General features: G+C 44.1%; 1 protein-coding gene across 2 annotated transcripts; it reads right to left on the bottom strand.

Annotated features, from left to right (window-relative positions):
* Positions 1-35,813: 35,813 nt before the first annotated feature.
* Positions 35,814-46,891, bottom strand: LOC136533637 (transcription initiation factor TFIID subunit 10-like). Of its 2 annotated transcripts, none has more exons than XM_066526183.1 (7): positions 46,597-46,891; positions 46,348-46,510; positions 46,200-46,264; positions 45,999-46,061; positions 43,250-43,307; positions 43,101-43,151; positions 35,814-36,132 (listed from the first exon to the last, which is right to left on the bottom strand). In XM_066526183.1, exons 1-7 carry the CDS (start codon positions 46,635-46,637, stop codon positions 36,052-36,054), a joined length of 522 nt encoding a protein of 173 aa, XP_066382280.1. In that variant the 5' UTR covers positions 46,638-46,891; the 3' UTR covers positions 35,814-36,051. The 2 variants fall into 2 exon arrangements, with proteins under 2 accessions (XP_066382280.1, XP_066382279.1); XM_066526182.1 differs by having other exon boundaries at positions 46,348-46,531; positions 46,597-46,887.
* Between the last annotated feature and the right edge of the window lie 25,198 nt (positions 46,892-72,089).

The raw sequence follows: 72,089 nt of genomic DNA, 5'->3' as shown, positions 1-72,089 counted from the left end.
GGGACAACAGAAATGCTCTGTTGCCATTATTGTCAATATTTATAGCACTAGTACTGCTAAGGTACACTAGAGCATGGATACTACTACAACTACTTGTACTAGCTATTACATCACTGAGAGCAGCCCTAACTACTAACAATTGTCCTTCCACTACCATGGCTGCACCAAAAGCAAAATCAGCAGGTTATCTCACAAGACAATTGTTCCAAATTGATAAAACTAGAAATGCCATTTTACAATGTCAATGTGTACTCCAGAAGGGCTGATTGCAGCTAGAGGAACAGGAGCAATTGATTCTTTAGGAGTCTCAGTAAAAGGTAAAGACTCTATACACACAAGGTCCTAATCAAGAAATACTATGATATTAGTTACAAAAAAGAGATCACAAGATAAGTCAATACAAAATTGATCCAATCTAATGAACAAGCTTATAGTTTCAACATTGTCATTTCTCTCGGTCTCAACAGTTTCATAATTGCTCACGCTACTGCTTCGACCAAATGGGTTAGAACTGATCCGATAAATAAAAGTCCAATTTTATGGTCTAGGGCTAAATTGGAAGTAGAAGCTGCTCTCAGATTGAACCTATCAAAAGTGAAAATAAATCATGTGCTATAGTATAGTGAATAAGACAAACATATTACAACCACGAATTAAAAAAAACAAGTTACAAACATATTACCATAGAATTGACTTTTTCATGCATGTCATTGGATATAGCACGTCGAATCCTAGATATCACTCGATCAATAGGACAAGTTGTACTAGCTCCTGATAATGGATCAACAGGACGCCACAGTTTAGGGTCTTCAACATAATTTCCCAAATGATCCTCAGATTCAAACATTCTAAAAGATGGAATGCTAGGACTATTAAAGGAAGGAGCCTTATTCTTTATACAAGGTTTCTCAACAGCTGCTTTCCCTGGTTAATAAAAAAGAAAATGGTAAAGAAGATTGAAAATTATAGGTGACAACAAAGGATATTGCACATGTCAAATACCATAATTGCTTTATTTCAATTGTGAAATTTACTGCTAATAAAAGTGCAATCTAAAAAGTGCTATCTGTTAAGAATTTCAAAAGTGTAATTTATTGCTAAAGAGAATGCAATCTACAAAATAGGTATTAACCGTTAATATCTGGAGCAGGAGCTGCATTTTCATCCAATTCAATTTCTTTTGAACTGCAGGGGATACTTTTTTTATCTGAAACATAAGGAATAGCACTTGAAGCAGCTTGGGCATTATTCACTCCACAAAGACCGTGGCCACTAAGATAACCAATAGGATTCTTTGGACTAGGCGCTTCTCTTGATTGTCCTACACAGAGACCATGCTCAAACATGTGCCTAGTTCATATATCATAGATTTGTTAAGCATTTTTTCATCAGCAGAACAAACCTAGGGCCTTCTCAACTGTACTCATCGAGGGGGCAGTAGCTGCTACACTAGTTGCTTCACCTTTCTAAACCATAGGAATCGAGGAGGGAGCGGCACCTCCACTAGTTGTTTTGCCTTCCTGGATAATGGAAAACAGATGTAACAAGTCCAGTTAGTAGGATATTTCCTTTACTTGATCACTGCCTTAGTACTATCTAGCAGGATAAGACACAAGAGAAGACCAGAGCACACTATCACATGGATAAGCATTCAACTTCCAGTGTCATCCATTAAAAATAAAAACAACATTAACAAACACATACTCACTTTTAGATGAAGCTTCTGATGTTTACTTGCACCTTTAGAAGTTTGCACTAGGACTTCCTCAACAATTATAGGATTGTCTGCCGTACCTCCAATTCCAGCATTATCAACATTTGTGCGACTGAGGGGGGATTTGCGAAGCCTTATGGAGAGTCTTCGTCGAGTCATAGAGCCTACACTATCGGGACTTAGAGATTGGGATGGTTTGCTTTTCCTCTTGCTACTCCTTGTACCTAAAGCTGCACATGAAAATATACAAAAAAATATATGAGCAAGAGATACAAAAGTTAACTGAATGCTAAAATAATGTTACAGAACACTTCATCTACCTAGAGCTGGTGAGTCATTGGAAGGAAGAATATCAGTTGACTAGGATGATGCATTTTTTTCTCTTCTGATTCATTGCACCTGATTCTACACATGAAAAATATGCATAAAGAGTATGAACAAGATATACAAAAGTTAATTCAATGCTGAAACAAATGTTACAGAACACTTCATCTACCATGAGCAGATGAGTTACTCAAAGGAAGAATCTTAGTTGGCTAAGAAGCAGCACAATACTCAGTACTAGAAGCATTGTATAAGCCATCTGATTCCATTTTCTCAGTCATAGAAGCTTCTTCCTTGGGATGGACATCTTCCACAATGCCATCTATACTAGCAGCAGCATCAACTTCTTTCATAGTTGTTTTACCTCTAACAGCAACCATTCTTAGATCCAAGACATCTTCTGGAACAATACCATATGTTGGAGAAGGCAGTGGGGCTTCATCTTTAGTAGGCACATCATCAACACCTCCATCATTAGCATTATCATGTGCTGGAGAAGCCACTCTGGCATTAGAATTCTGAGCCTTAGTAGGTGGGTTGGCGGCATGACAATAACACTCATGCATGTACTTGAACATTTTGGCAACAAGTGTGTCGGGACTCCTATAGCCAAGGCTTGTCAAGTGGTTTTCAAAAAGCTCACACATAGCATCTTTGTCCTATAATGTCAAGTTAATAGTACCATATGAATCATGTATTTTTCAATATAGAAGAATACTAATAAACATACTAGACAAGGCACCTACCTCTATACGGATGAAATCATAATGTTTATCCAGAGTATTCCTAAAGGAATCACAAGCATTAGCCGGTAGGTATGCTTCTGCATAGCAAGTGTCCTCAATGGATTTGACCTACACAAAATGTATTCAAGTTAGCTAGTGATCTAAAAAACAACAAGAGATGTATGTGTCATGTAATACAACAAGAGAACTCAAAAACAATGAAATCATCACATAGTTTGGTGGTGATATAATAGACAACACTTACCGAGCGCTTTCCATACTTCTCACCAGACACATGATCATAAAAAGCATATTTGTTAATCATCGAGCCCTTCCAACAGAGGATCCTTGGCAGATTTAGGGGGAGCTTATTATGTTTTCCAAAGTTGACAAAATAAAGATAATAAGCCTACAAAAGATTTCAAAGACATCACTAAAATATGGTACATATCCAAGACAAACAACAAAATACAGAGAAGAAAGGAGCAACACAGAAACACTTATAGCAAGAAAGTATCTGCAGCCACCAATAGTGTAACACCTTAGGTGTTTAAATACTAAAACCTGCCATGTCATCATATGCATTGCACATTATTTTGGTGTTAGTGAAAATTTTTATATGAATACACTAAAACAAGTTTACCTTTATGCATATGTGTTGATTTGTATGGTTTGAAGCAAGTTCAAAATCTTTTTATTGCTTTGGAATTTCCGAAAACCCTGATTTTCAGTATTTAAATTCTACCCTGAAAACCTAATTAAAAATCTAAGCACATTTTGGGGTTGAGCTTAAAAGCAAAAGTGTAGAGCTTGTCAAGTTGTACAAAGTTTGTTTTTGGAGTTTTCAAAGTTGTTATATAAATTTTGTAGTAATTTGAAAAGGCGAAATGTACTTAAAGTGTCCCCTTTTGATCTTAAACTTGCATTTCAAAATGTAGATATAATTTGGGTATGGTTATTAAAGAAAAGTTGTAGAACTTTGAATTTGGGAAAACTTTTATTTTTGGAGATTTTTGAGTTACTAAACAAATTTGGGAGTAATTTGAAGAAAATAGACGAATGGCAATTCTGTAATTAGTTGGAACACTGCCATCGGGCACCTGTCACCGCCGGTGAGCTTCCTTTGGCTTCCAGGCACACCCATGGCCTTCTCTGGCTTTGCGCTGGCACAAGCAAGCTACTGCGTGTCATCTCCTCGCTTCCTGGCTGCCTACAAAGCCTGTGCCGTCGCCATTCTTCTCTTTTCCTCTTCTCTATTTTCCCGACGCCATCGCCACTGCTCTGGCGAGCTCGCACCGTCGCCGTAGTGTCTTTCCAGTCGCTGCAAAACTATCATAGCTCTGCTTGTTCCTTGCACACCCAGCCAACCAGCTCTGGTCACTTGACTTCGCCCAGAAACGCCGCTCGTCGCCTTTCTTCCTCACGGCCGGCAGCATCACCGTCGAGTAAGTGCTGTCGTGGCCAGCACTCTACGGTGAGCCTTTGTCCTTGCGAAGTATTGTTCTAGCTTCACCTTGTTCCTATGATGCTCTATGACTAGTTGATTGATCCTTTTGTCCACCCCAGTCACCAAAACACCACCGTCGATGTTGCTCGTGTTGTTGTGGCTGCTATGACCGTTGACCCACCTCTCCGCTGCTCCTCCGGTCCTGCTTTTTGCTCATTCGCGTTCGGGGTGAGCTGCTGAACCTTCCCTAGTAGTTTGTTTAAGCTCTACTAGTCTTGTTTCACCGGCATAGCATAGCCGCTCCGCCATGTCCGCCATGGCCGGCGTTGAGCTCATATTGAGCTGTAATCGATGTTTGCCATGGCCGCCGTGATGAACATGTTGGTGCCTTTGCCGTCGTCGTTGATCTCACCGGCAGCAAGAAATCGCCGGTCAATGCGCGTAGTCGCTGTGGTCAGCACAGAGAACAGGACTGATGGGTGGGGTCAAGATGTCAGTGGCGGTTTGATTTGAAAATGGAATTTTTTCTTTTTTTCAGAAATGAATGAATAGTATGAGTTTTTGTTATTTTTGCGTAGAATTATTTGGAGCTCCAAAAATTATGAAATTTTTTTTGTGACCTCTTTGTGATGTATAATATTTAGGAAAAATATGAAATGTTGCTTTTTAGTACTCTTTGAATGTGATAAAAATTGCTCAATTAATTAATAAATGAGTTTCCATGATTTTTCTAGGCTTAAATAATTATCCAAAAATTATGAAAATTGTTTTACCACCTAGCTATCATGTGATGAATGTTTACAAAAATTTTGAACTCAATTGGAACAAGTTGATTTATTTCATAATTTTAAATTAAATAATTAACTCATAAAAGCAAATAGTAACCTTTAATGATTTAGGTTTTGTTTGAATTTTTGGATTAAGTGATGACCTTGGGTCATTAGTTGGTAATGATCCTTGATAATTGAAATAAGTGTTATGAAAAAGATTTAGTTAGTTTTGACTTGTAACTGTACCGTGAAGGAAAGTTGTATTCGAGTTATTAATTGTTACATTCTTTGTCAAGCATCATGTTTTATATCTCGCATCATATTAAATATGGCATTGTTACTATGTGTAGTGAACGAAAGTGAGCACGTGGTAGTTAATCAAGTTAAGGAGGAGGTTAATCCGGCTGTTGAGGTCAGGTTTGATAATTGTGGAACGTCTTCGGAACCTGACCTTTCCATCAATCAAGGCAAGCCCCGGATGCATTTAAACCTACCTTGTGTTTTACAAATTTATATCGCTTTTGCCTTTCTATACTGTATTAAGTGATTAGGAGTTGAGTGAAAACCTAATTGGTGCATTACCAACGTTGTTTTTCAATATCAACCTTGATACCCGTTTCACTTCGAGAATGTTTACTTATGCTTAGCCTTGCTTAGAATGGTACAAGTCGGGTGATCACCGGTCACTTGCGAGATATAAATGGTTTCTTGGATACGACTAGTTATTTATGTTATCATGAGATATGAGCATGTGGGGTAATAAATCTAGACCGGGCGGACTCGGTATATGGGAGCCACAAGGCATGGAGGTCTTGTGAGCGGGTTCTTTCTGCCTAAGTCAATTAAGACATGTCCGTTGTTGAATTGCATGTGGTGAGACTTTGTAGTACCGATCACATACTCTGATAAACCTTAACTTGGCTATTCTATTACGAGAATGGCTACTCGCACACTGGGAGTGGAGAGATGGCGAGAATAGCGTGTACCCACGTGGCAATGGGCTGGATTGTTGGAGTACTATATTCTCGGGTGGCGCAGACCCATTCTTGTTTTGGAGGATCTGAGGGTGGGTTGGTATATAGAGGTGGGGACCTGCATATGTCATGTGGTTGGGAATCCCCAGCTAGGTTATAATCGGTTTGAATCATCGTTGCTCCTCGGTTATGGAGACCCAACTCACGGTTCATCATCGTAGTTAATAAATGAAACATGAGGAAGATTTGAGAAATGGTTCAATATGAAGGTCATGATCTCAATACAGATCATGGCAGGTTCATATATGATCTTGATTAGAATTACATGTTGAAAAGAAGAATCTTGTTAAAAGAGCTTTTACACAAAAGAACCTTGTTTATTGCTAAAGCCTTACCTTGAATCCCTGAGCCTGCATTCCTAAGTATTACCTTTTGTTACTTCAGTTAAGTCTTGTTGAGTACTTTTGTACTCAGGGTTCATTAACCCTCGTTGCAGGTGAGCCTCATGGGTAGGTCTGTCTTGGACCGTGCTGCATGACTATTGTTCAAGTCGATGATGATAAGTAAATGTGTGACCCTTGGGCAGGGTATTTCCTTTGTGTTATATTATATGTTACTTATGCCACTCCACTACTATGGTTTGTAATAATAATCGTACTTAGTTTGTGAAACAACTATTTTGTAAATTAAGTTATTGTAAGACTTCCGCTATTTTACTCTAATGTAGATATTTGAATAAATGTTGTAATACTACAATAACTCTGTAATGGGATCCTGCTCAAAAATCATGGATGATTCGGGGTTCCCTGGGACACCCGACAGTTTTCTTAAGTTACCAAGAACATATGCATAGTTGTCAGAGGTCATTGGACAGTGATAGGTGCATGTGGGCCCTATAATTTAGGAGGTTCTGCCACAGAGTGGTATCAGAGCGATCATTACAAGGTTTTTGTAGTATTGTTTTACAAAACTTCAAAATGATTTGGGACAAATAAATTTAATATGTTAATTTGGTCCAAATTGCTTTTGACTTATCTTAATTCATTCTCGCCATTCCTTATTTGATTAAAAAGGCTTTATATGGTGGAGTAGTAATCTTATTATGCCCTATATAATATGAACTACTATTTATATACTTTAGGAGCTTTGATGTTTAAGTTTCGTAAGGACGATTCATGCATCATGATTAATTCACTTGTTACTTACTTTCCCTCTGAGTCTGGGTTGAGTAGTGAGTCTGGGTTGAATAGTGTAATCCATCCTTGTTGCTTTTTAGAATTTTAATAGATCGTCTTACTATTTGAAATCTTGCTTTCTATAGTATGGCTCATACCAAGATAACGCCCCATAAGTCTGTTGGACCCAAAGGAGTTCCTCGTCACCAGCTTGCCCCTAGGAGTGACGGTGCTAGCAGTAGCAGCTTTAGGCCTGATCCCTAGGTTGAGGTACAGAGGCTTTCAGTAGAGTTAGCATAGGCTACTAGAGATAGGGCCTTGGATGCCATTTAGGTGAGCAAGTTACAGGATCAATTGAAGCATCGCACCACCGCTCATTAGAACTACGAGCGTATGTTAGTTCGTATGGTGGAAGGAAGAAATGAAGCTTGGCATAGAGAAGATGTAGCTAGAGCCCAAGCTCATGAGTTAGAGTTCTATGTAGAAGACTTAGAAGAATACTATACCAATCTGCTTGAAGAAGTCCATAGGCTAAATAATCTCCTGAATCCAAATCATGAGCCTCAAGCTGATGCAATGGACCCAGGTGTCATCATAGCAGATGATGATGAAGTGGAAGAAGAAGAAGAAGAAGAAGATCTAGAAGAAGTAGTGATGGTCAACGAAAGTGATGAGGAAGGTGGAAATGTTTCGGGAATGGATACCGATCATGAGGTTTGAGGTGATCGAGGAGAAGAGTAGAGTTGTAATATAGTGAGTTCTAGTCTAGTTGGGTAGTCTAGCTTAAGTGAAGACTTGTGTATAAATAAGTGAGTCCTATGTAAAGCATTTGTAGCAAGCTCTTTTAATAGTTCAATAAATGATTATGAATAAAGTTTGGTTTATCGTGAATAGATGCGTCGTACTCATGCTTCAAATGTTCCTGGTTCTTCGCAAGACGAGGATGATATTCCTAATCCACCCATAGTTCCACCAAATTTGGCTGATGCTATTGCAGCACTGGTCAATGTGACTGTGGAGAATGCTCGATTGCTTCAGGAGTTAGCTCAAAGCAATCAGAATATGATGTAAGGGAACCATGGTCGTAATCATCATAGGCAAGAAGCTACATATGTTGACTTCACGGATACACAACCACCAGTATTTACCAAGGCTGATGAGCCACTTGAAGCTGATGATTGGCTTCGTACCATGGAGCAGAAGTTTGACCTCATTCCATGCACGTAGTTCTAGAAGCCTATTTTTGCTGCCCAATAGCTTAGAGGTGCAGCAGGTGCTTGGTGGGCAAACCTTGTGGCTATGCAACTAGTCGGTGTTCAATTGACTTGGGCCATGTTCCGCACTGCTTTTCGTGCCCATTATATTCCAGAGGGAGTTATGGCCATGAAGCTTGATGAGTTTCTTGCTTTGAAGCAAGGTGATCAAACAGTCATGTAGTATGTGGGCAAGTTCAATCACCTTTCATAGTATGCACATGAGCATGTTGACATGGATGCCAAGAAGAAAAAGTGGTTCATGCGTGGTCTTAGCACCAAACTTTAGACCATGATGACTACCTGCACCAATGTCACCTATCATGAGGCAGTCAACATTGTTATTGCATCTGAGGAGAAATATCAGCAGCATAAGGAGATTAAAAAGAAAAGGGTGTGCCATCTAGATCTTTTGGTGGGAATCAAAAGAGGCAGAAGATAATCTACCATCTAGTGAATCACTATCGTCCTCCTTATCGTCCGCCGTAGTTCCAAGCTGGGCAGCGACCAAATGTCTTTCCTGCTATAACTTACCCAAATTCACAATAGACAAATGTTTCTAGTGTTCGTGCTCCAGCACCCCAAGGCCACCATTACCCATGTTTCAATTGTGGGAAGTTAGGTCATTTCTCTAGGGAATGTCTATATCCTAAGCAATATAATCCAAATTTTCAAAAGGCTCCTGGAAATCAACAATAGGGTCAAGCTCGAGACAAGAACAACAACCATAATGCTCAGAAGGGCAAAAATGAAAAAAAGACAGGGCGGATTTTCTATATTCAAGTTGGGGAGATTCCAGAAGGGGAACCCATGATGCTAGGTATGTTTCCTGTCACTGATCATCCTGTAGTTATGCTTTTTGATTCTGGTGCATCTCATACATTCATCAATAGAACCTTTGTCATAAAGCATGAAATTCCAATTGGGGAAACAAAGGAGAATTTTTATATACAGTCGCCCAGGGGACGTCTATGTACTAAGATAATAGTGTACCAGGTACCCATAAACCTAGGTGGGCACATTTTTCCCACTACTATGATTATTCTAAAGGATCAGGATATAGATGTGATCTTGGGAATGAATTGGATGTATCAGCATAAAGCTATTGTAGATACTCTAAATAGGACAATAAGGTTGAGTTTGCCAGACAGTAATTCTCAGCTTCTTATCCAACTTCCAATCTTAAAGAGATCAGTGGAAAAAGTTTGTGCAATTTTCATCAAAGAGATTAGAGATATCCCTGTAGTCTGTGAATTTCCAGATGTTTTTCCTAAAGATTTACTCGGTCTACCACCTAATAGAGATGTTCAGTTTAGAATAGATCTTAAGCCTGGAACAGCTCCGATCTCTAGGAGAGCTTATAGGATGCCTCCCAAGGAATTAGCCGAGTTGAAGACTCAGTTGCAAGAGTTGATTGATAAGGGGTTTATCCAATCTAGTTCATCACCTTGGGGATGTCCTGCAATTTTTGTGAAAAAGAAAGATGAGACCCTGAGGTTGTGTGTTGACTATCATCCATTGAATGAAGTAACCATTAAGAATAAGTATCCCTTACCTCGGATAGACTTACTTTTTAATCAACTGGTTGGAGCCAAAGTTTTCTCCAAGATTGATTTGAGGTTAGGTTACCATCAAATCAAAATTAAGCCTGAAGATATTCCCAAAACGGCATTTACCACAAGATATGGATTATATGAATACCTAGTAATGTCTTTTGGTTTGACGAATGCCCCAGCTCATTTCATGTATCTGATGAATTCAGTATTCATGCCTGAGCTAGTAAGTTTGTAGTGGTGTTTATTGATGACATCTTAGTATATTCCAAGAGAAAGAAATAACATGCAGAACATCTTAGAATTGTTCTGACATGCCTAAGAGAATATCAGTTATATGCCAAGTTCAGTAAGTGTGACTTCTGGTTAAAGGAAGTACAGTTCTTAGGGCATGTCTTGTACGCTGAAGGAGTTACAGTAGATCCAAGCAAAGTTAAGGATATACTAGATTGGAAACCGCCGACCACTGTTCATCAAGTTTGGAGTTTTATGGGAATGGCGGGTTATTACCATCGTTTCATTCCAGATTTCTCTAGAATATCCAAGTCCATCACTAGGTTGTTAAAGAACCAGGCCAAGTTTGTCTGGTCATCTGATTATGAAGAAGCTTTCCAGACTTTGAAGAGATTGTTAACCACTGCACCAGTATTAGCACAACCAGATATCACGAAGTCATTTGACATTTATTGTGATGCTTCTGGTATTGGTATTGGATGTGTATTGATGCAAGATGGCCGAGTCATTACCTATGCTTCTAGACAACTTAAGCAACATGAAGAACATTATCCAACTCATGATTTAGAGTTAGCAGCGGTTGTCCATGCTTTGAAGATTTGACGGCATTACCTGCTTGGTAATACTTGCCATATGTATACAGATCACAAGAGTTTAAAGTATATCTTTACTCAATCAGAATTGAACATGCGACAAAGAAGATGGTTAGAATTGATTAAAGATTATGACTTGGAGGTACATTACCATCCTGGTAAGGCAAATGTGGTTGTAGATGCCATCAGTCGTAAGAGTCATTGCAATTGTCTGACAGTAAAAACAATGGATCTGACTTTATGTCAAGAGATGGAAAAGTTGAATATAGAGGTAATTCAACAAGGTAGTTTGACCAATATAATCGTTAAATCAACTATTCAAGACCCAATAATTGCCGCTCAGAAAGAAAACAAGGGTATAGCCTATATCAAAGAAAGAGTTAGGAAGAGAAAAGCGACATGCTTTAGAATAGATGATGTAGATGTGCTATGGTTCAAGGATTGCCTTGTGGTACCAAAGGTTCCTGAGTTGCGACAGTCAATTCTTAAAGAGGCACATACAACCAAGTTATCTATTCATCTAGGAAATAATAAGATGTACCATGACTTGAAACAGAGATTCTGGTGGACCAAAATGAAGATAGAGATTGCTCGGTATATAGCCAAGTGTGATACTTGTCAAAAAGTAAAAGCTATACATTTGAGATCTGCTGGAGAGTTATAGCCATTGCCTATTCCAGCTTGGAAGTGGGAGGATATCAGTATGGACTTTATCATCGGTCTACCCAAGACATCTAAAGGTTTTGACTCAATATGGGTTATTATAGATCAACTAACTAAGTCAGCACATTTTCTTCCAGTCAAGAGTATATATCCCACTATCCAATATGCCAAGATGTATTTAGCAAGAATCATGAGCTTACACGGAATACCAAAGACCATTGTGTTGGATAGAGGTACACAGTTTGTCTCCAACTTTTGGAAACAATTGCATGCTTCGTTGGGTATCAAACTTCTGTATAGTATAGCTTATCATCCATAGACTGATGGTCAGACTGAAAGAGTAAATCAAGTATTTGAAGATTTGTTAAGGTGTTGTGTCCTTAACTATTCTAATAACTGGGATGAATGTTTGCCTTTGGCTGAGTTCTCATACAACAATAGTTATCAAGAGAGCATTAAGATGGCTCCGTTTGAAGCACTCTATGGTCGTAGATGCAGAACATCACTAAATTGGTCTAAACCTAGGGAAAGATGGTTCTTTGGAGTTGACCTGGTGAAAGAAATAGAAGAGAAGGTTAGGCAAATACAAAGTAATTTGATGGTAGCTCAATCCCGACAAAAGAGTTACGCAGATAAACGACATAGACCTTTGGTGTTTAACAAGGGAGATTTTGTATATCTGAAGGTATCACCAATGAAGGGAGTTATCCATTTTGGTGTTAAAGGCAAGTTGGCACCTCATTATATTGGACCATTTCAAATTTTGGAAAGGTATGGAAAAGTGGCGTATCGCTTGAAGTTACCAGAATATCTCTCAGCTATGCATGATGTGTTCCATGTTTCGCAATTAAAGAAGTGTCTTTGAGTGCCTAAGCAGAATATTGAGGTTGAAGGAGTGGAACTTGAACTTGATTTGACCTATTCTGAATATCCTATCTGAGTTCTGGATCAGAAAGACCGTGTCACACGAAGGAGAACAATCAAATTCTATAAGATACAATGGAATCAACATTCCAAAGAAGAAGCTACATGGGAATCCGAAGATTACTTGCTAGAAAAGTTTTTGGAGTTTCTTGCGTCAATATAGAATAATGTTAGTGGTGCTCTGTTGTTACAAACTATGTTTTGTAAAGAGACCATGGCTGTTTTATGGATAGGTTTTGAATGTGTTCACTCGACACATTTCCTTTTCTATTACTTACCCTTGGACTTTAAATCTCGGGACGAGATTTCTTTTAGGGGGACGGATTGTAACACCTCGGGTGTTTAAATACTAAAACATGCCATGTCATCATATGCATTGCACATCATTTTGGTGTTAGTGAAAATTTTTATATGAATACACTAAAACAAGTTTACCTTTATGCATATGTGTTGACTTGTATGGTTTGAAGCAAGTTCAAAATCTTTTTATTGCTTTGGAATTTCCGAAAACCCTGATTTTCAGTATTTAAATTCTACCCTAAAAACCTAATTCAACATCTAAGCACATTTTGGGGTTGAGCCTAAAAGCAAAAGTGTAGAGCTTGTCAAGTTGTACAAAGTTTGTTTTTGGAGTTTTCAAAGTTGTTATATAAATTTTGTAGTAATTTGAAAAGGCGAAATGTACTTAAAGTGTCCCCTTTTGATCTTAAACCTGCTTTTCGAAATGTAAACATAATTTGGGTATGGTTATTAAAGAAAGGTTGTAGAACTTTGAATTTGGAACAACTTTTATTTTTGGAGATTTTTGAGTTACTATACAAATTTGGGAGTAATTTGAAGAAAATAGACGAGTGGCAATTATGTAATTAGTTGGAACAGTGCCATCGGGCAGCTGTCACCGCCGGCAAGCTTCCTCTGGCTTCCAGGCCCATCCGTGGCTTTCTCCGGCTTCGTGTTGGCACAAGCAAGCTGCTGCGTGTCATCTCCTCGCTTCCTGGCCACTCTACAAAGCCTGTGCTGTCGCCATTCTTCTCTTTTCCTCTTCTCTGTTTTCCCAACGCCACCGCCACTGCTCCGCCGAGCTTGCACCGTCGCCGTAGTGTCTTTCCAGTCGCTGCAAAATCGTTGTAGCTCCGCTTGTTCCTTGCACACCTAGCCAACCAGCTCTGGTAGCTTGACTTCACCTGGAAACGCCGCTCGTCTCCTTTCTTCCTCATGGCCAGCAGCATCACCGTCGAGTAAGCGTCGTCGTGGCCAGCGCTCTGCGGTGAGCCTTTGTCCTTGCGAAGTATTGTTCCAGCTTCACCTTGTTCCCATGATGCTCTATGACCGACTGATTGATCCTTTTGTCCACCCCAATCACCGGAACACCGCCGTCGACATTGCTCGCACCGCCGTGGCTGCTCTGACCGTCGACCCACCTCTCCGCTGCTCCTTCGGTCTCGCTTTTTGCTCATTCGCGTTTGGGGTGAGCTGCTGAACCTTCCCTGGCTGTTTGTTTGAGCTCTACTAGTCTTGTTTCACCGGCGTAGCATAGCCGCTCCGCCGTGTCTGCCATGGCTGGCGTCGAGCTCGTATTGAGCTGTAATCGATGCAAGTAGTGACATCAGTAGGTGCGCCTAGTCATGATGAACATGTTGGTGCCTTCGCCGTCGCCGTTGATCTCACCGGCGACAAGAAATCGCCGGTCAGCGCGCATAGTCACCATGGTCAGCGCAGAGAATAGGACTGACGGGAGGGGTCAAGATGTCAGTGGCGGTTTGATTTGAAAATGGATTTTTTTTTCTTTTTTTAGAAATGAATGAATAGTATGAGTTTTTGTTATTTTTGTGTAGAATTATTTATAGCTCCAAAAATTATGAAAATTTTTGTGTGACCTCTTTGTGATGTATAATATTTAGGAAAAATATGAAATGTTGCTTTTTAGTACTTTTTGAATGTGATAAAAATTGCTCAATTAATTAATAAATGAGCTTCCATGATTTTTTTAGGCTTAAATAATTATCCAAAAATTATGAACATTGTTTTACCACTTAGTTATCATGTGATGAACCTTTAGAAAAATTTTGAGCTCAATTCGAACAAGTTGATTTATTTCATAATTTTGAATTAAATAATTAACTCATAAAAGCAAATAGTAACCTTTAATGATTTAGGTTTTGTTTGAATTTTTGGATTGAGTGATGACCTTGGGTCATTAGTTGGTAATGATCCTTGGCAATTGAAATAAGTGTTATGAAAAAGGTTTAGTTAGTTTAGACTTGTAACTGTACCATGAAGAAAAGTTGTATTCGAGTTATTAATTGTTACATTCTTGGTCAAGCATCATGTTTTATATCTCGCATCATATTAAACATGGCATTGTTACTACGTGTAGTGAACGAAAGTGAGCACATGGTAGTTAATCAAGTTGAGGAGGAGGTTAATCCGGCTGTTGAGGTCGGGTTTGATAATTGTGGAACGTCTTCGGAACCTGACCTTTCCGTCAATCAAGGCAAGCCCCAGATGCATTTAAACCTACCTTGTGTTTTACAAATTTATATCGCTTTTGCCTTTCTATACTGCATTAAGTGATTAGGAGTTGAGTGAAAACCTAATTGGTGCATTACCAACCTTGTTTTTCAATATCAACCTTGATACCCGTTTCACTTCGAGAATGTTTACTTATGCTTAGCCATGCTTAGAATGGTACAAGTCGGGTGATCACCGGTCACCTGGGAGATATAAATGGTTTCTTGGATACGACTGGTTATTTATGTTATCATGAGATATGAGCATGTTGGGTAATAAATCTAGACTGAGCGGACTTGGTGTATGAGAGCCACAAGGCATAGAGGTCTTGTGAGCGGGTTCTTTCTACCTGAGTCGATTAAGACACGTCCGTTGTTGAATTGCATGAGGTGAGACTTTGTAGTACCGATCACATACTCCGGTAAGCCTTAACTTGGCTATTCTATTACGAGAATGGCTACTCATGCACTGGGACTAGAGAGATGGCGAGAATAGCATGTACCCACGTGGCAATGGGCTAGATTGGTGGAGTACTGTATTCTAGGGTGGCACAGACCCATTCTTGTTTTGGAGGATCTGAGGGTGGGTTGGTATATGGAGGTTGGGGACCTACATATGTCGTGTGGTTGGGAATCCCCAGCTGGGTTATAATCGGTTCGAATCGTCGTTGCTCCTCGGTTATGGAGACTCAACTCACTGTTCATCATCGTAGTTAATAAATGAAACTTGAGGAAGATTTGAGAAATGGTTCGATATGAAGGTCATGATCTCAATATGGATCATGGCAGGTTCATATATGATCTTGATTAGAATTACATGTTGAAAAGAAGAATCTTGTTAAAAGAGCTTTTACACAAAAGAACCTTGTTTATTCCTAAAGCCTTACCTTGAATCCCTGAGCCTGCATTCCTGAGTATTACCTTTTGTTACTTCGGTTAAGTCTTGTTGAGTACTTTTGTACTTAGGGTTTGTTAACCCTCGTTGCAGGTGAGCCTCATGGGCAGGTCTATCTTGGACCATGCTGCATGACTGTTGTTCAAGTCGATGATGATAAGTAAATGTGTGACCCTTGGGCAGGGTATTTCCTTTGTGTGTTATATTATATGTTACTTATGCCACTCCACTACTATGGTTTGTAATAATAATCATACTTAGTTTGTGAAACAACTGTTTTGTAAATTAAGTTATTGTAAGACTTCTCTATTTTACTCTTATGTAGATATTTGAATAAATGTTGTAATACTGCAATGACTCTGTAATGGGATCCTGCTCGGAAATCGTAGATGATTTGGGGTTCCCTAGGACACCCGACAATCTTGTTAAGTTACCGGGAACATATGCATAGTTGTCAGAGGTCATTGGACAGTGACAGGTGCATGTGGGCCCTATAATTTAGGAGGTTCTGCCACAAATAGTGCGTCTATTCTTCTTTTTGTAGTTTGAAATCGAAGCAAACAGCCAATCAAACACAAACTTGGACTAATCCCATTCTTTCACCTTAGATACATCAATCAAAGCACCAAGGTACTGCGGGCTGGGAAGAGTACTCGAGTTTGCACATAGAAAAGTGGACAAAGCAACAACCATAAAGTACCAAAACACATCATCATCTGACAAAGTGTCACCTACTTCTCGCCAAAGGTCTTGATTAGGGGTAGAGAAGCCTCATCGATTTCAGAAAGAAACTTGGTCTTTGTAGAGTCATTATGATTGTCCCTAATGTCTTCACCACCTATTGGAAGGCCTAAGAAAAGATGAACTGCCTCTGTAGAAAATGGGATCACTTTCCCTCCAACAACTATGTCACAACAATTCAAATCAACTTGATCTGCTATCCACTGCATAAAGCCTCTAGGTGTAGAACAACCATCATACTCCATCAAGATACTAAAACCCTGATCCCGAATAATCTTCTTCTTATGCTCATCCAATTTCACAATTATCTCTCCAAAATACTTACTATTGAACCTAGAGGATGCTCTCTCTGATGTACTTGCAGCAGCACTTGATTTCCCTTTACCCCTGCCCCTCATAGTTCTATTAATCTGAAACCGATGCAAAAAAATAATACAAAAATTCTAGTTAAGCTACTGAATTCAGTAAACATGGTGACAAATAAAAAAGAAGATTAGTTAGGTACTGAATTTACCATTCCAGAACACGTCTGGACGCCAGACCGTCTTGATTTCCCTTTGTTGCCAACAAACTTAGCAAACTGTAAGAAAAAAATCAAATAAATGGCTGGCATCACACTATAAAAGATAGGGTGTAAATATATTATCATTCTTTCAACTGTTCTGGCTTAAAGAGAACAATAATACCTAGATAACTAGACGTCAAGGAATAGACAAAATATTAACATAAAAATGATTTCCCCGGCCTAAGAATTTTGTAACTAGTCTATATCAGACAACTGCGCTACAATCTAAATATAGGAATCTTCACCACACAAATTTCAGAACATACTCTAGATAAGGCTTCCTGCACATGCTTGAAAGTCTCCAGCATCTCAGCAGTATCAATATCATCATCTGTAGGATTTTGATCCTAAAAAAGGCAACAACATATATCATATTATTATAATACACAAGTGCACAAACAAAACAAAATCAAGTGAACTTAGTACCTCACCAACGTTCATAGAATCAGAGTTGTTGTCTTCTTCAGAGTTCATAGCAAAGTCATCCTCACTCTCAGCGTTTCCAGAATCAGCATTAGAAAGAAACTCATCATCATCCATGGCTACAGAACATAACAAAAAAAATTGGTTAATGACCTCATTGCTAGGTGCAGCCAATAAAGAAGAAGCAAAACAACTTGCTCGAAAAGTAATTGGACGCTTACAGAACAAATAAAAAAATAACTAAGAGCCTTCCTAAAAAAATAACCTGAAACTCCAAACAACTCAATGACATGAATTTTAGGACAAAAAATGAACTAAGATCACTGGAATAACTAGAGCAAATATATTATATATCATAGTTCAATATAATAATTTCAAGCCAGCAATAGCTGTTATTCATAAAAAAACCAATACTTATAATATCAACTAACCAAACTACAACTCAACATCATCACCATCGTTTACACTAGGATACCTATATCGGCATAGAGGGCACGACTTATCGCTACCAAGCCACTCAAAAATGCATATCTTGTGGAAGACATGCATACAAGGCAGCACCCTCAGTGTCTCCATGGCAGCCTCTAAAGCAGCTTCGTCATCGTCCTCTTTTCTGATATCTAAGACACCCAAGCAGATAGCACAGACATCATTGTCTTTCAAAGGCAACTCTACTAAAATAGGTTCCCTTTCAACGCGAGGAGGTGACGATTGAATAATAGGGGGACATGAAGAGCTCCGCATGCGCCTGTCCATCTAAACTCAAACGATCAAAGATGAAAATATTAAAGCTACAATCAACATATTGGAAGCTTACAGAACAAATAAAGAAATAACATAAGTACGGATTACAATCAAACTAGCTCTACACTGCTTTGTGCTAACACTACAGGTTCAGACTAGAAAAAAACTACCTCACAGAATCATCACTAATCTCCCCATGTCCTCTATTCCTATTACTACTCATAGTGAACTAATGAGAAGGTAAGTGTAGCTATTACAACTGAGTTAGTGATACCATAGCAGCCTTCTCATATTCAACCATAGCGAATTCTTTTAGGAAAAGGAGCACAAGTTACATGGCCGCATAGTTTCATTGCAGCCTTATCATATTCAACCATCAACAAGCATGTTCTCATATTCAACAAGCATGTCCTTAATCACGGCAACTATTTGGATAGATAACATCAACGGTATTGAACTTATAATTTTTTTCCAATCGCCAGCGCTTTGAATGCATTACTCCAACTTGTAATCATTTTTTTAGACTTAAGTGCACAATTTGCTGTATTGTGCAGTGAAAAAGTAACTATAGTCAAATGTGATAACTAAACAGATCATCAAAGAAGCTCTTCTGCTAGAAAGGCCATGACAATAGGATGGAATCAGTATCACCACCATGTTCAAACAGAGTAAGAAATTGGCAAATGTGAGAAACTAACCACACAACGTTGGTTTGTCCCCGTATAAGAAGCATTGGAATGGAACAAGGAAGATAAAGGGCTAAATTTTGTAAGGCCCAAGCACCTATCAAATTACTTGATCTATCTTTTATTTCATCATAGATCACAAATTTTGCTAAAATAGCATTCCATAATTGCACTATTGCACAATAGGTTACAATCTAGTGTGATAAACAATGATACTCAAGCAAAATGTTTGAAACCAATCTAGATTCCAATGCTAATAGAATCATATAAAGAGATACAAATTCCAATAGTCTTTCAGTTTTTACATCACCTTGTGCTATCTTAGGAAATACAATACCCAACGAGGCATGATCTTGATAGTTAAGGTTCACTTCAGTAGGCTGCCAAGATGTGTTCTTGCTGGATGCTTAATAGACATGATTATGTGTTCATCAGTATTATTAATACCATGATATGCTATTCTGATTGCTCCATAAATTTTAGGCAACAAACCAAGTTCCGATGGCAAGACACTAGGATTGGTTAACAGTCAACATAGCTACAAATCCAAAACAAACACGAACCTACTCATTCAGACCTCACAGAGCAAAATCTATCATAAAATACAAATATTTCTTTGATACTCCATTCACCAAAAAGAGAGAGAACTAAGCAGAGGCTATAGGTTAAACTGTAAAGTTTGCTTCAGCACACTAAACAATCAAACATATATACCCTCAGCTATTACTAAACACTGTATGATAAAAATAACCAAGATAACTAGTTCATCATCATTCTACCTCCATAATTAAGCAGTCACATAGCTTCATGGTTCAAAAATTAGCAGGCATCAATATATCAATTAAAATTTCTTTCTGGTTGACAGTTTTTTTAATGTTAGAAAACAACTATTATACAATAAAATAACAAGTTAAAAATATCCTATGCAACCAGCAAAATAACTTTAAGTCTAGCATTCAATTCTGAATGAGAATCAAGGCTTAGAAATGAGACTCAAATTGCATATGACAATATGCTCATGACCTCTATAGAAACCCTACTAAATATGACACAAGTTAACTGATCCCAATCACCCAACACTTGCCAATACAGATACCCGGTTTAAAATTCAGAGTAAAGAACAGAGAAAATAAAGTTTGACTATTTTGATTTCAACATGGGATCAGAAATAATGAAATCAAAATAAAACTTCACTCGAGCACACAACATGCAGGCTTAACAATATTATTACCTTCCTGACAGCCTTCAGTGGGTACCCTCCTGCAAGCCTTAGATCTCTACACCTGAATTCAGTTAAAAAATTAGGATGCCAACTAGCCATTAACAAGCTTAATGTACAACAATGAAACCAATCACAGATATAAAAGGTCAAAAAAAACCCATGGATCCATGGTAAAAACCCATGGATCGACAAAAAGGCTTGGATCTAGCGCAAAAAAGGCTTGGATCTAGCGTGCTAGTAAAAACCCAGTGTCAACAAAGTTGTGACTAGTAAAGCAAGCAGCGTAGGAAAATCACACGACAACAAACGCCTAATCCACACACCAGAAATGATAGGGATTAAGTAGAATGGACAGAACCTAGCACACATCGCCATCACATTGCCCCCTCCGCCACACCCGCTCCCCTCCCTCCTTCAACATCGAATCCACTGAACTGCACGGAACGGGACAAACACGACAGAAAAGCAGGATCTATATTCCACGGAAAATCCACAAAAATGTCGCACAAAAATCGCCAACAGATCATAGGGGTGTGAATACGAGACGGAGAAATGAATCGCAACGCGCAAATATTAGGAGCTAAATAAACAACATGCAAATCACAGGTGGCCATGCACACCAAGCTGCTGCTTCGTCAATCCAAACTTGCAAATCACAAACACACATTCTATCGACTCAAGCACCAGGCACTGGCCAGGCCTAAACACAACACAAGCACAGGCTGCATAAAGGATTTGTTTTGTATCCAGAAGATCAAGTAAATCCACACTAAAAAAACAAAAGCCAAATGAAAACAAAAATTGAAGGTAGGAGGAGCTGAGTTTGTGGGGTCTGTGTTGAACAGAGAACCGTACTATGATGGAAGTTTGGTACCATACAACAAAATTTAAACTCATCAAGTTATTGAATAACTCACTGTAAATCAGAATTAGTATCTGAATCTGAAATGAAAGGAAGGCAAGCCATACATGAACTTGTAAATCGGCAAACAACCTCCAGGAAGCAACCAAAGATACCAAAGAAAGCAACATAAATCTTGACAGTCTGACAATATAGAAATTCACAGGTAAACTGAAATTATGAACTCAAAGGGAACGAACGAACTGGACTTAGTGGTAAGCAACACACAAATTGCAGCTCAGAGCCAGACCAAAACTTATGTGTCAAAGGGAACAGGAAGGCTGAACCTACTGGGAAGAAAGCACACAAATGAGAGCAGCACCTAAACATTTAATAACTTATATTGTATAGCCAATCATAGCCTCAGGCCAGAAATCAGCAAGGCTCGCAACGTACCCAGTAGGCTATCCACGCAACAGCCACCAGGCTGATAAGTAGCAAACAACACCGCAGCATATGAGCTGAAACAAGTCGGGAACCCATAGGCAATGCTAGGCTAACAAATACAATATTACTGCAGGCCAAAGCTATGGGCACCAAATAGGAGCACGTTGCGTATATCAGGAAAGAAATCATAAGATCTCAAACAATGACAGGTAAATAGCGTAGCAAAACTAAACATGTCCATTTGATTTTGACTACCACTAAACGATTTTACCTTACATCCCATCAAATTGTGCATTTCCTAGGAATTTGATGTAAGCCCCCACCAGGATATGCAAAAGCACCATTTGGTATGAGTGTAAGTAGCAGTACATGATTGTTTACTTGAAAGATACAATCCCTATCAAGCTGTCCCTCCCCGTCACTACATCTTGCTGTCTCCTCCCATATGACCTTTTGTTTTTCGACAAATCCCCACTACCTGTCCTCAACCAACCACAAATACCCCCATCAAATACTAGAATAATCCATCAAACCAAACCCTAATTAACAAGGACTAACAGAACAAACCCTAGACGCATTCAAACCCTAGACGCATTCGAACCTCACCAAAAATCTCTCCAGTAAAATACAGCACAAACCCTAGACACATTCGAACCTCACCCACACAAATCTCCATCCACGTGCGTCCCCTCACCATATGGATCCACGAAATCTACGCCGCATTAAGAAATCGGATCGAGTACACACATGAGCAAAAGAGCAGCAAATAGGAAGGAGATGTAGGGGCAAACTTTGCGCGGATGGACCCGGACCCATGCGGTGCCGACGAGCCAGACGACCGCCGGCGCGGCGTCCCTAGCTGCCCCTCAACGGCGACACGGGCAGCTATCGCGGCTCCGTCGTCGCTGCTTTGCGCGAGGAGGTGGAGGAGGAGGCCCCTGGTTCTTGACGATGACAAAAGCTACCCCCCGCACGCTGCTCCCCTGCCGCTGCAGCACCAACGCCACCGCAGCCGGTACTCCACGCGTGGTGGGAGGCTGCCAGGGAGCCGGAGGATACAGAGGAGCGGCAGATCTGGGACTGAGTCACTGGGAGAGTGGGAGGGAAAGCTAGAGAGCAGAAATCGTTGGTCGGCCGTCCAAGGAGAGCAGTGCGTCGCCTGGAGTCGCCTAGAAGAAGCCGAAACGAAATGGAAGAAGAGGGGACGGACGCCACAAAATCGGGCGTGACTCCAAAAAAATCAAACTGTAGCGTCAACATCCGGGGTCCATAGGCCAGAGAAACAAAACAGACCACATCCATGTGCGCGACATCCAACAACCAGCAGCGCGCAGGACGGATCTGATGGATAGGAAATCCATGTGCTAACAAAGCAAGAAACACACGTATGTTTTATAGCATTCCTGTTTTTTTTTCCACGTGAACGTTCCAATTTTTGTTAAGAGCAAGAAAGTTGTCCGTCACGCACACGGTACCGTACGTGAGTCATCATCCATATTGCACAAGGCTACTTTTTGAGATAGACTAGATATCTAGAATTTTAATCCAAATAAATCTCTTTGATATTAAGTAAACTAGATATAGGAATCCTGATTAAATATGTTTTTTTCTTTAGATGCAACCGTCCGTTTTTTTAGAAGATATAGCCTGTCTGCAAGTCCTTTTCCGGTTCTTTTTGGGTTTTTTTTCCGTTTCCCCTTCTCCACATAAGGTTCTGTTCGTGACTTTTTTTTCCATTTTTTGTCTCCCATTTTTCATATAAACAAAAATAATAAATATAGTATATTAGGGTTTTAACTCTGTGTTCTTCTCTAATCTAATAAATAATTCATGACTTGAATTAAATAATTTGTTATCTAATATATATCTATATCTATATATCTATGGTTCCATGCCTTTTTAATTTCTCTTTTTTCATATTCTGTTTTTCTATAAACAGAAAAATAAATAATCCATGCTCAAATCTTAAATAATTTGTCATCCAATCTAATCTATTCTATATAGCCATGCTTCCATGACTTCTTTTGTTTTCTCATTTTTGTCCTTTGCTTTTCTTTGTAAATAGAAAAAATAATAATAAAGAGATTTGCTATATTTCAGGTGCCTGAAATATAGACTTTTTTGAGGCGACGGCCACAGGCCACTTGATCTCCATCCAACACTCAGCATCTGTCCCAGTTGTTTCTGTACGCTTGAATTCATAGCGGGTCCAGAAATATCCGATACCTACACTGTTATCCCTTAACGGGCCCACCAAAATAAACCCGTTAACCATGGGGCTCTGTTATCATACTCGTTTGGGCTTTACACACTGGGCCAAAAATACCGGATACACACTGTATATGCAAATGCTTGGTAGTCAAAAGTTCACATCATCAGATTCTTTAGATCAATCTTATATGCAAGTGCATTCACGCTGTATATAACCACTGGCCACTGCTGCTCGTGCTTCGCTGCGGGTGATGTGCTTGGTATAGAAATTTTTTTAAGAAATATGGCTCATATGTCTAATATGTTTTCTCATCGTGTTGATATGAAAGGTTGGTCTATTTGGTACATTAAATAAGAAAATATGGGAATAAAAAGTAACATGACTTTTTTATTATAATGTTGTAAACCAACATAGTGGTTGGTTGTCATTACATGGTGCCTATTCTAGGCCAGCAAATCAATGACATGTTAGTGAAAAGAAGTATTTGATGGTGTTGGGCTCAAGCAACTAACACACTTAGATTCAAAGCACAACATTAGCTAGGATTACATTATAGGTGGAAAGAGCAAAAACTACAACACAAGTACGTCTCCTAACGCGAGGGTTTATAAAAGAGTAAATTAGGATCCACTCCCCTTAGGCGAAACTACAACACATTTCGTAAATCTGAAATTACACGAAAGATTACACGGCGTCAAACACTAAATTACATCGGGATTTAAAGTTACATGGTCAAGAGCAACCTAGTACAACTAAGGCTTACTCAAGAAGTCGGGATAGACGAGGGCAATAGAGAAACAACAAGATAATGATTATCCAAAACATGGCGTATGACCAACAGATCCAGAAACAGGAGACTGAGAAGTCAAACATCGTGAACCCTAAGACCAAACTAACCAATGGTAGACTTAAACTTCTTCGAAAACTAGATCCCTTCTTCTCAAATTACACCATCACCTCTGTCAGACGAACCTAGTTTCACAATGACGACTGGATCTCGTAGCTCTGCTTTAGATTCAAAAGGGATGGGGATGAAGAAGAAGAGCAAGGACCAAGGGCATCTTATAGTGGCGAACGGAGATGGGGTGCAGCGCACCGAAAGTGGAGACAGCATGGATGGGATACACTATCGGTTCACGCTATGGGGATAAAGTCGGTCATGGCGCGCTCCCTGCGCAAGCGAGCGAAGGGGGGGGGGGTAAAGGAGAGGAGAGAGGGTTTGCTCGACGAGGGAGGTGTGTGGGCGGCCGTGTCCCCAAAAGAAGAAAGAAGGGAGGGGGTCTAGTACAGGGATGAGGGCGAGGATCAAGAGCGGACCAGAGGCCGAAAAAGGAGAAGCGCATAGTGCACGAGGACGACGAGTGCAGCACGATGTCACGGCCATGCAAGGATAGGGTGCTAATGGGCCCGACACCGACGGCGTACGCGGGGCACGCGGTGATAGCGACCCGGCTTGCGTAGTGTGGTCAACCTGGGCATAGTGCTTGGGACTTGACATCCACTCAGGTTTTTCTAAGCACTTCCTACTACCCAAGGCTAACTTTTCCTAGGTGTTCTTCTTTCATTCCCTTCCTTGTCCACAATAGCGCCAACCTTTGTATGAAGTGAGATCGCAACATGCATGCTTCCTCCGAAACCACCTCCTCTTGTTTACTTTGAGAGAACACTATTTCATCAACCCGTTGTGGATTTTTTGTTCAAACACCTGCATATTTGTATCAAAAGTGGTATGGCGGTGTAACTTGGTAAAGGTACTTGGTCAACAACCTCGATACCAGTGCGTGCCGAGCAGCGTCACCATGTGGCAGCTATTCCACAGGAGCCCTCGATTTTGTCGCGGCACCATAAGCTATTAACTAGGCAACTACTACCAACTTACACACAATGAAGACGGTGGGGTCATAGACCACAGAATCAGAGTATTACAAGGGAACATTCAAACAACAAGGGTTCCTTTCGCAACAAGGGACACAGACTTCAAATCCAACAACGGATCTAATTTAAAGAGATTCCAAGTGTTCTGCTGGGACATCCACAATTAGTCGATATAGTGTCCTATGTTATCCAATCATGGCTGGTCTGCTGGTATCCGAATGGTAATTTCTCTTATAACCCACTTAACATCGCCCTCGAAAACCCTAAGCACATCTAACAAGACTTAAGGTAAATGGACACAATAACACAGCGAAATAACTAAAATGCATATTCTGAACGTCCTTATGCTGGTACAACATACATGCACTTACTCTCCCATTCTCGACACATCGTTCATCTTTCCTAAGATCAGACTACCTCAACAACTACGAACGAAATACAACAGAAAAATTACAATACCGGTGGACAGCGACGAAAGACACTACTAACTATGGGTACATCATCCTAAGGCAACTAATCTACTTTGGGCTCGATGGATTCTTCTACCGTCCTAGCTATGGATCTACCTCCTCTCTTGGCAATGGTTGAGTGAGGAATCAATGGTTTTACTTTTGACACTTTCGAGGGTGGAGGTGCTGGCGGTACTATAATACCGGTTCTCCTTTCTGGCGGGTGGACAGGGATCCCCTCCATGATCAAGGGATCCTGTTGTTCAACAACCAGCGTCCTACACTTGGCCCTGGTGATAAGGTAGGCCTCTCCTAACTGATGGGCATGTCGATCTTCAGCCTCCTTTAGAGCTTCCGACATGGCAGTCTCCTGACTCTCAATGGCTGTCGTACTGGCATGCGCTTCGACAAGCTACACCTGGAGCATTCTGGAGAAGATCTCGGCTTCCTCGGCTCACCGAAAACACTTCCTCAGCTCCGAGGCTTGCCGGTCATACTGTAAAACCCTAAAATTTGCCTCTTTTGAAAATAGGTTTAAAATGATTTATTTTGAAATTTTGTGCTCATGAAAACAATGGAAAATAAAAATTTTCATTAAATTAAAATTCATCATAAGGTTTAGCAACATGTTTGAGCATACATGCCCTTGCATTTGGTTTATTTGGTTGAGTTGTTGAAAATTTAAAATGATTTGAATTGTGGAAATTAAAAATGGCTTTGAAGTAAAAGAAAAGGAAATTAGGAAAAATCAAAGCATTTCAAAAGTTGTAAAAAATTATTTTTGACAACTAACCAAAATTTCTCATTTTTAGTTAAGTTGAAAAGTATAATCAAAATTCTAATTGAAATTGGTTTGAAAATGAAAAAAAGAAAAATAGAAAAGAAATTTGGAAAAGTATTTTTATTTCTCACCCTCTCTCTTCCTTTCTCGGCCTGAAGGCTTGCTCCCTCATCTTGCTCAGCCCAATAGCTGGCCCGCCCTGGCCTGTCCTCTCTTCCTCACTGCCTTCCCAACGTGGGCCTCCTATCTCTAGCCCAGCTACTTCTCCTCCCCTCCCACGCAGCCCAGTAGCCAGCGGCCGCCATCTCCCCCTCTCTGTTCTCTCACGCGGCCTTGTTTCTCTGTCGGCCCAGTTGGCCATTTGGTTTTCCTCTGCTTGGGCCAAAGCCAGCGCCGGCTCATTCTCTCCTGCACCTGTGGCCTTTCCTCTGCGCCGGCCCACTCGCGCCCCACGTCTCCCTTCCCGCAGCAGCCCATCTTCGCTGGCCAGCTAGACGTCCACCCGCGCCCCTCTTCCACTCCGCTCGCTAACAATGCTGGCCCGCCTGTCAGGCATCTTCTCCCTCGCGTCGTGTTTGGGCAGGAGACCTCCGCTGCGCCAACGCCGAGTCCGGCTTCGCCACGATCTCTATGTCGTGCCTCCCAAGATGTCACCCCTCATATAAACCGCCCGAGCCGCCTCCCTATACAACCCCAGCTCTAGAGCCACAGCTTCCGCCTCGCCTAAGAGCCTGCAGCTGCCTAACCTCTATCTCCTAAGAGTACCGCCGCCGTTCGTCGAGCGCCGCACCGCCCTTCATTGGTTCTCGCCGCTCCGCTTGGGTCCGGTGAGTCCGCCGTTGCTCCCTCTATCTCCCTGGGCTTCTCTTTCGTCTAACGGAGCATTGTAGATCGAAAACTGCAAGCTCTGGCGAGCCACCCATGGCGCCGCCGTCGCTCACTCGCCGCTGGCACTGTTCCGGCGTGACCCCTCTCTCTCTTCCCCGTCGATCCAATCATGGCCGCTAGTTTCTAATTGGACGGCCCTAGATGGCCGATACCCCTTCGCATGGAAGTTTAGCTAAAGAGCCCCTCGCTTTTTCAAAAATAGAACCCGCCATCCTTTGCGTATTCCATAGCTTCTGTTTTCTTCTTTTAAAAGCGTATTTCGTTTAATTGACTTCAAAAATACGTTTTCAGCTATTTATAGTTTTGCCACTAGATTTGTTTAGGCCGTAACTTCTCCGTTTTAACTCCGATTTGACCTGTTAAAATTGTGTTAGGTTCATAATTTTATAATCTACATGTTCATACTACTATTAAGTATGTTTTCAACTTTTAAAATTCACTATTAGATTTAATCTATTATTTTATTAAAGGAAATCTTGTTTATTACATATCTTTTGTGTTTTAATTCCGTTTTAGTCCATTCAAGTTGCGTTAGATTCATAGCAACAAGATCTACGCGTTAGTAACAGGGTTTATCATGTTACTATTTCTAAAATTTCATGGTTTAAATCATATCTTGATTAACAATTATGTAACTGGATTTTATAAATAAAATATGATTCGTTTCACTTTAGATTTATAATTCAAATCTAAATTGGACTTAAATTATAATCTCTATAAATATCTTATACATGTTTCTATATAATTAAAACACCTAAAGCTAATAGTTTTATATTTTCTCCTATGAGCAAATCTTTCGGTAGATGTATCTTTTTCACCGTGGCTCCGATTAGCGTGCTTTTCGTGTCTGTGTGTTCATAGTGATGGGTAGAATCGTATTTCAAACTCTTTTACTTATGATTGGTGTACTATTCTAATTTAGATCTATTGTTTGCTTCATGCATGATTGTATGGATGTTTGTGTGGTGCTTTATGATTACGTCCAGTCGGTGAGATATACATGGTGATCAAGAAAAAGAAGAAGAACATTGAAGATTAAAGCTTACCGAAGGATCAGTGTTTAAGGCAAGTATAGCATGGGATCTTCCTTGTTGTCCTATACACTTTTAATCATTTAATTCATACTTCATGTGTCTACCTTGACAGCCTCTAAGGATTTCCTAGTGCTTTGTTACCTTGTACCTTGATACCTATGGGGTATTGCATTAGGTAGTATGATGCTGGTGCTCAACTACAACCATGATCTTATGACTTGACTAATGGAATATGAAATAAACATTAAAAGATGCTTTTTAGCAACATGGAACAAGGGGGCTAGAGCATTAGGCTATTTTTATGGTGTTCTAGATTCCTCTCCCTAAGGACTTATCTGTAGTGATCATCCGGGACTTACAGTATAGCTGTGAGGGCTACATGGCTCTGGCTTTAGCTCAGTATGAGGATCTTTTCTAGCTTGTTAGTGATTACCCTTGTGGCACAAGAGGGGTGTGTTCCGGGTTGGATATAGTGCGGCCTCTGTCCGTCAGTGTATAGGCTACGCGTCAATGTGCCTATCGGAAGGGGAGCCCTACATTCGCAGGCCACAGAAACCTAGCGGCCCTAACTTGTTAGACGAACCTTTGAAAGACTTTATAGTGAACCCTGCCGACCTTCCTTGGTAGTGGGTCAAGAGGCTGATCACCTCGAGCGAAAGGGTAAATCATGACTCACAGTGAAAGTGTACAACCTCTGCAGAGTGTAAAACTGGTATATCAGCCGTGCTCACGATCACGAGCGGCCTTGGAACCCTTACAGAATAGATGATGGACACTAGTGATATGGATGATAAAGATGCTCACTAACGGTTAATTGTTTATGCTATTCATTATTCATGTTTACCTGATCATGTGTTTATACGGGCTTGTGATAAACTTGTTGCTACTCAATTGCTAAAATCATGACTCATTAAAAGCTAATCGCAGTGAACCAGTGTCAGCCTTTTGAGCCTCATAAACCCCATGTTATATTTGTTGAGTACGACATGTACTTATGCTTGTTTTATTTTTCAATTATTTGGATAAAAATTCTAGATAAGTACCAGATTGCTAGTCTAGAGGAGTTAGGCTTGTTATCAACCAGTCAGTTGTCCCTGTGGATTTGGAGTCTTCACCTAAAGTTCGGAGTCATCTTTCCACCATCTATACTCTGAGGTTATAATCTTTATACTAATACGCTATGTATTTAAGCATTGTCTTTTGATATTACCTTTATTTGTAGCTATATATGAGATTTAACTTCCTAGGCTCACATATGGTGCGTATCTGGTTTTGTTCTTAAAACCGGGTGCTACAAAGTGGTATCAGAGCAAAGCTGACTGTAGGACGCAAGCCTAGTTAGAAATTGGTTGTCTTAAGGTTTTTGAAATTGCTATAAAATCCTTATTCTATAAATCTTGATATTTTCTTCTCTACTATATATATATCCTTGATATTTATCTCCTCCTTGATGCTTATTTTAAAGTCTTTGTTCTCATCTTCATTTCTTGGTTTGATATGCTTTTAGAACTGTTCCTCATCACCTTCTGCGTAATCTAAGATGAGTTTGAGGATTGTTACCCCTAGTACAATTAGGACGTTAGTATCGCAAGTTGAGTCAATGATTGAATTGTGCATCTTTTTTGCTTGTTGAATTGTCCTTATGCTTATAATTGTTTGGAATCTTTGTAATGATTGGAATGATCTTGTTGGGTGTTTCCACAATTTTATTTAGTTATAGGCCTAAGGCATAAGGATTAATGTAATAAATAGTCGGGTCTTGGTTTTCTTCTGTTTTCTCTATCCTGTCTTTTTGGAGCAGCCTGCATTCTTCGGCTTATTTCTCTAATCTTGGATGGCCATAAATCATGAGACAATTCTAGACAATAGTAGACTTCAATATCTTTCTCTGAGCGCAAGAATCATCATGATAGCTATTTTGGTTATGGAGATACAAAAATCACAAGGCGATGCATCTGTGCTGTTTGGAATCTGGAGCAGTTTCTGTTGTGCACTATTTTCGACCATGAAAAATGAGGAATTTGGAAAAGTGTTCTATAAGAAAGTTGTGGAGAATTTTATAAGCTTTCCAACGATATAAGCTACAACTTCATTGGATCAACAGGATGAGTGTTACAGCTGTTTTACTGCACTGCTGATTTTCTGCTCGCGAGGAATTCCAGATTTCTTGTTCCTGCTCATATGCGAGAGTATCATTGGGATGTCAGAATGACTTCATACTAGTTAGCTTATCTAAAAGAATATGCAAGCTATGCTTGGTGTCCCCTAGTTCATTTTTCTTAAGGGGGTAGCCAAGTGGAAGAATTTACAAGATGAAGTATCCTACGTTCTAGTTTGCGCAGTAGAAGCGTGGTGGTACCCAAAGATGTGAGAGAAACTCAGAGTTTCAATGAGTTTTGATTAAAGGTTCAAGGAAGGTTTAACCAAGATCATCAAGATTTAGATAGAGCTACCGGAGAAGTTTTCAAGTTAGTTTGGATCAAGAAACCTCAGGTAAATGTTTGAAGGAGTCCAAGAAGAGGTTGGAGTAAAACCTAAGAATTAGCTTTGTCAGATCCAAACAAGAGTTTCATATCTACAATGATGCACCTTGTTAGGGTGTGGAATGTTCCCTTATACGAGAGGAAAAGTAGAGGCTTGTTCATTTGGTCAACTAAGGAAGCATGAGTTGAACTAACCAATAGGTTATTTGGAGTTATACATTTTGAAGCATGGAAGTACTGTCTTTTGGAAGAAAAGTGACATATAGGAGAGTCACAAGAATCTACAGGACATCTTCGCTAAGTTGGTCATGAACTTATGATATCCTCGATGGGAATGAGATTTACTATGACTTAGAAAGTGCTATCACTTTGAGGAGCACAGTCATGTCCGATGCCCTTAGCAATGGAGAGTCATGCTAAGAAAGTTTGGGTGACACCAAGGACTAAGAATTGTATTCTAAGTTTGAGCAACTTGACTGGAATCATTAATGTTTTGAAGGTTGTTAGTAGAAATTCCTTCTGACTAAGAGATTCGTCAGGCTCTATTGGAAGATAAGTATTTTAAGGAAGAAAATTGGTATTATAGGAAAGGTGCTTAGTGATTGAAGTTACCTGAGTATCGTTTGGAGTATCTATCAGAATCTTGGAATCCTTTTGGTAAGTTATTTGGAGTAAGATCAACAGGTGTGCAAAGTAAAGTGGGATCCTTATCAAGACGATGGAACAGCACGAGGATGTAAAGAAGAATACAAAGGCAGAGTATCTCTATCTCCTAGTCGACGTCTTCCGAATCTCAAGGACGAGATTCATCTTAAGGGGGGTAGAATTGTAACACCCTAAAATTTGCCTCTTTTGAAAATAGGTTTAAAATGATTTATTTTGAAATTTTGTGCTCATGAAAACATAGGAAAATAAAAATTTTCATTAAATTAAAATTCATCATAAGGTTTAGCAACATGTTTGAGCATACATGCCCTTGCATTTGGTTTATTTGGTTGAGTGGTTGAAAATTTAAAATGATTTGAATTGTGGAAATTAAAAATGGCTTTGAAGTAAAAGAAAAGGAAATTAGGAAAAATCAAAGCATTTCAAAAGTTGTAAAAATTTATTTTTGACAACTAACCAAAATTTCTCATTTTTTAGTTAAGTTGAAAAGTATAATCAAAATTCTAATTGAAATTGGTTTGAAAATGAAAAATAGAAAAATAGAAAAGAAATTTGGAAAAGTATTTTTATTTCTCACCCTCTCTCTTCCTTTCTCGGCCTGAAGGCCTGCTCCCTCATCTTGCTCAGTCCAACAGCTGGCCTGTCCTATCTTCCTCACTGCCTTCCCCACGTGGGCCTCCTATCTCCAGCCTAGCTACTTCTCCTCCCCTCCCGCGCAGCCCAGCAGCCAGCGGCCACCATCTCCCCCTCTCTGTTCTCTCGCACGGCCTTGTTTCTCTGTCGGCCCAGCTGACCATTTGGTTTTCCTCCGCTCGGGCCGAAGCCAGCGCCGGCTCATTCTCTCCTGCGCTTGTGGCCTTTCCTCTACGCTGGGCCACTCGCGCCCCGCGTCTCCCTTCCTGCAGCGGCCCATCTTCGCTGGCTAGCCAGACGTCCACCCACGCCCCTCTTCCTCTCCGCCCACTGACAGTGCTGGCCCGCCTGTCAGGCGCCTTCTCCCTCACGCCGTGTTCGGGTAGGAGACCTCCGCCGAGCCAACGCCGAGTCTGGCTCCGCCACGATCTCTGTGCCTTGCCTCCTAAGATGTCACCCCTCATATAAACCGCCTGAGCCGCCTCCCTATACAACCCCAACTCCAGAGCCGTAGCTTCCGCCTCGCCTAAGAGCCTACAGCCGCCTAACCTAGCGCCGACGCAAGCTTGGAGTACCGCCGCTGTTCATCGAGCGCTGCACCACCCTCCGTTGGTTCCCGCCCACTCTGCTTGGGTCCGGTGAGTCCGCCGTTGCTCCCTCTATCTCCCAGGGCTTCTCTTTCGTCTAACAGAGCATTGTAGATCGAAAACCACAAGCTCCGGCGAGCCACCCATGGTGCCGCCGTCGCTCACTCGCCGCCGGCACTGTTCTGGCGTGACCCCTCTCTCTCTTCCCCGCCGATCCAATCATGGCCGCCAGTTTCTAATCGGACGGCCCCAGATGGCCGATACCCCTTCGCATGGAAGTTTAGCTAAAGAGCCCCTCGCTTTTTCAAAAATAGAACCCGCCATCCTTTGCGCATTCCATAGCTTCTGTTTTCTTCTTTTAAAAGCGTATTTCATTTAATTGACTTCAAAAATACGTTTTCAGCTATTTACAGTTTTGCCACTAGATTTGTTTAGGCTGTAACTTCTCCGTTTTAACTCCGATTTGACCTGTTCATATTGCGTTGGGTTCATAATTTTATAATCTACATGTTCATACTACTGTTAAGTATGTTTTCAACTTTTAAAATTTGTTATTAGATTTAATCTATTATTTTATTAAAGGAAATCTTGTTTATTTCATATCTTTTGCGTTTTAATTCTGTTTTAGTCCATTCAAGTTGCGTTAGATTCATAGCAACGAGATCTATGCGTTAGTAACAGGGTTTATCATGTTACTATTTCTGAAATTTCATGGTTTAAATCATATCTTGATTAACAATTATGTAACTGGATTTTATAAATAAAATATGATTCGTTTCACTTTAGATTTATAATTCAAATCTAAATTGGACTTAAATTATAATCTCTATAAATATCTTATACATGTTTCTATATAATTAAAACACCTAAAGCTAATAGTTTTATATTTTCTCCTATGAGCAAATCTTTCGGTAGATGTATCTTTTGCACCGTGGCTCCGATTAGCATGCTTTTCATGTCTGTGTGTTTGTAGTGATGGGTAGAATCGTATTTCAAACTCTTTTACTTATGATTGGTGTACTGTTCTAATTTAGATCTATTGTTTGCTTCGTGCATGATTGTATGAATGTTTGTGTTGTGCTTTATGATTACGTCTAGTCGGTGAGATATACGTGGTGATCAAGAAAAAGAAGAACATTGAAGATTAAAGCTTACCGAAGGATCGATGTTTAAGGCAAGTATAGCATGGGATCTTCCTTATTGTCCTATACACTTTTAATCATTTTATTCATACTTCATGTGTCTACCTTGACTGCCTCTAAGGATTTCCTAGTGCTTTGTTACCTTGTACCTTGATACCTATGGGGTATTGCATTGGGTAGTATGATGCTGGTGCTCAACTACAACCATGATCTTGTGACTTGACTAATGGAATATGAAATAAACATTAAAAGATGCTTTTTAGCAACATGGAACAAGTGGGCTAGAGCATTAGGCTATTTTTATGGTGCTCTAGATTCCTCTCCCTAAGGACTTATCTGTAAGTGATCATCCGAGACTTACAGTACAGCTGTGAGGGCTACATGGCTCTGGCTTTAGCTCAGTATGAGGATCTTTTCTAACTTGTTAGTGGTTACCCTTGTGGCACAAGAGGGGTGTGTTCCGGGTTGGATATAGTGCGGCCTCTGTCCGTCAGTGTATAGGCTACGCGTCAATGTGCCTATCGGAAGGGGAGCCCTATATTCACAGGCCACAGAAACCTAGCGGCCCTAACTTGTTAGACGAACCTTTGAAAGGTTTCATAGTGAACCCTGCCGACCTTTCTTGGTAGTGGGTCAAGAGGCTGATCACCTCAGTTGAAAGGGTAAATCACGACTCACAGTGAAAGTGTACAATCTCTGCAGAGTGTAAAACTGGTATATCAGTCGTGCTCACGATCACGAGCGGCCTTGGAACCCTTACGAAATAGATGATGGACACTAATGATATGGATGATAAAGATGCTCACTAATGGTTAATTGTTTATACTATTCATTATTCATGTTTACCTGATCATGTGTTTATACGGGCCTATGATAAACTTGTTGCTACTCAATTGCTAAAATCATGACTCATTAAAAGCTAGTCGCAGTGAATCAGTGTCAGCCTTTTGAGCCTCGTAAACCCCATGTTATATTTGTTGAGTACGACATGTACTTATGCTTGTTTTATTTTTCAATTATTTGGATAAAAATCCCGGATGGGTACCAGATTGCTAGTCTGGATGAGTTAGGCTTGTGATCAACCAGTCAGTTGTCCCTGTGGATTTGAAGTCTTCACCTGAAGATAGGAGTCATCTTTCCGTCGTCTGTACTCTGAGGTTATAATCTTTATACTAATACGCTATGTATTTAAGTATTGTGTTTTGATATTACCTTTATTTGTAGCTATATGTGAGATTTAACTTTCTGGGCTCACATATGGTGCGTATCTGGTTTTGTTCTTAAAACCGGGTGCTACACATACTACTCATCCAGAGCAAGCAGGTACGTGATCAAGTACACCGAGGTAGAACTATCTTCTTGCGCATCTCACCCTTGCAAAGCCTCCATGCGAGCCCTCCATGTCCGTCGATTCTTTTCCAAAGGTGAAAAGAATCTCATGGGGGTACGAGCAATGGGCTCTTCATAGATCTGACAAAGGTAACACAAAACTTTGCGGGCCACAACCTAGTAGGTGTCGACGAAGCGAAACCTGGTTGCGGTCACATTCTAGGCTTCAGTGATGTCGGAAAACCACTATTAACAGAGGCGGCAATTCAACGCGCCTATCTCTAAAAATAGTTGCATTAAAATAACTAATCCATACGACCTTGGATGAGACAAACTTTATATTAAAATTGTAAAGAAATACATCATATTAGCAGTACTCTAATAATAATACATCCCGAATAGCAATGGGGATACACTTTGAGATTATGGTAGTCCACCGTTACATCGAACTAATCGGGCAAGAATGCCAGAATGCCCATTCATTCCACATGATCCCTATATAATATCTAGTTCCACTTGGACACTTCGTACAAGTTGGCCTAATCCAATCTACTCCTCTCTTGTCGAAGGAGCCATTCCTGCTGAAGGGCTATCTGCGAAGTACTCCGGGTGTTTCAAGTTCACACCATGCTACAGAGAGAAGTCTCATGTGAGTATCAGGGTATATAAGATCACAAATGGAGCAAAAGCTAATGTGGTGGAAAGTAGTCCAGTGACCATGACCAGTAGTTACTATGAAATGAATGGAATATGACTTAACGGAGCCAAAGTTCCTAAGCCTAAATAGGATAAAGATTTCACGAATTAGGTACATTTATCAGTTACTCCATTCTTCCAACAATGATGCCATGAGAAGTTACTAAGTATTAAGGAATCTGGAATTTACTGGAGCTTCAAATTAGAGGTACTACAGAAGCACACCTTCAAAAAATCAGGATTTTCACCAAATCTATTTTCTAGAAGGATGTCTGGATGGTGAACGCTGAAGAATTTCTCTATCAACATCATGAACTTTGTATTTGAAATAAAGCACAAAAACAATGGCTTTGTGCAAGGTTTGGATATAACATAGACTTATTTTGGAATATAAGAAAGAACAAAAACACCATCATCATGCTTAATAGAACTGGTATGGTACTAAATATACATTGATTGATTACTAAAGGTCAACCGAAAAAGATAATTTGCTGTGGACTGAAGATATACCACAGTTTTCAACAACCTTAAGAGTTGTGCTAATCAGACTGCAAGATTTAGGCAGGAGAAAGGAAATTCCATGTTCCTGCAGGGATTGTACTGTTTTCAGTGAAATTCCTAGGTTCTAGATTCCAGAAGTGCTTACTTCCATGCATATAGTGGTCTTCTTGTCGATGGTTTTGCATAAACCTTTAAACCTATAAAGGGTATTGTCACTAAGAAGGTCAGAATATTGATACGGCGTTGCCGCCGTGGAGTACGTAGAGGAGATTGGAGGAGTAGGCTGGACTGGGAATTGGAACGGAGGGGATAGCGAGGCAAAGGTGCAGTGGGGGGAGTCATCGGCGGCAGCGGCAGAAGCGCGCGCAGCCACCGTCGAAGAGGAACCCCACCTGCACGGTAGAGTTCTATTCTTCTTCGATAAAATCCTTACATCTCTAAAGAGCCACCTTTATAGTCCAGGTGGTTTCCTAATAAACCATAGGTTATAGATCCTAAAAATCCTCCTGACTTATTGACTTGCTAAACAAATAAAGGCGCCTTAGCCACTACTGGCTGCAGCACGCCTGACCCTACGCTGGTATTGCTGGCCCATGAAGGAATCTACAACATTTCCCTCCTCCCCAACAAACAGCTCGTCCGCGAGCTGGAATGCCGGATATCGCTCTTTGAAAGCTGCAATTGGTTCCCATGTAGCATCAGCAGCGGAGCAACCAGTCCACTGCACTAAGAGTTCCCAGCGACCCCTGTTCAGATGAGCTCGAACCACCTGTGATGGAGTAGGTACCACATGACCCTGAAGAATGACTGGCAGAGGCACAATGGCAGCAGGCGGTTCACCCTCGAACTTCTTCAACAAAGCAACATGGAAAACATCATGTATGCGGGCATTAGGCGGCAGCCGTAAACAATAGGCAACAGCCCCAAGCCGCTCAATGATTTGATATGGCCCAAAGTAGCACGGTCCAAGCTTGGAAGGGGAGGCAGCCGTGATGCCAACTGCAGTCCGCTGCTGAAGGTGGAGCAGGACCCAGTCGCCCACAGCAAACTCCAGATGGCGGCGTTTCTGGTTGTGGTGCTCTCTCATGGTGTCCTGGGCCAAAATAAGACGCTCCCGGATCTCAGCCAAGAAGATATCACGATTCTACAGCTGTCGATCAACAGCAGCCACGCGAGCCGCTCTAGGTGTGTAAGATATCAAGGCTGGGGGCGGCCGACCATAGACAACCTCAAACGCCGTGGCCCGAAGGTCGGACTGGAATGAAGTATTAAAGCAAAATTCCGCCCAAGGAAGCCACTGTAGCTAGGAACATGGCCGATCACCGGCGAGACACCTAAGGTACATGACAATGATGCGATTGGTGACCTCTGATTGTCCGTCTGTCTGTGGGTGAAAAGCTGAACTGCGCAAGAGCTTGACACCGACCAGCTTGAACAATTCTTCCCAAAATTGGCTGGTGAAAACTGTGTCGCGATCGCTGACAATGGAGCATGGGAAACCATGTAGACAGACAATATTGTCGAAGAATGCCTAAGCCAGACTGTGTGGAGTAGGGGTGACTGAGTGCCACGAAGTGAGCCATCTTAGAGAAGTGATCGACAATAGTCAATATGACGGACTTGCCTCCAACCCGTGGGAAGCCCTCCACAAAATCCATAGCAATGTCACTCCAAACATGGCTTGGCACCGGCAAGGGTTGAAGAAGGCCGGCTGGGTGTAGGTGCTCTATTTTGTTCCTCTGGCAGATGGCACACCCACGCACAAAATCACGGACTAGGCGATGGATGCTGCTGTTGTAGAACGAAGCTCGCAGCCGGTGGAGAGTTTTTTGGACACCCTCATGGCCGGCCCCATGAGCATCATGAAGCAGCTGCAACCACAAGGTAGAACCCTCTGGAACGAAGATACGGTTGTTGTACAGCAGCAGGCCATCAACCAGCTGCCAGCCATCCGGTGCTGTTCCGGCAGCAAGCTGTTGTCGAAGGTTCTGGGCTGCTGTATCATCCTGCAGCTCAGCACACAGTGCATCGTAGTCGGTGAAGAGTGGCCCGGAAAGAGCCAAAACCGTTGCTTCCTCGTCACGGCGAGACAGCGCATCCGCAACAGTGTTGAACTTGCCGGCATGGTACTCAACCGTGAGGTCATACCCAAATAGCTTGGACACCCACGTGTGCTGGGGAATAGTCGTGAGGCGCTGGTCGAGGAGGAACTTGAGGCTCCAGTGGTCGGTGCAGACAGTAAACGCACGTCCCCAGAGATAAGGCCGCCAATGACGGACAGCCTTGACCAGCCCAATGAGCTCACGCTCATAAGCTGGCAGCTTGGCGTGGTGAGGAGCAACCGGCCGGCTGAAAAATGCAATAGCGCCGTCACCTTGGTGCAGCACAGCACCAAACCCAGCGCCGGACGCATCACAGTCCACAAGGAACCGCTTGGTGAAGTCCGGAAGCTGAAGGAGAGGCGCGGTGATCAGCGCAGTCTTGAGGGCGATGAAAGCCGCCTCGGCGTCTGCCGTCCATGTGAATGCCTCCCATTTGAGGAGGGCAGTCAGCGGCGCTGCAACACCGCCATACCCAGCGATGAACTTCCGGTAATAACCGGTGAGTCCGAGGAACCCGCGCAGCGCGCGTACCAAACGGGGTTGTGGCCACACCTCCACTGCAGCGACCTTTTCAGCATCCATGGCGACCCCTTGTGCGGAGATGATGTGACTGAGGTAAGCCACTGATGATTCGCTGAAGGAACATTTGGAGCGCTTGGCGAAGAGACGATGGTCACGCATCTGCTGCAGTACAGCCTTGACATGTTGTAAGTGCTCAGCCACGAGTGGCTGTAGATGAGAATATCATAAAAAAAGCCAAAACAAAGCAGCGAATAAATGGTTTGAGCACATCATTCATGAGCGCCTGGAATGTCACCGGGGCATTGGTGAGGCCGAAGGGCATAACGAGGAACTCAAAGTGCCCCCGGTGCGTCCGGAAGGCAGTCTTGGCGACGTCGTCTGGGTGCATACGAACCTGATGGTACCCGCTGCGTAAGTCGATCTTGGTGAAGAAGCGGGCACCCTTTAACTCGTCCAGGAGCTCATCCACCACCGGAATCGCAAATTTGTCCTTGACAGTGCAGTCATCGAGGGCGCGGTAGTCGACGCAGAAGCGCCAACTGTCATCATGTTTGTGGACCAGGAGCACCGGGGAGGAAAATGGTGATGTCGACTCCCTCCCGGATGATCCCCTGGGCCAGCATGTCGTCGCACTGCTGCTCGATCTCATCCTTGAGGAGCTGCGGGTATCGATATGGGCGCACCGCCACCAGTGGAGAACCCGGCACGAGATAAATCCGGTGATCATGGCGGTGTGTCGGTGGAAGGCCCCGTGGCTCCTCAAAGATGTCCTGGTAGGACTGCAACAGCTGCTCCAAAACAGCACGGGAATCAGCGACAGTGCGAGCCGCCAACCCCTTACAGCCAAGGCCGGTCCAGTGATGGGAGCGCCCATTGTACCAAAAAGACATCGCCAGGGCGGCGAAGTCCCAGACGATGGGCCCCAACGTCCGGAGCCACTGGACGCCAAGGGCCAAGTCGAAGCCGCCCAAGTCGAGCGCGAAGCAGTCGATGGAGAAGGCCTCGCCACTGATGGTGACCGGTGTAGCAAGGCAGAAGCCCGGGCTACACACCTGGTCGCCGTTGGCCACCATGACGTTAAGGCCATCACGCGGGGTCACCATGAGACCGAGGCGCTAGGCGAGCATGGAGTGGATGAACATGTGGGTGGAGCCGGTGTCCACCAGCGCCCGTAGATGAACGCCGCCCACTGTGACCTGCAGCAACATAGAGTCAGCAGAGTTGAGGCCGATGAGCGCGTGGAGGGAGATCTCCACGTCGTTGATCTCGCTGAGGGGGTCGTCCGCGCCATCTGCCAAGTCCATGAGGAAGACGCCCTTGGTAGCACACTTATGGTCCTTGCTGTACGGCTCCGGGCAAAAATAGCACAGCCCACTCTGACGCTTCTCCTGCATCTCCGTAGGTGTGAGGCGGCGAAAGCGCGGTCGTGGCCCATCTGGCTTGCCGTCCTGCACCGTAGCGCCGGAGGCAGTAGTGGCGGCCGATGCAATGGCGCGGCGGCCAGAGCCTTTAGGCGCCGCCGAGCTATTGACAGTAGAGGCCTCCGCGTGGCGTTGCTCGTACGCCCGCGCAAGGCTCATGACTTGCTGTAGATTGATGGGGTGCTGCATCTCGACATCGGCGGCCAGCGGCTGGCCTAACCCACCCGTGTACAGATCAATCATCGTCCTCGTGGCGAGGTTGTCACAGCGCGCAAGCAGGGCCAGGAACCACCGCCAGTAGTCCTCAACGGTGCCCGTGCGGACCAAGGCCTTGATCTCGGCCATGGAGTTGGTGCGGATCGGTGGCCCGAAGCGGAGGTTGACGAAGTCGACGAAGCGCGGCCATGGGACCATGCCGAAGTCACGCTCCATCTGGTAGTACCATTCCGCCGCAGTGCCGTCGAGGTGCAGAGACGCCATCCACACCTTCTCATCTTCTGGGACACGATGACCGCGAAAGAAGTTGTCGCATTTGTTGAGCCAGGTCAGAGGATCCGTCTCGCCATTGAAGGCCGGAAAGGGAATTTTGGGCGGTCTGTGCTGCTCACGGTGCCGATCGAAGAAACGGCCTCCACTGCGGTCGTAGTCGCGGTCGTAGTCGCGGGCTCCACGACCGTCGCCGCGCCCACCACGGTCGTCGTATCCCCTGAAGCCGCGGTTGTCGAAGCCATAGCCGCGCGCGCCCGAATCATCGTAGCCGCGCGGGCCGCGTTCCTCAAAGCCGCGCGGGCCGTGGTCCTCGTAGCCGCGCGTGCCGCGGTCGTTGAAGCCGCGCGGGGCGCGGTCCTGGTAGCCGTGGAAACCACGCCCGCTGAACTCATGATCAGAGGCGCGGTAATCGGACATGTCCCAATCGTGCGAGTCGAAATCACGGGCGAAGCGCTCCCGCTCGCGAAGCGTGCGATCGCAGAACGCAGTCCATGCATCCGCAACCGCGTCGTCTTCACCACCGTGACCATCCTCCCCGTCGGTGCCCTTACCTACATCGGGCTTGCCGGTTTCCACGCGAGCCAGACGGGAGTCGTGGAAATTGAGGCGATTGGTGATGGAGGTGAGCTGGCCGAAGATTCGATCGAAATTGGCGTCCAGCTTCTTCTCAAGGGCCGTAGGATCGAATTGGGAGATGGACATGGCTGTCGATTCACCCGGAATGGTCTCTGATACCAAATTGATATGGCGTTGCCGCCGTGGAGTACGCAGAGGAGATTGGAGGAGTAGGCTGGACTGGGAATTGGAACGGAGGGGATAGCGAGGCAAAGGTGTAGTGGGGGAGTCGCCGGCGGCAGCGGCAGAAGCACGCGCAGCCACCGTCGAAAAGGAACCCCACCTGCACGGTAGAGTTCTATTCTTCTTCGATAAAATCCTTACATCTCTAAAGAGCCACCTTTATAGTCCAGGTGGTTTCCTAACAAACCATAGCTTATAGATCCTAAAAATCCTCCTGACTTATTGACTTGCTAAACAAATAAAGGCGCCTTAGCCACTACTGGCTGCAGCACGCCTGACCCTACGCCGGTATTGCCGGCCTATGAAGGAATCTACAACAAATATGCAATGTTGGATTGGCAATTTGAAATTTGATTAGCTGCTCCATTCATTTGCTGATTGCCATATCCACTATTACACATTTAATTTAATTGGAGGTGAACTGTGACTTCAGATTTTAGCAACATCCAGATCCCACTTTTCTTTCTTACGACAATGACAGTAAGGTTGACAGTTATAGTTTAATACAGGCAAAGAAAACCACACTAGTCTGATCTCTATATGGCCTTGCATATTTAGGTCCATGCACAGTATCAATAGCAGAAGATGGAGTGTACCTCACTCTTGCAAAATATACAGGTCATATGGGCACTGGCGCACTGCCGCTGGGTTGCTGGAATTGATCGTATCTAGTCTAAAGGAACTCAATCATCATAAGATCTCCAACTATGCAGCACGTGATATTTGCTTAAATATCTATCCTGCATCGTTAAGTTTTCGTTCATGTGCGCTGTTCTTAACTGCCGCTAACAGTTGGTTTTCCTCATGAATTTTTGGAAAATTGTGAGGAGCACAAACTGGATCTACATAACCGTTTAAGTTAAAGAAAATAGTGGGCAGATTCAATTTCAAGTCCTGACAAAACAGATTGATGTAGTGTCCAAACTAAATAATGTGATCCTGACCGATTTCTCTCTCAAGAATACAGATCTGCCCAACTGGTTGGAATACAGAAGATAGTAAATGGTAAGCTGCTGCCAACAAAAAAAGTAAAAGTGCAAACTGCAGATTTAAATGGAAACATGGTTACCTCACACAAAGCTTTAGAAAGATCATCCATGGTTAATACAAGACGTTTATCCTGAAAATAATATTTTTATAAAATGTGATAAGCAGTAAGGATACTAAACAAGATTTAACGCCAGGAACATGAAAAGTTCAACTGGTGAGTAAATACACCTTAGGCTGTTTGCTCTTATTGTCTTTGATAGGTGCTGCTACCCTGGCCTTGCAGTACCTAGTTCAAGGGAAAGAATAATGTAATAGCAAAATTAGTGCACACAACTACAGTGTGTATAATGCATGTTGCTAAGAAAATCTTAAAATAGTTTGCTATGCTATATAGTGAAGAGTAGAGTGTCATACACTGACAACCCCCCCCCCCCCCCCCCCCCCCGCCCCCCAACAAAATAAGCAAACTTACGCAATATAATCCAAAAGAGCCCACTCTCCCCACACAATGAATATGCTTTTAGTTGGCAACTCATCATGATGATGATACCAAAAAAATTCTAATTGGCCTATTTTCTAATTTCAGTATGCTTTAGTTATTCATCACTTGATTAGCCACATAAAGAATGAGCTCCATTGGTAATATAGTTACAGAATCTCCACAAAATTAGGCATACACTTTGTAAATGTATCTTGTATGTTTTAAAAAACTTTGAAGAAGACAATTGCATGTTACACTGTTACCCCCTTTGGATTTCCATTAAAAAAACCAAGCCTCAGCTGGTATATAACCTGTTTATAAAAGTAACTTGACTATGCAAAAATAAGGGGGGGGGGGATTATTAATATTTCTTAATTTTGCACGTTGTCTGATATAACACGAAACTCTAAGGAGTCACACTGAACTAACTGCTATTATACACTATTTGTAGCTTTAGAACTTGCCAACCTGCACCCTGCACGAGACAACCTAACTTTAAAATGAGGATAGGTCTCACAAATTGAGTAGTATAGGCACATCCATTATGTATCAGAACATAATCCTTTAACAAAAATGAATTCCTTTAATGAACAAGAACCCTGGGATGGAGTCAGTGGATGCAGAGGGATCCACGGAACCCTTGGCTAGTATAAAAAATTCCAAGAGAGATCATACTATATATTTTGACAATGAAGATGGGGTTTATTCTTTTCTACCAAGAAATATCCACCGGACTAAACCATCACTATGGTGGCATGGTAAACTTTGCGAGAGCAGCAGAGAGCGAACAATGTTTCAGCAAGTGGGAAGGTGATTGAGTTACAACCGGCATAAATGCAAGTAAGTGATAACTAGGATCATAACACATTCTGAATGGAACAGTAGAAACATGAAATGTTGTAACAATAGGAAAACGTTTGTCATCATTCTGATATTATTACATTGGCTGTGGATACGTGGTTCTTAAGGCAGTAAGGTGAGACCTACATCTGTCCCTCGTGTCAGTGCTCCTTCCTTCAGTCTATGTACCATGGATACAGAATTACGGATACAGAATTACGGATACGTCATTTTTCCAAATCTCAGTACAGGGATATGTTTTAATATTTTTTGAAAAGTAAATAATGGGCCTGCTTGGTTTGGCTTCCAATTTTTTCCCAACCAAAATCATGCCAAGCCAAAATATTTAGTCATCAATTGGTTCATTGCCAAAGAATAAAGGGCGTACCCAGTCCAGAGAGCTCCCGCTCTGTGCGGGGTCTGGGGAAGGGTGTCAGTGGCAAGCCTTACCCTCGCCTGTGCAATGCGAGAAGACCGCGACTCGAACCCGGGAACTTCCGGTCACTGGCGGTAAGACTTTACCGCTTGCACCAGGCCCGCCCTTCATCCATTGCCAAAGAATATGGCACAAAAAATATGTAATAAGATATATACAATAGAGAATAAGAGGTAAATACAAGCACTGATGGGCCACAATAACTATTAGCAGCCACCCCACTAACTCATTAGAGCCCAATTCAACCAACAGCTCATAAAGCAAAACCCTACCCTCTCCCCTCAATCTGTAATCTACCGATTCCTCACTGGATGTCGTTTCCATGAGTCCTTCCGGATGCTACCGCGTTGGAGCAACGACGAGCCTGGCTGCTCCAAGAGCACGCCTCCCAGATTGAGGGCCAATGCCACCCCTTTTGAAATTGAGCTCTAGTCATATGCAAATTGAGCTATACAGTTGACCAGTGAAGAGCTACGATGACCACAGGCGCCAGAGCCAATGGAGATGAGAGTGACGGCAGTTGCAGGTGCAGCCTTGCCTGGTTCTCTTCATGCTCTTCCTTTCATTAGTCTCTCCCTCCCTTCATGGTATCAATGGCTCCGGTGCGCATATACATGGTAACCCCCATGTATCAATGGAGCATAGCTCCCTCTCCCTCTCTCTCCAGATGCGCCACCACTGCCACTGCCTGAAACTTCTCCTTCCTCCCACTTCTTTTCCCTTTCCTCACTGGTCTGCGCTCTCAAATCGACCACTGCTGCCATCCCCTTCCAGACTGACTGTGCCACGGCTGACTGGAGCAAGTTCTGTGCCAGCTACCGGTGCCGGAGCCAGCAGGGATGGCAGCAGCTCAGGTTCTTGGCCTTGATGGCCCCCTCCCCTCCCCTCCCATTCTTCTTCGGTTCTCCTTCCCTCCCTCTCTATTTGATGATGGCGACAGGAACGCCTAGATTTCCAGCAAGCCTTATCGCCTAAGCGACACCTTAAAAAAACATGTGTTCTACGAATAATTTCACAAGTACATGCAATCAGGGAGGGATTTTGATTGAAGCCTAATAAACTTGCTGAACCAAACAAAAATATGGAATTGCGTATTGCACAGAAGATTTGCATTCATGTGGAAGAAAAGAATGATAATGTTTAATTCTTGAATATGCTATCAATGAAATTAAGAAGGGAATCCTTTTACTTTGTAATAACGAGACTATGAATTTACCCACTGAAGAGAATCGCTAGCAATGTCTGATAGGAACTTCTGGGTGGCTACAGCAACCAGTCTCGTTCTGTAAAACACGAAATCAGATTATGTGTGCAAGAAATCAAGCAATTTGTGTTTTTAAGTTTTAATCCATGGCACTGATCAGATCTCAGCTTACTACTATCCATCAGGAAGAGATATTGGAAAGAGGACGAGCACTCACAGGCGAAGGTCGGGGCAGTGGAACCCGCTGCGGCCGAGGTAGTGCTCCACCAGCTCGTCGGGAATCTTCCGCACCACCGAACCAAGCATCAGGGCTAAAACGCTGACAGAAAAGTAGAGAAGGCAAGAGGGAAGTGGCGGCACCATACTGTGGGGGTGTAGTCCATGAGGGATGAGAGGAACTCGGTGAGCGCAGCCTCGTCGTCATGCTGTCCGTCCCCCCTCCACCCACTCCTGGACCCATGCCCCCGCCAGGACCTCCTGCGCCGCCGTCGCCGCTCATCATCCTGGACCTCACGCCCTGCCGCCTCACTGCCCCCACCGCGCAAGCAGCTGGTAAGATTCGAAGGGTAAGAATCGCGAAGATCGCTAATAAGAAGGGGAGGAGCGGCGCTCACCGTGGGAGAACGCCCGCTGGCGGCGACCTGGAAGCTGCCATAGGTGTCACCGACGACGATAGCAGCTCGCGGCCTGCAACTGGACGTCTGGACCCACTTGTAACAAGAGGCGGGAGCCCGAATAAACGGCGAGGAGAGGGGCGGCGCCGACGAGGACGGGGACGGGCGCTCGCTAGGGTTTGGCCGCGGCGGGGTTCCCGTGCTGGCGCGGCAGTCGGCACAGCGTCAAGCCGGCAGCGCTGAGAAAGACGGAAGGATGTACGGTAGCCGTATTAATGGCTACCAACCCAAACATTGATACCAACGTGCACCACTCAAGTCGTCTATTAGATGCATGTGGAAGTATAAATGTTCCTACATAGTTGGTGAATTATTATTATCTGATAATAATAAAAAGAGGTATTAAATTTGTCCATCTATCCGACTTATTTTTATCTGATGGGAGCATAGAGGGGTGGCATTAAATGTGTCCACCTGCTTTCGACTCATCCTGCGTAGGTGAATATATCTGAGTGAATTTTTGATAGCTTAGAGAGGCACTCATGCATGCATAGAAATTTACTGTCTAGTATCTATCGATAGTAAATTCATTAATATAAAAGAAGACACATGTGATGTAAATTTCTCCTGGCATAGTAACTTTTTTATGTAAAGGACACGTGAAAGCACAGTAATGTAAATCCTTCTACCGTAGTAACTTTTTGCATGCAAAATATACCTACAGTTTAAATTGTCCTAGCATGCATGGCCATTTATTTTTTCAGCTACTTCATTGAATGCGTTCACCTGCTTTATCTATCCACTACTGAATGCACGAAGGAAGACTGGTTGTGATGCACTTCATCTGAGTCGTGGAATTTTGATCTAACGCATGAGCTAAATAGAACGTACGTAGACACCCTGAGAGGCCGCCGATTCGGCGCACCATATATCTTTAATGTAAACACTAGGCCTTTCAGAAGAAGTCTCAAAAGTACTTATAGGTAGGCAGGTTAGTAGTTTAGTGGTGAAACATTGGGGCAAAGGAGAAAGAGATTTTAGTTGCTATTCATGTCATAAAGTTAAGACCTGTCTGAAACACAGGAAATTCTCCGGGACATGTTACAAATCATTCGGAAATACTACAGGATTCCCACATTCCAAACAAAGGTTTGAGGTAGTTACTATCTTGAGTCAAACATACAGTATATGTCTTTCTCTCTGTTCTTCAAACCAAACAATGACTGGATTATCTTGAGGGAAAAGCACCTCGGACATGCTGGTAGCTCACTTACGTCTCATCTTTAGTGAAAATTGCGCTAGTACCTTCTGCGGATCCATGTGCTCCAATAATAGGTCGAACACATTCAGCAGATACTCCATCCCAAATGCGCACAGAACCGTCTTTATAAGAAGTTACATACCTATGCAATCTAATGCTTGTGAATCAGAAGGAAAGAGAAAAGCTACCTGGTTAATCGGAGAACTAGAATCCTGTGCATTTGCTGATAAGTAGCATGTAAAAGTATTTATATCATATAAATGAGGAACTGGGTGATCAGTCCCTACAAATAACTTTATCAGTGTCACTTGCTTCCATGATTTTCATCAACATATGAAAATGAGTTTTTTTAAAAAAAAATTACATATTTGAATGAAAATATTTGACTATATGAAAGAAGAGAATTCCATAAGATATGCTTGCAGTATTTTTCAAATGCCCAAGAGATAGAAACTGTTGATCCAGGAACGAAATCCAAATTCTTGAGCCCAAAATCAAATTGTTTTGGTGAAATGATTAAATTACTTTACAAATAACAACAGAAAACATGTTAAGAACTTATGATGTATAAAAATCAGAGCAAATCAAACTGATATAAGAAATCAAGAATCAGTTAATAACAGCAGAACTATAAATCAAATTTAAATTTAGTGAAAAGATCATAGTACCTGCTAAAAAGGTATTCCCCACAAGGATGAAAACATACAGATCTAACATTATGAGTATCCTGTCAAGCATTAACAAATAAGCCTGGTTAAATGCAATGAACACACCATTTTACATGATATATAGATAGATTGGTTTGCTAGAATTTACAACCTGAATAACTTTGAACGCTTTCCTCGCATTGATTTATGAGAAATCAAAGAATCTGTTGACCAAATTTTTTCATGTACAAAACAATAACACAGATAGCAATTAATACCACAAAAAATTCCTAAAAAATAAAAATCATGCTTAATCCCAGTATGAGCACTTCAAATAGACAATTTAACAGCACGGAGTGTAGACATCAGGGATAAGCATACTTTATTGTGTTGTCTTTTGCAGCTGATATCAGTATTGGACTCTCAGGATGAAAATCCAGATCATTGATGGCCTGCAACAAATCCATCATGTTTACGAGCACAATAGAAATTCGAGCGATGGAAAATAAAGTAAGCAACTAGTGAAAAATGGAAAAATATGTTGTTTATTAAAAAATTGAATACTGGCAGGTGGATTTGATCTACCCATGTATTTCAATGATATGCAGCTCTATTTGGGCTGGCACAAATCACAGCAAACAAAGAAAAAGCTGTGTTAGCATAAATCAAAGGAAGAATTTTTTTTCTATGAAAGGACAAGGACAAAAATATACTTTGTGCTGACATAAATCGCAATTAACAAAGTTCAAGATGTGTTAGCATAAATTATAAGAAATATTTTTTCTATGAAAGGACAAAGACAAAATGTGCTTTGTGCCAGCACAAAACACAAGTAACAAAGTCCAAGATGTCTTAGACAAATAACAAGAAATAATTTTTTTCTATGAAATGACAACGACAAAAATTTGGTATGTGCCGGCACAAATTAGAAAAGGTGTCGTCGGTGTTTCGAGTCGTCACCAACAAGTAAATTTCTAAAATTGCGCGTCTAGCCCGGATGGTGTGCTAAGAGGACACAAGATTTGATGTGACCACGCCAGCATCGGCCACCTCACCGACCTCATCGGCGACCTCTCCGACCACCTCATCGACCTCGTCGACCTCATCGGTGACCTCTCCGACCACCTCACCGACCTCGTCTACCTCATCGGCGACCTCTCCGACCACCTCACCGACCTCGTCGACCTCACCAGCTGTTTCTCCGACCACGACACCATTCCAAGTCCCTACTGGACCAATCAATCGTAGCCGCACCAAAAAGATACAACAAGAGGTGCACGTGCTACTTTGTGAATTTTAATTAAACATTAATAGTAATTTTGAGCTATCTAAGTCGTGCATGTTGTTATTATTCAGGTTCTCCGAGGGGGAAGACAAGGATACATCAAGGATGGATCAGAAAGAAGAGCTACGTTCGAGTCAACCCAGCATGATAGAACCATCCAAATGAAATAGTCATATCTTTTGTCTCCCAAAGGCTATGAAGGTGAATGAGCACTTGTTAGAAAGATCTTGAAGCCTAGTTTCCAATGCTGTCATGCCCAACCAGTTTGGAGTATCCAGCATGGCGTCCGACCAGTTTTAGTGAAGACTGCTTCGAAGCTTAATAGTCTGCATGAAGCTAAAGATCCCATGCAAAACTGTACCATTCTACAATAATTCATGGTGCATAGCATACATGGTTGGAAAGATGATGAAGTTAGTTTTCCAACGCATCCAACGGTTCGTCTTTTGGACTTCCCAAGAAGGAGTTATGACCAAAATATTGAAGACTATACAGAAGCTCAGAAGACGCGCGGAAACTAAAGACCACCTCGTAAAAGCTCTAGCCAGTTGACCTTCCACCTCCCAACATGGTTTCTTCAGTTCACATCTATCTTAGAGACTTCTCATAGTATAAATACCACCTCTAGACTACTAGAAAAGTACTTTTGATGATTTGATAATTCAAGTGATATTGCAGCCAAGCTGCCGAGTGCTTACTCAAACTTTTGTTCTTCCTTATTCTTCTTGGACTTGTGAAGAGATTCCTCTGGGATCCACTAGTTCGTGCTTTGTAGGTTCCAGTACGGCTGCTCCACCTTGTGTGGATTAGCTCCGGTTGTGGTTCAACGGTCATTCGGAGATCGAGTCGAAGTCTTCGTGGTTTTGGTGTTTCTCTCCCCGTCGCTTGGTCGCCTCCAACCTTGGCCAGTTATAAAGCTAGTTATTCCATTGTTCTTTAGCAAGTTACCATTTTATCCTCGCTGCCTTGTTGCAAGTTATCTTGATCGGGACCTACTGTCATGAAGATCGGGCCAATTTCTATACTGAAATAGTTCAGTACCTATCATCTGGTATCAAAGCTTCGGTTTGACACGGTAGGTCTTGCCGTCGTCCACATCGTTATCCTTGATTAATCTACTTCATATATTTGTGTTTATTCATATCCTATAGTCCAAAACCACACAAAAAAATACCTATAACCATTTCGCGGTACTGTTACATTGTGTATTGTGATCATCGAGTTGCTAGTCACCACCGTTTATATATAAATTGAGTTGTTTCATTCACCGCTGTCAATGTTATAAAAAAATAGATCAAAAAAAGGAAAGATTAGTTTCAAAAAAAGAGAAGTGAAAAGAAGTTGAAGGATCGGTGTTGCGATGTACTGCTGAAAATTTCAGTTTACATATTTTGAGTTGGTGGTAATCTTGTTAGCAGCAACGCCGTTTCTTTGAGCACATCAAACCACTCGGTTGGTAGTACCATAGCCCTCCTTGTTAGCCACCTATAGCTCCACCAAAAACCTGAACCAGGATGTTCGATTCGTAATCCTTACGACCTCTCTACCACCTCCGTTGAAGCTGCCACACCAGCACCGTCATGGTCTTTGAGATCAGGAAAGAACTTGGGTAAGTAAGAGGTGAGATTATGTGTTTCCACAAATTTACCTATTCCACTTTTTTTTCTTGCAACTGGTCTAACATGGTAGGATCCAATTCGAGTGTTCATGGTGGGAACCATGGAGATGAAGAACCCCCTGCTGCACGGGCGGAGCTACGCCAAATGGCCAACTCGCTCTTAGAAGCGATGGAGAGGATGTTCAACGAACGTCTCCCTACAGCGGGTGGTCGAGGTCCACAACATCAACATGAAGACAATCACTATGAAGAATTTGGTGATGAAAATTCTAGTTTGGGTGCTGGATTTCATGGCCGCGACGACAATGGTCAAGGTGGTCAGGGTGGAAGGCGTCGTGCTGATTTTGATCAGCGCGGTGGTGGATGGCGTGCTGAATTTGATCATCAGCGTGGAGGAAGACATGGACATGATCGTCGTGTACATTTTGATGATGAAGATGAGGTTCATGATGAGTATGAGGAGGGATTTGATGATAATGAAAATCCTTTTGGTCACCATGGGCATTTTGGATAGCCACATGAACATCGTCGTGGTGCTGGTCATGATGGGGAAAATTATCATGGTCGTCGCAATAGAGATGATCTGGATAGCATTGCTCGTGTAAAGTTAAGTGTCCCAAAATTTTCAAGGAAAGAAAATGCTGATGCTTATCTTGAATGGGAGGAGCAATGTGATCAGATTTTTAGAGTGCATAATCTTTCTGATTAGAGGCATGTCAACCTTTCTTCTGTTGAGTTTTCGCGTTACGCTCTCACATGGTGGAACCAAGTTCAAGAAAATCAACGTGTGTTGGGACATGATCATATCAACACATGGGCTGAGATGAAGAGAGTGATGAGAAGACGCTTTGTGCCATCAAGCTATCAGCGTAACCTCCGCAATAGGTTACAAACATTGAGACAAGGATCAAAATCTATTGATGGCTACTTCAAGGATATGGAGTTACTCTTGGTGAGATCTGGAATTAGAGAAGATGAAGAGTAAAAAATGGCAAGATTTTTGAATGGTCTCAATGAAGAAATTTCAGGTTTTGTTGAAATATTTCCATATCATAATTTGCAAGACCTTGTTGATCAATCTATGCGCATCAAGAGGAAAATTCAGCAAGAGGGATGAAGAAGGTCTTATGGGAGCCAATCAATTTTAGCCCCATGGCGTCGGCAGCAGCCCGGTACCTCTATTGGTGGGGGAAGATCACAAGGAGTTGCTACTAGGCCTTCTCCATCCATTGGTGCTGCAAAGACAACGGTTTCTACTGCTTCTTCACCTGTAATTCAGCAAGAACAGCGACATCCTGCTGCAAGCATAGCAACCCCTTCTATTGCATCAGCTGCTACTTCTTCTTCCCATACTCGAGGCATTGTTTGTCACAAATGCCAAGGTTGAGGACATATTGCTGCTCAATGTCCTAGTCGAAGGACCATGATTATAAATGAGCAAGGTGAATGGGAATCTGAAAGTGAACCTAAGGAAGAAGCTCCAATATATGATGAAGAAATTATGCAAGATGAAGGTGATGAAATTCAACCTGATGATGGAGACAATAATTGCTTCATTTCTCACCGAGTGCTTAGTGTTACTGCTGTCCAAGAAGAGAATAATCAGCGGCACAATCTTTTTCACACCCGGGGCATGATCAAGGACAAGTTGTGCCAAATCATTATTGACAATGGCAGCTGCAATAATATTGCAAGTCGAGAATTAGTTGAAAGATTGGAATTGAAACAATGGCGCCACCCTTCTCCATACAAGATGCAATGGTTAAATGATTGTGGTGCGCTGCGTGTAACAAACATTGTGACCATTCCCTTCTCCATTGGGTGGTACAATGTTCATGTGGAATGTGATGTGGTGCCTATGCAATCATGCCAGCTGCTGCTAGGGAGGCCATGGTTATTTGATCGTGATGTTTAGATCTTTGGAAGAACCAACAAGTTGTCTTTCATGTACAAAGGAGAGCGAATTTCTTTGCTTCCTTTAACACTAGAGGAAATTTTGAACGATGATCTTAAGAAGAAACAGCGAGAGAGCGAGAACCACCTACGAGTGACCCACAAAAATAGTGAGGGAGAGATTCCAAAGCCAAATAAAACCCCACAGCCTCAAAGAACCAAGACACCGAGAAAAGAGGGTTTAGTTATGATGGCTAGGAAAGGGGATCTAAAAGAATTGAGTGAACCCAATGCCATGTTCTTCATACTCCTGTACAAGGACACTCTTCTTTCTACTAACAACTTACCCTATACCCTGCCAAGTGTTGTCTTTGATGTGTTACAAGAATATGAGGATGTCTTTCCGGATGAAGTGCCACCAGGACTACCACCTAAGAGAGGAATCGAACATCAAATTGATCTTGTGACCGGTGCTTCACTCCCAAACCGTGCTGCCTACCTCACCAACCCAAAAGAAACCAAGGAGATTTAGCAACAAGTGGAAGAATTGATGAGAAAAGGCTACGTATAAGAAAGTCTGTCACCTTGTGCTGTTCCTGTCCTTTTAGTTCCTAAGAAAGATGGGTCTTGGCGGATGTGTATGGATTGCCGAGCAATAAATAACATTACCATAAGGTATAGACACCCCATCCCTCGGCTAGATGATATGCTTGATGAACTTAGTGGTGCTATCATATTCACTAAAATTGATTTAAGAAGTGGATACCACCAGATTCGTATGAAAGAAGGAGATGAATGGAAAACAGCTTTTAAAACAAAATTTGGGTTGTATGAATGGTTGGTAATGCCTTTTGGGTTAACCAATGCACCAAGTACATTTATGAGATTAATGAATCATGTGCTTAGAGCTTTCATTGGCAAGTTTGTTATCGTTTACTTTGATGACATCTTAATTTACAGCAAGTCTCTTGATGAACATGTCGAACATATCCAATGTGTGCTTGCTGTCCTACGTGAACAGAAATTGTATGCTAACCTTGAGAAGTGCACCTTTTGCACCGACAAGGTAGCCTTTCTTGAATTTGTTGTTACAGGACAAGGAGTGGAGGTAGATGAAGAAAAGATCAAGGCTGTATGGGACAAGGCGCCTCCACAGAATGTGAGCCAAGTAAGAAGCTTCCTTGGACTTACTAGTTTCTATCGGCGGTTCGTGAAGGATTTCAGCACTATTGCTGCACCAATCAATGAGCTGACAAAGAAAGAAGTGCTTTTCAAGTGGGGAGAAGCACAATAGAAGGCATTTGAAGAATTGAAGATGAAGTTAACAACAGCCCCAGTTCTTGCACTCCTAGATTTTGGTAAGTCATTTGAAATAGAATGTGATGCAAGTGGAGTTGGGATTGGAGGTGTGCTCATGCAAGGACGAAGGCCAATTGCATACTTCAGTGAAAATCTAAGTGGTCCAACTCTAAATTATTTAGTTTATGATAAAGAATTATATGCTCTTGTTCGAAGTTTGGAAACTTGGCAACATTACCTTTTTCCTAAAGAATTTGTGATATATTCAGATCATGCATCATTGAAACACCTTAAAGGACAACTAAAACTGAATAGAAGGCATGCAAAATGGTGTGAATTCATTGAATCATTTCCCTATATTGTCAAGTACAAGAAAGGAAAAGAGAATGTTGTAGCAGATGCTTTGTCTCGACGTCACACTTTGCTAACCCAACTTGACGCTAAAATTCTTGGATTAGAAAGCATAAAAGATTTATATACAACTGATTCATATTTTGCTGAACCATATTCCAAGTGCCGAGATGGCAAAGGATGGAAAAAATTTCATGTGCATAATGGGTTTTTGTTTCGAGCTAACAAACTTTGTATTCTAGATTGCTCTGTTCGAATTTTACTTGTGCAAGAAGCCCACGCAGGAGGACTCATGGGCCATTTCGGCACCAAGAAGACAAAACAAGTCCTTACCGACCACTTCTTTTGGCCAAAGATGAGAAGAGAAGTGGAGAGACATGTTCTTCGCTACGAATCATGCCACAAAGCTAAGTCTCGTATGAACCCTCATGGATTATACACTCCTCTGCCTATCCCTAGTGTGCCTTGGGAAGATATCTCTATGGATTTTGTTCTTGGTTTACCTCAAACAAAGCGGGGAAGGGATTCCATCTTTGTTGTGGTTGATCGTTTTAGCAAAATGGCACATTTTATCCCATGCCACAAGAGTGATGATGCTTCACATATCGCTGAATTATTTTTCAAAGAAATTATACGACTACATGGAGTGCCACAAACCATTGTTTCTGATCGTGACACCAAATTTTTTAGTTACTTTTGGAAAACTTTGTTGGGAAAACTTGGAACACGGTTACTGTTCTCTACGACATGTCATCCACAAACGGATGGACAAACTGAAGTTGTGAACCGTACTCTATCAATGCTACTACGAGCTATCCTCAAGAAGAACTTGAAACTTTGGGAAGAAAGTTTGCCACATGTCAAGTTTGCATACAACAGGGCAGTACACTCGACCACTAAAATTTGTCCATTTGAAATTGTATATGGGTTCAAACCCACTGCTCCCATAGATCTTTTGCCTCTACCTATGCAGGAACGTATAAACTTTGATGCAAGCAAGCGAGCCAAGTTTGTCAAGAACCTTCATGATAGAGCTCGGACAAACATTGAAAAGATGACCAGGATGTATGAGAAGCATGCCAATAATGATCGAAGGAAGGTGTTATTTGAACTAGGACACTTGGTTTGGGTGCATCTACACAAGGACAGATTTCCTGAACAACGCAAAAGCAAGTTGCAAGCTCGAGCTGATGGTCCATTCAAAGTGCTATGCAAGATCAACGACAACGCTTATGAAATTGATCTGCCTAGTACTTATGGTGTGAGCACCAGTTTTAATGTGGCCGACCTCTCTCCATTCTTTGGATTGGAAGAGTCGAGGACAACTCTTTTCCAAGGGGGAGGATGATGTGACCACACCTGCGTCGACCACCTCACCGACCTCGTCGACCTCATCGGTGACCTCTTCGACCACCTCATCGACCTCGTCGACCTCATCAGCGACCTCTCTGACCACCTCACTGACCTCGTCTACCTCATCGGCGACCTCTCCGACCACCTCACCGACCTCGTCGACCTCACCAGCTACTTCTCCGACCACGACACCATTCCAAGTCCCTACTAGACCAATCACTCGTAGTCGCGCCAAAAAGATACAATAAGAGGTGCACATGCTACTTTGTGAATTTCAATTAAACATTAATGGTAATTTCGAGCTACCTAAGTCATGCATGTTGTTATTATTCAGGTTCTCCGAGGGGGAAGACAAGGATACATCAAGGATGGATCATAAAGAAGAGCTACGTTCGAGTCAACCCAGCATGACAGAACCATCTAGATGAAACAGTCATATCTTTTGTCTCCCAAAGGCTATGAAGGTGAATGAGCACTTGTTGGAAAGATCTTGAAGCCTAGTTTCCAATGCTATCATGCCTGACTAGTTTGGAGTATCCAGCATGGCGTCTGACCAGTTTTAGTGAAGACTGCTCTGAAGCTCAATAGTCTGCATGAAGCTAAAGATCCCGTGCAAAACTGTACCATTCTACAATAATTCTTGGTGCATAGCATACATGGTTGGAAAGATGATGAAGTTAGCTTTCCAACGCATCTAATGGTTCATCTTTTGGACTTCCCAAGAAGGAGTTATGACCAAAATGTTGAAGACTATACAGAAGCCCAGAAGACGCGCGGGAACTGAAGACCACCTCATAAAAGCTCTAGCCAGTTGACCTTCCACCTCCCAACATGGTTTCTTCAGTTCACATCTATCTTAGAGACTTCTCATAGTATAAATACCACCTCTAGGCTACTAAAAAAGTACTTTTGATGATTTAATAATTCAAGTGATATTGCAGCCGAGCTACCGAGTGCTTACTCAAACCCTTGTTCTTCCTTGTTCTTCCTGGACTTGTGAAGAGATTCCTCTGGGATCCACTAGTTTGTGCTTTGCGGGTTCTAGTATGGCTGCCCCGCCTTGTGTGGATTAGCTCCAGTTGTGGTTCTGTGGTCGTTCGGAGATCGAGTTGAAGTCTTCGTGGTTTCGGTGTTTCTCTCCCCGTCGCTTGGTCGCCTCCAACCTTGGCTAGGTATAAAGCTAGTTATTCTGCTATTCTTCAGCAAGTTACCCTTTTATCCTCACTGTCTTGTTGCAAGTTATCTTGATCGGGACCTATTGTCGTGAAGATCGGGCCAATTTCCGTACTGAAATAGTTCAGTACCTATCAAGATTTATACTAGTTCAGGCAGAATGTCCCTACGTCCAGTTCGTTGCTGCTGCTCGTGTTACTAGCATTGAAAGTTCATAGTAGGGGTTACAAATCATCAAGAGAGGGACAGGTCCCAAGTCTCTGGTGAGAGGAGTGAACAGGTGCCAAGAGCTCGGTCGCTTCTTGGCTATGTGCTTGTGTGTTCTAATCGGTTCGGGGTTCGATGGGTTCGAGTCTGAATCGATGTGATGTGCTGCGGTGCGTTATGATTTGAGTTGAGTCCCTTTTCATGGGATGCCTTGCTTTCCCTTTTATAGGATAAGGGAAAGCACGGGTTATAGTCAAGGGAAAAGATGAGAATGAGAAGAAGTCCTCCAGGATTGTCGGGTCCTTCTTTTCCTTCACATGGGTCCTACCGACTCTATAGATGTCAATAGGGACAGCTCCACATCGTGGCCCTGTCCATCACTAGCACCTTGTGCAGGTGTCATCTCCCGGTTGTGGTGGTCCACTCTGTCCTGATGGACGTCGTGGTGAATTGACGCACCTATCAGTGCCCATACGAGGGTTTGGCAGAATAGCACCGATATGAACGATGTTATTCCTGATGTGAATCCTCAGGTATTGTCTATCATAGCCATGGGTTATATCGGGGCATGTCGGTCACCTCCCTGATGTCAGAGATTTGACCTAGGCCCATTCGCTTGGACCTAGAGTGGTTGGTGACGGTATGGGTCTCCGTCGGGTGAGATGGATCCCCTAGCCTCAGGGTCAGTCGTGGCGGAGTCCTCCCCTAGAGGCCAAACAAGGCAGAGCGTAAACCCAAGGGTCAGGCGAGGCAGAGCCCATAGTCTCAGGGCCGGGCAAGGTGGAACCAGCCCTCAGAGGTCGAGCGAGGCGGATCTCGTAACCTTGGTGTTGGGCGAGGCAGAGCCCGCCCCTAGAGGTCAAGCGAGGCAAAGTGTAGACCCAAGGGTCGAGCGAGGTGGAGCCCGCAGCCTCGTGGTCAGGTGAGGTGGAGTCCTCCCCTAGAGGCCTGGCAAGGTAGAGCATAGACCCAAGGGTCGGGCGATGTAGAGCCCATCTCCTCAGGGTCGAGCGAGGTGGAGTCCTCCCCCAGAGGCCGGGCAAGGCGGAACCTGCTCTTAGAGGTCAAGCAAGGCTAAGCCTACAGCCTCAGGGTCAAGCGAGGTAGAGTCCCTCTTTTAGAGGCCGGGTGAGGCAGAGCGTAGAACCAAGGGTTGGGTGAGGCAGAGCCCGTGGCCTCGGGGTAGAGCGAGGTGAAGTCCTTCCCCAGAGCCTGAGCGAGGCAGAACCAGCCCTCAGAGGTCGAGCGAGGTGTAGCTTGCATACCTAGGGGTCGGTTGGAGCTGTAGTTGCGCTCTTGACTGCTTGGATGTATCAATGTTGATGGTTATTAGCTCCTCCTCTTTGGGTACCCTAGTATTGGTCTCCGACCATAGCCCCCGAGCCTGTGGAGGAGTAGAATACTCCTTCGGAGGCTTTTCCGATGGGAGGACTTTGAAGGCCTAGGGGCGGTGATTCCCTTTCCTTGAGCCCCGTTCGTAGCTGGGGCCAGATCAAGGATCGGTTCATCTTTGCGATTGTCTTCCCTCAAGCGTTTTTTCGATAAAAACGAAGGGGCCGAGTCATGCCATGATTTTCTTCTAAGGACAAATCATGGCACCAGGTGAGCTATTAATGGGCTAGTCTAAGTGGGGCCCCCAACATCTCATTCGTGGGGATCTGGCTTGGGTCAGCTTGGCGATTGACCCTAGATTCTCAGTGGTCAATCCATATAGTTCTCAAGTCCGTTCGACCAGTCCCGAGGGCTAAGTATCTTTGTCCATAGAAAAACCATAGATCATAACCGGCCAAGACTCGATCGTGGGCTAGGATACCCGCGGTGCTAGCGCGCCTAGGTATCGGCCACTAGTAGGGCCCATCCCTTTCCACCTCTCACCCTAAAGGTGCCTGGAGCAGTTGTTGAACCTATCGATGGGCCGACCTGTGAACTCCTAGGCCTAGCCAGGACATAGAGGTGCTTTTACATCCGTATTCCTCTTACTCGTGACAAGTCGTGGCCCGTCCAGAGAGGCGAAACGTCCAACGAGTTTTCTGAGGGAATGGATAGAGATTGAGTGCACACATCTCGCGGTGAGACGTTGTGGCAGATCATGGTAGGTGCGAAGATCTAGGTAGACGGTTGGTTTCCTCACACCCATTGCTCCTATAAAACCAAAGGGTTCACCCCCCTGGGTTCCATACCTTACATCCTTGCCTCCGTAGCCATGGCCGCTGCCACTAATTTCCTAGGGTCCCCTATCTCTGCATCCCCGCCGCTATCGAGCTCGCATCCACCCGCCCTCATCTCTAATGGATCCCTGATGCCGCTCTGACATCACCTTCTAGAGCATGGAGGGCCTCATTTGTCGTGGTCTTCTCCGCGCATGGACTAATGGGGACGATGGTCCTGATCTTCCATTAGGTTCAAGATAAATAATGATTTGTTCGGAGAGCGACACACCGATCCAACTTCAGATCACAAAGACCCAAACCCTGCAACCTTGGCACCACGTCTCCTCTAGTTATCAACTATGTCACAATCTGGTTGACCTCGCCAAGAAGGCTAATCCCTGCTGTGAATCAAAGAACACAAGCAAGAACAAGATAAAATGCAACTCAATTGAAGTGACAATTGCAGATGAATGGTTAAGCACTCGAAGTTGGGGTCTTGCAAACCGATAACGGCGACTGTTCAATGACAGATTGATCTAAAACAAAACCCAAAACCTAATGTAGGTGGTGGCTACTGATTATATAGCCTAAGGGATGTCCAAGGATCCCTCTTCACGTCCTAAAGGTGTCCCAACACGTTACAAGGCCCAACGGCCCAAAAGACGACGATGCAGCGCCGTGATAGATTCTAGACATCAACTTGTTTTGACGATTCCCATTGATTCTAATGGAATTTTGATGTGGGACCACTTCCATTGGTTTCCTTATGAAATTATCTTTCCATCCATATGTCGATCATCAAAAATGGAGTTCGGATGCGTCCTGGGCGTCTATTTTATTGCAGACTGGTCCTAACGGCCGAGGCAGACTCGAACTCGGATTGGACTGGGCCTCTGGCTTGGCTTGGACGTCCTTGCTGGCCTCCTAAGGTGGTGGCCAAGGAGGAGGATGTCCAAGGCCATCTCTTAGGCATTCTCCATCTTCTTGGGGCGTGCTCCAACTTGGGCCTGGGTCCCAAGGATGTCTAACAAGCCCATGACGACAGTGTAGCTCCTGCCAGAAATAGTGACAGAATATATTGGTAATTTGGAGGCCATGCCGACATGATATTAAGATGGAACCAGATCTATTTGAAAGCTTATCAAATAAGCTTTCCATCAAGTTCTTATTGACCTCGATCGCACTCCAGATTGATGAGTTATGGCCTTCCCAATGAGGCACTGTCGGGCTGCCGACGAACCGAAAGTTCAACTTTGATGAACTTCCATTATGAAACACATTTGAACCTACAATCAAATAGTGACATGTACATGTGGAACCAAGTGAATTATAACCAAAGCCACTATGTAAATGTAGGAACGAGCACACCTTATAATCATTATTCGTATCCAAAGGTGCTATGTCCTCATCACAGACCGTGGCCGAGGAGTGGCTGCTGCCTGGCAAGGAGGATGTGCCATCACCACCTGATGGCTACATGGTGTCATTCGCCCACTTCCATGAGCATGGGTTCGCAACCCCACCCATAGATTTCTTTAGGGGCTATGGCACTACTACAAGATCGAAGTGCAAGATCTCAATCCCAACGGGATCCAACAGATGGCGGCGTTCGTCGCCCTATGCGAGGGGTTCTTGGGGATCAGCCCCCACTTTGATTTGTGGAGGTACTTCTTCGCCATCACCCTCTAGAAGAGAGGGAGAAGAGCGGTAGGCAGGAGATACACATGTCGATGGGATGCGCTGGCATCTAGCTCTAGAATAATCGGGCTAGCGAGTACCTATCAATGTGGTTATCAACATCCAACAAGGGGTGGCACTCATAGTGGTTCTACCTCAAGAATGCCACCGCTACCCCTCTATTGGAGTTCAGTGGGTGCCTGATCGAAGAGGCCCCAGAATTATGGAGGAAGTGGGGCATCCTAGAGAAGGATAAGAAGAAGATCTGGGACCACATCACTGCCATCAAAATCCTCAAGGAGAATGGCTTGAAGGGGTCAGGCATCATCAGGGCTTACCACATAAGGAGGCTAGTGCCGTTGATGATGCGCGGGCTCCCACTATACGCGATGGTGCCCGAGGCGTCATTTGATAGAACATTGCTTGCTGAGGGAGCGCTCCCCCACTCTGAGGTCGCGCAACACATTAAGGAGGTGATGGAGCCTTCGCGGGATGACATGGGTGCCCCCCTTGATTTCGTCTACCCAGTGCCAGGACATCCTCCAATGCAGTTAGAACCAGGCCATGTCGTCTTCGTAAGTTTCTCCTCTTCATACTTCCACTTTAATTGATTTCCTGACCTCTTGATACTAACTTTGAGAGGGACGGAACTAGCTAAGGGACCTCATCTTCATGGATCACCCAATGCTGTTGCTGAGGGATTCATCCATGAGGGTGGTGAATCATGCTGAGGGCGAGCAGCTGAGGAGGGCGAAGGAGGACAAGAGGAAGAAGAAGTAGTGGAAGCTATAGGCGTGAGAGCGAGGGGAGGACACCGATAGTGATGATGATGGCGACGATGATGAGGTAGTCGAAGACATCGAGTGGGATGACCTAGAGAACGAGGATGTGCTGACATGTATCGCTTCATCCTTGTAGGAGTTAGAACCCTTCTCGTTCCATGGAGGGGGCACATCCGGGGAGCCGGTGGAGACAGGTCGTACCGTTGGCCTGCCCTAGGAGCCAGTGGTGGATCTAGGATGAAAATCTAGGGGGGCTTAACTTCACATGGGGACAAAGGCATCAAGCTCAGCTCAATGCTCTAGCATTGTCTTTAACCTTAACTCAACGCTCAAGCTCCTCCTTTCCATCCTCCAATGGTAGAAAAATTTAGGGGGGCTGAGGGGGGCTCCATAGGCTCAGCCATGGTAGGGGGGCTCAAGCCCCCCAGCCCTAGTGGTAGATCCACCCCTGCTAGGAGCCAACAGAGGTAGATGGCTCTATCGCCGTGCTTGAGGTGCCAGCGGAGGTGGGTAGCTCCACCTTCGCACCCTAAGATCTAAGGGGAGCAAGCCCCTCTGCCCAGGAGTAGGGGATGGGCTCGAAACGGCCTTGCCCCGATGATGCGGAGCAGAGGTCAGGGGGTTTGCCCCCCAAACATATTGGCCGCTTGATGGTGCTAAGGTGAGTCATCAGCTCCTCTATTTTCTCCTTTTTTTGGTTGGATTTCATCGTGACTTATGCTTTTTGTCTCTTGCAGCGTCAGGAGGCAGCGTAATCCTTTGGCATTGGCGCCAAAGATGAGCGTCGCCCTTCAAGCGAGGCGGTAGCCATCGGTTGGTGTCGGACCCATTTCGGGCGAGAGCGGCGCTAGTGTGACTATGTCGCCGGCTAGTTAGGTGCCGCCCATGGTGGTGCCCATGCCCTCGATGGGACGGGCGGATGTGGGGGCTCAAGGGATGCCTTTGGAGGTCACTGAACAGCCGGTGATGGTGGTGATACCGCTACCGATGACGGGGTAGATGGGGCTACCAACTGCGGTCGTGGCGCTGACCATGGTGAGCGCGATGCAGCCAGTCAAGACCCCACCAACGTAGGCTAAGGTGGCGGCGGCTGTGATAGGTGGGTCATAGTCGGGCGCTATCATTGCGGTGCCTGAGGAACCAATGTGACCTGCGCCATCGGTGGCCTAGGTGATGACATCTGGCATGGGCCGAATAGAGGGGGACATGGCCAAGGGGTCCCCAAGGGTCGTGGTGCTAGGAGAGGAGCCAACGTCCATACCACTTACCCCTTCCATCACTAGAGGGAGTGTCCCAGTGGGGATGTCACAGTGAGAAGGGTCGGTGGCGATCGGAGCTGGCGGGGAACCAGCCCTGGTCCTGATGTCAGTGGGCAGTGACTCACTTACGTAGGGCGAGCCTCTACTCTAGTGGGTGAGTCTAGAGGATCCGATATCGATGCTCTTCACTCTTGACGACACCGTAGAGAGCATGGAGCCAGAGAGCCCCAACGTGGGGATCGCATCTGTGCTCGAAGCCCTAGACCATGCCCGAGGTGCCTTGTGCGACATTGTCATTCCCTCTGGCCAGGTATTCACTTGATCCTACTTCTCACCCTTTTCTTTCTCTATATGTTTTTTATATTCTAACCATCGTATCCTTTCAGTCCCTTATCGCTCGTAGCCGGGGGAAGTCTCGGTTCCTTCATGAGTAGAAGGTAACCTAGGACCGCCTCATTGAGGAGGCGTGGCTACATGGGGAGGTGACCACTCAGCTTGTTGTCGCCCAGCAAAGGGTGGCCGAGCTAACTCCCCTCGCTGAGGAGGCAGATAGTCTTTGGCCACAGGTGGCCTAGGGCCTCGGCATGCTGACAATGCCGAGAGGGCGTTCAAGGCCATGTTGGTGAGATCGTGGAGGGATGACAAGGAGGCCACCAAGGTCATGAAGGAGCAGGACAAGCTGCTCTAGAAGGACACCAAGACCTAATAGTGGATCCTTGACCTTCTAGCCGAGGTTGAGAAGGAAGTAGAGCTAAAGTTGGAGGTCGAGAAGAAGCTCGCGGCCCTAGAGAAGAGGGCGAGTCTAGATGCCACGGCGATCACCCAGCTATGCAAGGAGTGGGATGAGCTGCTCCAAACCATGGAGAGCCTCTGCTTAGAGCATGGCGTGGCTTGTGAGGAGCATGACTAGGCCCTCTGAGAGCGTGACCAAGCCTGCCAAGAGCGTGACGATGCGCAATAGAAGGTTGACTCCTTCTAGGTCAAGCTCAGAAATGTGACAACCCGAAAGCTAGAGGCCGAGAGCATCTCTACTGGGCTAGCCATGGACCTCACCGAGGCAAGGAGGAATCTTCAAGCGGAGAGCAACGAGCTCGGTATCCTAAGCACCACCCTCAGAGTGGTCTACGATGACCTTGAGGTGGTGCGATCAGAGGGGACTAACTCGCTCGTGGCTCATGCTATTGAGATCATAGCTCAAGTGCGCCAGCTTAAGAGGAATGTGCTTTGTGCCAGGGTCAACAAATCCTTCATGATTGCTCATTCTCATTATGGGGACAACATCAACCTAGAGACGATGAGCCATGGCTTCGCGCTTGGCTATGAAGTCCATGAGCTCGAGGAGATGGAAGCGGTGGTGGCTCCCCTTTTGCAGGACCTGGCGGATAGGATTGAAAGCATAGTTCTCCCCCAGAGGGGTTAGTTAGTTCAATAGGTTGATCATTCTTGTAATTAGAGGATAGGTGCCGACCTTTTTGTATCGTTTGAACAGACATGTCATTTTGTTTTGGTGCGAACAAATTTGTTTTTCCTCCCTTTTTATGTGTGAAAAGGAGTTCATGTGTTTAGACCCTTCCGTTTGTTAAGACCATAGAGCTCAAGGTGTAGGAGGGAAACTCTGATCACGTTGGTAAGCAAGAGTGTCGTAGCCGCTGGGACATAGGTTTCTCGCAGTCTAATCAGCCTTGCTTAGTTGTTCGTTTCCGTAGACCTTGCTACTAGGTTTAACGTGAGGAAGGGTGTTGGGCGTGGCAACTATTTTAGAAAGGGTGTATGTATACCCTTATCAACCCCCGAGTGAGACCCAACCCCTTGCCATTGCTGGGGTTGGGTGTCACTAAAGATCGAGGAGAGTATAGCAAAACTAGTAGAGAAAGCATCTCATGTTTTTGTGCGTACCCCTACCTAGGATCTAAGCTATCGTTCTATGACCATTTGTTTGGTATCCTTGTGAGTCCAACTTTCCTTGAGCCCCCGCGTGTAGCAGGGGTCCAGTTGAGGGTCGGTTCTTCTTTGTGATCGTCGCCTCGTCCTCAATTTTTGCAAACCAGAGGGGTTGAGCTAACGTCACTTGCCTCAATGGCTTGAGTGATGCGCTCGGTGAGCTCACTATCAAGCATGTTTGAGTGGAATCTGGGTCCGATGTTCATGATGGGGTTGGCATAGCCCTCATGTGGTATTCCATTGCTCGTTAACTCGCCTCCCGATAGATGCCCGTGTCGCTCTAGAGAGCAACTCAGGTGGCCCACTGACCTCTCCTCGATGGAGATTTTATGGGCTTGGCTCAAGGTTATGATCGAATGAGAAGGTTGAGATGACCCTGTCTACTTCTGAGTGGGTCAAGCAAAGGCAACTAGAGCTCATCTATGTTTTCTCCCCTGGCTCTGTTCGATGCGAGGCCACCTTGGGCCCATCATGGGCTGGCCTTTGAACCCCAGTCAGGTGAATTCTAGAGTTTGGGTTAGGCGGCTTGAGCCCCTGAGCCTCGTGGGGCTTGGTGGGGGGTCGGCCATGTTTCATGCATCACCCTGTCTATGGTTTTTGCAACTAGAGGGGCTAAGCTAATGACACTTGTCTTGATGGATCAAGTGTCACGCTCGACGAGCTCGCTAATGGGCATGTCCGAGTGGAATCTGGGTCCATCATCTACTGACGGGGTTAGCATAGCCCTTATGTGGCATTCCACTACTCCTTAACCCGCCTCCTGGCAAATGCCTATGTCACTCTAGAGAGCGACTCAGGTGGCCTGCTGGCCTCTCCTCGATGGAGATTCTATGGGCTTGGCTCGAGGTCAGGATCAAATGAGAAAGGTCTAGATGTCCCTATCCACTTCTAAGCGGGGTCAGGCAAGGCCGCTGGGGCTCATCTATGCTTTTCTCCCCTTGCTCTATTTGACGTGAGGTGGCCTCAAGCCTTTCATGGGCCGACCTTCGAACCTCGATAGGTCGCCGCTCATGTCAAATGAGATGACTACCACTTCGTGATGCGACGTGAAGCGTTGGGATGCAGCAATTCCATATGTAATGCTTGGATGTATGGGATGAATGTATGGATGAATGGATGAATGTATGAATGCATGCATGAGAATGGATGAATGAATGATCATGCAATGGCCCGAGTGATGGGTTTAGGGAGCCCTTACTGGATATGTCCATGTGGGGTCTGGGTCTGACATTCATGACAGAGCCGACATAACCTGCATGAGGCATTCCACTTCTCTGTATCCATCTCTCGGTAGCAACCCAAGCCATCTAATCGACTTTGGTTGACCTACTGGCCTCTCCTTGATGGAGATTCCATAGGTGGGTCCCTCCAAACCCTTCCCAAGAAGGCAGAGGCTAAAGCTCGGGGTGCGGGGACAAAAACTCTGATCATGCTAGTGAGCAAAGACACCATAGCCACTGAGGCCTAAGTTTCTCACAGTCTGACCATGTTTATTTAGAATTTGTTTCCGCACACCTTGCTTCTAGTTTTTTTAACATGAGAAGGGGTCAGGCATTAAGAATGTCTAGTGAGTAGATACTCCTACCAGCCCCTGAGCGAGGGCCAACCCCTTGCCATTGCTAGGGTCAGAGCCTCAATAGCAAAATTGATAAGAGAAGACATGGACAGATTAAGGATGACCTACTAGCATAGGACCTACCTTAATGGCATGAGTGAGGAGTTTGGGGAGCTCTTATCAAACATGTTTGAGCAAAATTTGGGTCCATCATCATGACAGGGTCGGCATAACCCACGTGGGGCATCCTGGTGCTCCCTACCTATCTCTCGACAGCGGCCAAGCCATACGATCGACTTGTGTTACCTACTGGGATAGGACTTACCTACGGAGATAGGGCATGAGAACATCCGCGCAAAAAATTTAGTTAGGCGGATAAGCCAGGTGATGAACTTGTAATAAATGGACAAGCTCTTAGATTTCTTTATGGCCAAACAATTTTTAGCCCTTCTCTCCCTTTCATATAAAAAGGTTGGTGCACTCTGACCCTTTCCACCATTAAGACCGTAAAGCTCAAGGCATGGGTGAACAAATTCTGATCACGCTGGTGAGCAAAGATGCCATAGCCGCTGAGGCATAAGTTTCTCGTAGTCCGACAAGTTTTATTTAGAGTTTGTTTCTGTATCCCTAGCTTCTAGGTCTCAATGTGAGAGGGGGTCAGGCACGGAGAATGTTCACTAGGTGGATATACTTTTAGACCCGCACCGACCTCTTTAGTAGCTAAGGCTAAAAAGCCCTAGGTGCGAAAAAAAACTCTGATCACGCTGGTGAGCAAAGATGCCATAGCCGCCGAGGCGTAGGTTACTCATAGTCCGACCAATTTTACTTAGTGTTTGTTTCCACAAACCATGCTTCTAGGTCTTAACATGAGAGAAGGTCGGGCATAGAGAATGTCTACCGGATAGGTATGCCTTATTAGCCCCTGAGTGAGGCCCGACCCCCTGCCGTTGCTAGGATCGGGTGTCACTAAAGGTCGGGGAGTTTGATAGCGAAACTGATAAGAGAAAGTGTGTGTTTATTAAGGGTAAAAGCAATGTAGCTGCTCGATGTTCTAGGCATTGGTGAAGACCTCACCGTTGATGGTCTTGAGCTTGTAGGCGCCTATCCGGAGCACCTCCATGATGATGTATGGTCCCTCCTAGGCGGAGAGAGCTTGTGGTAGTCCTTGCTGCTCTGGACGAGGTAGAGGACCAGGTCTCCAACATTGAAGGCCCAACCCCACACTCGACAACTATGGTACTAGTGCAACACTTACTGGTACTTGGCCAAGTGGAGGAGGGCAACGTCGCGTGCTTCATCTAGCTGGTCCATGGCATCCTTGAGGGCGTGTCATCTCCCTATTCGTTGTACGCCCTGACCCTTGGTGCTCCATAGTCAAGGTCAGTTGGGAGGATAGCCTTGGAACCGTAGACCATGAAGAATGGTGTGTAGCTGATGGCCTAGTTAGGGGTCATCCTCAGGCTCCAGATCACCATAGGAAGCTCTACGACCCATCGTCCGCCAAACTTATTCAATCGGTTGAAGATTCTAGGCTTGAGGCCCTGTAGGACTATGCCATTTGCGCGCTTGACTAGCCCATTCGTGCGGGGGTGCGCTATAGTGGCCCAATTGATGCGGATGTGATACTCATCATAGAATTGGAGGAACTTCTTCCTGGTGAACTATGTGTCATTGTCTGTGATAATGGAGTTCGGTACTCCAAAGTGATGGATGATATCAAGGAAGAACAACATGGCTTGCTTGGACTTGATCATGGAGATCGGTCAGGCCTCTATCCACTTTGTAAACTTGACTACGGTGACAAGCAAGTGGGTATAGCCCCCAAACACTATTTGGAGAGGTCCAACCAGATCGAGCCTCCAAACTATGAATGGACATGTGATGGGGATCATTTGGAGTGCTTGGGTCGGTAGGTGGGTGTGTCGAGCATAGTACTAACACCCTTCATAGGTGTGCACAATCTGTTCGGCATCGGCTACTGCGGTCGGCCAGTAGAAGCCTTGATGAAATGTGTTTCCAACTAGGGTTCTAGGCATGGCATGGTGACTGCAGATCCCACCATGGATATCGCTTAGCAACCGCTTCCCTTGTTTGATGGGGATGCAGCGCTGTAGGATCCTAGTGTGGCTTCACTTGTAGAGTTCACCCTCAGCAAGGACAAAAGACTTGGCGTGACGTGTGAGCCACCAAGCCCCCATCTTGTCTGTTGGTAGCGCCTCGCAGAGAAGGTAGTTGAGGTAAGGCGTCCTCTAGTCTGCCAGAGGGTCAGGCTCTATTGCTAGATCCTCATCAAGCTCCATGACTTTGGGGTTGGATGGAGCCAATGGCTGGTTAGCCCCTGAGCCCAGGGCAGGCGGCCCATCACTGGCTTGTTTTGGCTCCTCATAGTGGACCGAGGGTTTGTGCTGATCACTGGCGAAGATGCCTGTTGGCATCGGCTCTCAGCCGGATGCCGCCTTTGCAAGCGCATCGGCCACCTCATTGAGACGCCTTGGTATGTGATTGAGCTTGAGGCCATCGAACTTGTCTTCAAGCTGGCAGACTTCTTGGTAGTAGGCAGCCATCTTGGTGTCATGGCAGCTTGACTCCTTCATGACTTGGTCGATGACTAGTTGGGAGTCACCCTGATGGTGATGCATAGGCCATTGATGAGCGCCTCATATTCGGCCACATTGTTGGAGGAGGTGAAATGGATGTGAACCATGTACCTCATGCGTACCCCAAGGGGTGAAACAATGACTAGCCCCGTGCTGGTGCCTTTCTTCATCAGCGATCCATCAAAGTACATCATCTAGTACACCTTATTGATGACTACTGATGGCATTTGGACCTCGGTCCACTCTGCAATGAAATTAGCTAGCACTTGGGATTTGATGGCCCTCCGAGAGGCATACGAAATGCCCTGACCCATCAGCTCAAGCACCCACTTCATGATTCTCCGCATGGCATCTTGGTTTTGGATGACCTCACCGATGGGGAAGGATGTCACAACCATCATAGGATGTGACTTGAAGTAGTGACGCAGCTTTCTCTTAGCGATGAGGATGGTGTACAGAAGCTTCTAGATTTAGGGGTAGCAGGTCTTGGAATCAGACATGACCTCCCTAATGAAGTACACAGGGCACTATACTTTGAGGGCATGTCCCTCTTCTTCTCGCTCCACCACTAGGGCAGTGCTGATCACTTTCATGGTGGCCACAAAGTAGAGAAGAAGCGTTTCTCCATCGGTCGGAGGAACTAGGATTGGGGCCTTCATTAGGAGCTATATTGATCGTGTCAAGCGCATCCTAGGCCTCAGACGTCCATTCAAAATGGTTGGCCTTCTTCAAAAGCTGATAGAGGGGGAGACCTTATTCGCTAAGGCATGAGATGAAATGGCTAAGCATGGTGAGGCACCCTGTAACTCGCTAATGGGAATGGGGATCTCGATCTTCCATTAGGTAGTGGTAACTATTGTTGTGGTGGAGAATGACACACTGATCCGCCTTCAGATCAAAAGATCAAACCTTGCAATCTTAGCACCACAACTCCTCTGGTTATCAACCAAGACACAGATCTGATTGACCTCGCCAAGAAGGCTAATCCCTGCCTACACAACGAAGAACACAAGCAAGAACAAGAAAGAAAACAACCAAATTGCAGATGAATGATTAATCTCATGAAATTGGGGTCTCACAAACCAATGAACGACAAAACTGTTCTTGACAGACTAATCTAAGCAAAAACTCAAAACCTAATGATGGCGGTGGTGTATGATTATAAAGGTCTTAGGGTCATCACCTACCTTGGACATGCCCCCTAATGGGCTCAAAGACAATACATGACCCATTGGACCAGATATGGTGATGCAACATATAGACAGATTCTAGATGCTGACTTGTTTCGACAATTCTTGTGGATTCTAAAGAGATTTTGATGTGAGACCACTTGTATTGGCTTCCTTATAAAATTAGCTTTCCAACCATATATGGATCATTGAAAACAGAGCCCGAATACGTCCTGGGTGACCAGTTTAAGGCAGACTGGTCCTGATGGCCGAGGCAGACTCGAACTTGAGTTGCTTTGGGCCTCCACCTCGGGGACTCGAACCGAATTAGCCTTGGGCCTCCTTCTTGACTAGGACACCCTTACTGGCCTCCTACCCCTCCATACCATGCACCAAACATAGTCATATGCATGGGTGTCATGTCCTCATCACTCGCTGTACCCCCTTCATGTTCTGAATCGGGCCCATCCTTGTGATGGCAGAGATCTTCTCCGAGTTGGCTTCAATGCCATGCTCAGAGACGATGAAACCAAGTAGCATACCCCTCAGAACCCCGAAAATGCACTTCTCGGGATTGAGCTTAATGTCATTTGCTCAGAGTTTTACAAAGGTCTTCCCAACGTCGACTACAACCTGATCAGTCCGTTTGGACTTGACCACGATGTCGTCCACATAGGTGTAACACCCTAAAATATCATTTGCAAATTAGTAATTAACTTGAGCAATTATTTGATTTACTATGTATTTCTAACCTAGGCCAAATAATAATTTTGGTTAAATAAAATTAACTATAAGGTATAAAAACATGTTTGTTGCATTCATGCCGAAGCATACTATTTTTGGTTGAGTGTAGGGCTAGATTGTTTGAGGTTGGATTCAAATTTCATTTGAATTTGATCAACTTTCAAAGCTATAGAAATAGAAAAGGATTTGATTTTGGGAAAAAACTCTTTCCCTCTCTTTCTAGCCCAACCCTAGGCACAGCCTAGCCCTCCAAGCTTTGGCCTGCTCGGTGGCCCAGCTCACGCGTCCCTCCGTGCCCATCCTCACACACGCGGCCCGCTCCGCACTGGCCTAGCTTGTGGCCTGCTCTGTGCGCACGCCTGCTACTCACTGCATAGCCCAGCTCAGCGCCGTGGCCTAGCCTTGGCTTCACCTCAGCACCCATACCTACACGCCCGCTCTCTCCCTTCCTCTCATTGCAATGCAGGTCCCGCCTGTCGGATGCTCTTTCCTTTCCTTCCCCATGCTCCCTTTCCTTTCTTCACCGCCAGTG

Source organism: Miscanthus floridulus, unplaced genomic scaffold (genome assembly GCF_019320115.1).
Source record: "Miscanthus floridulus cultivar M001 unplaced genomic scaffold, ASM1932011v1 os_1023_1, whole genome shotgun sequence".
NCBI classification, from domain to species: Eukaryota; Viridiplantae; Streptophyta; class Magnoliopsida; order Poales; family Poaceae; genus Miscanthus; species Miscanthus floridulus.
This window is presented reverse-complemented; position numbering and strand designations above follow the sequence as displayed.

What these genes read in the sequence shown, in the direction of transcription:
- LOC136533637 (XM_066526182.1), bottom strand. Translation starts at nt 46,637, where the DNA reads ATGGCAGCTTCCAGGTCGCCGCCAGCGGGCGTTCTCCCACG. An exon ending in CACTGCCCCGACCTTCGCCT is followed by an intron (nt 46,062 to 46,199) that starts GTGAGTGCTCGT and finishes CGTGTTTTACAG; the next exon opens with AACGAGACTGGTTGCTGTAG. An exon ending in TTTCTAAAGCTTTGTGTGAG is followed by an intron (nt 36,133 to 43,100) that starts GTAACCATGTTT and finishes TTCTCTCTGTAG; the next exon opens with CATGGTGTGAACTTGAAACA.